Source organism: Aulostomus chinensis, chromosome 1 (genome assembly GCF_037954235.1).
Source record: "Aulostomus chinensis isolate RoL2024-O1b breed Wild chromosome 1, RoL_Achi_v1.0, whole genome shotgun sequence".
Taxonomy (NCBI): Eukaryota; Metazoa; Chordata; class Actinopteri; order Syngnathiformes; family Aulostomidae; genus Aulostomus; species Aulostomus chinensis.
Genome location: NC_141320.1, coordinates 27,772,957 through 27,845,045, shown reverse-complemented (window position 1 = coordinate 27,845,045; position 72,089 = coordinate 27,772,957). Strand labels below are relative to the sequence as shown.

General features: G+C 41.7%; 5 non-coding genes and 1 pseudogene across 5 annotated transcripts; 3 read left to right on the top strand and 3 right to left on the bottom strand.

The window, feature by feature from the left end:
* Window positions 1–34,602: 34,602 nt before the first annotated feature.
* On the bottom strand, window positions 34,603–34,674 carry trnae-uuc (transfer RNA glutamic acid (anticodon UUC)). Its single transcript has one exon. It is a non-coding gene; the product is annotated as a tRNA-Glu (tRNA).
* A 2,930-nt stretch (window positions 34,675–37,604) lies between these two features.
* Window positions 37,605–37,676, bottom strand: trnaa-cgc (transfer RNA alanine (anticodon CGC)). Its single transcript has one exon. It is a non-coding gene; the product is annotated as a tRNA-Ala (tRNA).
* A 798-nt stretch (window positions 37,677–38,474) lies between these two features.
* trnae-cuc (transfer RNA glutamic acid (anticodon CUC)) lies at window positions 38,475–38,546 on the top strand. The gene has a single exon. It is a non-coding gene; the product is annotated as a tRNA-Glu (tRNA).
* Window positions 38,547–41,434: 2,888 nt separating this feature from the next.
* Window positions 41,435–42,759, bottom strand: LOC147271038 (uncharacterized; annotated as a pseudogene).
* A 17,983-nt stretch (window positions 42,760–60,742) lies between these two features.
* On the top strand, window positions 60,743–60,814 carry trnae-uuc (transfer RNA glutamic acid (anticodon UUC)). Its single transcript has one exon. It is a non-coding gene; the product is annotated as a tRNA-Glu (tRNA).
* A 916-nt stretch (window positions 60,815–61,730) lies between these two features.
* Window positions 61,731–61,803, top strand: trnak-uuu (transfer RNA lysine (anticodon UUU)). Its single transcript has one exon. It is a non-coding gene; the product is annotated as a tRNA-Lys (tRNA).
* Window positions 61,804–72,089: the final 10,286 nt, after the last annotated feature.

The window sequence follows — 72,089 nt, the reverse complement described above, 5'->3', positions numbered from 1 at the left end:
CATTATTTTCAGGTTCGTAGCAACTCTTACTACATTACTGTCAGCATCACTTTGAGTTTATTAGCAACTATCACTACATTACTGTTAGCATCATTTTGAGTTCATGAGCAATTCTCACGACATCACTGTAGCATTTAATTGAGTTCATTAGCAACTCTTACTAAATGACTGTCAGCATCACTTTGAGGTTGTTTGAAACACTTACTACATTACTGGAAGCATCACTGAGTTTCTTAGCAACTATCACTACATTACTGTTTGCATCATCTTGAGTTTATTAGCAATTCTTCAGACATCACTGTCGCAATATTTTGAGGTTCGTAGCAACTTTTACTACATTACTGTCCCATTTTTTTGAGGTTTGTAGCAACACTTACTACATGACTGTCAGCATCACTTTGAGGTTATTCGAAACGTTCACTCCATTACTGTTAGCATCATTTTGAGTTCATTAGCGATTCTTCGGACATCACTGTCGCAATATTTTGAGGTTCGTAGCAACTTTTACTACATTACTGTTGCATTATTTAGAGGTTTGTAGCAACACTTACTCCATGACTGTCAGCATCATTTTGAGGTTTTTCGAAAGTTTCACTCCATTACTGTTAGCATCATTTTGAGTTCATTAGCAATTCTTACTACATCACTGTCGCATCATTTTGAGATCATTAGCAATTCTTCCGACATCACTGTCGCATTATTTTGAGGTTCGTAGCAACTCTTTGTACAAGACTGTCAGCATCACTTTGAGGTTATTCGAAACGTTCACTCCATTACTGTTAGCATCATTTTGAGTTCATGAGCACTTTTTTCTAAATCACTGTCGCATCATTTTGAGATCTTTAGCAATTCTTCCGACATCACTGTCGTATTATTTTGAGGTTCGTAGCAACTCTTACTACATGACTGTCAGCATCACTTTGAGGTTATTCGAAACACTTACTACATTACTGTAAGCATCACTGACTTGATTAGCAACTATCACTACATTACTTTTAGCATCATTTTGAGTTCATTAGCAATTCTTCCTACATAACTGTCGCAATATTTTGAGGTTCGTAGCAACTTTTACTACATTACTGTCGCATTATTTTAAGTTTCGTAGCAACACTTACTACATGACTGTCAGCATCACTTTGAGGTTATTCGAAACTTTCACTCCATTACTGTTAGCATCATTTTGAGTTCATTAGCAATTCTTACTACATCACTTTCACATCATTTTGAGATCATTAGCAGTTCTTCCGACATCACTTTCGCAATATTTTGAGGTTCGTAGCAACTCTTACTACATTTTTGTTGCATTATTTTCAGGTTCGTAGCAACTCTTAATACATTACTGTCAGCATCACTTTGAGTTTATTAGCAACTATCACTACATTACTGTTAGCATCATTTTGAGTTCATGAGCAATTCTCACGACATCACTGTAGCATTTAATTGAGTTCATTAGCAACTCTTACTAAATGACTGTCAGCATCACTTTGAGGTTGTTTGAAACACTTACTACATTACTGTAAGCATCACTGAGTTTCTTAGCAACTATCACTACATTACTGTTTGCATCATCTTGAGTTTATTAGCAATTGTTCAGACATCACTGTCGCAATATTTTGAGGTTCGTAGCGACTTTTACTACATTACTGTCCCATTTTTTTGAGGTTTGTAGCAACACTTACTACATGACTGTCAGCATCACTTTGAGGTTATTCGAAACGTTCACTCCATTACTGTTAGCATCATTTTGAGTTCATTAGCAATTCTTACTACGTCACTGTCGCATCATTTTGAGATCATTAGCAATTCTTCCGACATCACTGTCGCATTATTTTGAGGTTCGTAGCAACTCTTACGACATGACTGTCACCATCACTTTGAGGTTATTCGAAACACTTACTACATTACTGTAAGCATCACTGAGTTGATGAGCAACTATCACTACATTACTGTTCGCATCATTTTAAGTTCATTAGCAATTCTTCCGACATCACTGTCGCAATATTTTGAGGTTCGTAGCAACTTTTACTCCATTACTGTGGCATTATATTGAGTTCATTAGCAACTCTTACTACATGACTGTCAGCATCACTTTGAGGTTATTCGAAACACTTACTACATTACTGTAAGCATCACTGAGTTGATTAGCAACTATCACTACATTACTGTAAGCATCACTGACTTGATTAGCAACTATCACTACATTACTGTTAGCATCATTTTAAGTTCATTAGCAACTCTTACTACATGACTGTCAGCATCACTTTGAGGTTATTCGAAACACTTACTACATTACTGGAAGCATCACTGACTTGATTATCAACTATCACTACATTACTGTTAGCATCATTTTAAGTTCATTAGCAATTCTTCCGACATCACTGTCGCAATATTTTGAGGTTCGTAGCAACTTTTACTACATTCCCGTGCAATATTTTGAGGTTCTTAGCAACTCTTACTACATGACTGTCAGCATCACTTTGAGGTTCTTCGAAACACTTACTACATTACTGAAAGCATTACTGACTTGATTAGCAACTATCACTACATTACTTTTAGCATCATTTTGAGTTCATTAGCAATTCTTCCGACATCACTGTCGCAATATTTTGAGGTTCGTAGCAACTTTTACTACATTACTGTCGCATTATTTTGAGGTTCGTAGCAACTCTTACTACATGACTGTCAGCATCTCTTTGAGGTTATTCGAAACTTTCACTCCATTACTGTTAGCATCATTTTGAGTTCACTAGCAATTCTTACTACATCACTGTCGCATCATTTTCAGATCATTAACAATTCTTCTGACATCACTGTCACATTATTTTGAGGTTCGTAGCAACTCTTACTACATGACTGTCAGCATCACTTTGAGGTTGTTCGAAACACTTACTACATTACTGTCAGCATCACTGAGTTGATTAGCAACTATCACTTCATTACTGTTAGCATCATTTTGAGTTCATTAGCAGTTCTTCCGACATCACTGTCGCAATATTTTGAGGTTCGTATTAACTTTTACTACATGACTGTCGCAATATTTTGAGGTTCGTAGCAACTTTTACTACATTATTGTTGCATTATTTTGAGGTTCGTAGCAACTTTTACTACATTATTGTCAGCATCACTTTGAGTTTTTTAGCAACTATCACTACATTACTGTTAGCATCATTTTGAGTTCATGAGCAATTCTCACGACATCACTGTAGCATTAAATTGAGTTCATTAGCAACTCTTACTAAATGACTGTCAGCATCACTTTGAGGTTATTCGAAACACTTACTACATTACTTTAAGCATCACTGAGTTTCTTAGCAACTATCACTACATTACTGTTAGCATCATTTTGAGTTCATTAGCAATTCTTCCGACATCACTGTCGCAATATTTTGAGGTTCATAGCAACTTTTACTCCATTACTGTCGCATTATTTTTAGGTTCGTAGCAACACTTACTACATGACTGTCAGCATCACTTTGAGGTTATTCGAAAGTTTCACTCCATTACTGTTAGCATCATCTTGAGTTCATTAGCATTTCTGACTACGTCACTGTCGCATCATTTTGAGATCATTAGCAATTCTTCCGACATCACTGTCACATTATTTTGAGGTTCGTAGCAACTCTTACTACATGACTGTCACCATCACTTTGAGGTTATTCGAAACACTTACTACATTACTATAAGCATCACTGAGTTGATTAGCAACTATCACTACATTACTGTTAGCATCATTTTAAGTTCATTAGCAATTCTTCCGACATCACTGTCGCAATATTTTGAGGTTCGTAGCAACTTTTACTCCAATACTGTGGCATTATATTGAGTTCATTAGCAACTCTTACTACATGACTGTCAGCATCACTTTGAGGTTATTCGAAACACTTACTACATTACTGTAAGCATCACTGACTTGATTAGCAACTATCACTACATTACTGTTAGCATCATTTTAAGTTCATTAGCAACTCTTACTACATGACTATCAGCATCACTTTGAGGTTATTCGAAACACTTACTACATTACTGTAAGCATCACTGACTTGATTAGCAACTATCACTACATTACTGTTAGCATCATTTTAAGTTCATTAGCAATTCTTCCGACATCACTGTCGCAATATTTTGAGGTTCGTAGCAACTTTTACTGCATTCCCGTGCAATATTTTGAGGTTCTTAGCAACTCTTACTACATGACTGTCAGCATCACTTTGAGGTTCTTCGAAACACTTACTACATTACTGAAAGCATTACTGACCTGATTCGCAACTCTCACTACATTACTTTTAGCATCATTTTGAGTTCATTAGCAATTCTTCCGACATCACTGTCGCAATATTTTGAGGTTCGTAGCAACTTTTACTACATTACTGTCGCATTATTTTAGGTTCGAAGTAACTCTTACTACATGACTGTCAGCATCTCTTTGAGGTTATTCGAAACTTTCACTCCATTACTGTTAGCATCATTTTGAGTTGTTGAGCAATTCTCACGACATCACTGTAGCATTAAATTGAGTTCATTAGCAACTCTTACTAAATTACTGTCAGCATCACTTTGAGGTTGTTAGAAACTCTTTCTACATTACTTTAAGCATCACTGAGTTTCTTAGCAACTATCACTACATTACTGTTAGCATCATTTTGAGTTCATTAGCAATTCTTCCGACATCACTGTCGCAATATTTTGAGGTTCGTAGCAACTTTTACTACATTACTGTCGCATTATTTTGAGGTTCGTAGCAACACTTACTACATGACTGTCAGCATCACTTTGAGGTTATTCGAAAGTTTCACTCCATTACTGTTAGCATCATCTTGAGTTCATTAGCATTTCTTACTACGTCACTGTCGCATCATTTTGAGGTTATTCGAAACACTTACTACATCACTGTCGCATTATTTTGAGGTTCGTAGCAACTCTTACTACATGACTGTCACCATCACTTTGAGGTTATTCGAAACACTTACTACATTACTGAAAGCATTACTGACTTGATTCGCAACTATCACTACATTACTTTTAGCATCATTTTGAGTTCATTAGCAATTCTTCCGACATCACTGTCGCAATATTTTGAGGTTCGTAGCAACTTTTACTCCATTACTGTGGCATTATATTGAGTTCATTAGCAAGTCTTACTACATGACTTTCAGGATCACTTTGAGGTTATTCGAAACACTTACTACATTACTGTAAGCATCACTGACTTGATTAGCAACTATCACTACATTACTGTTAGCATCATTTTAAGTTCATTAGCAACTCTTACTACATGACTGTCAGCATCACTTTGAGGTTATTCGAAACACTTACTACATTACTGTAAGCATCACTGACTTGATTAGCAACTATCACTACATTACTGTTAGCATCATTTTGAGTTCATTAGCAATTCTTCCGACATCACTGTCGCAATATTTTGAGGTTCGTAGCAACTTTTACTACATTACTGTCGCATTATTTTGAGGTTCGTAGCAACTCTTACTACATGACTGTCAGCATCTCTTTGAGGTTATTCGAAACTTTCACTCCATTACTGTTAGCATCATTTTGAGTTCACTTGCAATTCTTCTGACATCACTGTCGCATCATTTTCAGATCATTAACAATTCTTCTGACATCACTGTCACATTATTTTGAGGTTCGTAGCAACTCTTACTACATGACTGTCAGCATCACTTTGAGGTTATTCGAAACACTTACTACATTACTGTAAGCATCACTGACTTGATTAGCAACTATCACTACATTACTTTTAGCATCATTTTGAGTTCATTAGCAATTCTTCCGACATCACTGTCGCAATATTTTGAGGTTCGTAGCAACTTTTACAACATTACTGTCGCATTATTTTGAGGTTCGTAGCAACTCTTACTACATGACTGTCAGCATCACTTTGAGGTTGTTCGAAACACTTAATACATTACTGTCAGCATCACTGAGTTGATTAGCAACTATCACTTCATTACTGTTCGCATCATTTTGAGTTCATTCGCAGTTCTTCCGACATCACTGTCGCAATATTTTGAGGTTCGTATTAACTTTTACTACATGACTGTCGCAATATTTTGAGGTTCGTAGCAACTTTTACTACATTATTGTTGCATTATTTTGAGGTTCGTAGCAACTTTTACTACATTATTGTCAGCATTACTTTGATTTTTTTCGCAACTATCACTACATTACTGTTAGCATCATTTTGAGTTGTTGAGCAATTCTCACGACATCACTGTAGCATCAAATTGAGTTCATTAGCAACTCTTACTAAATTACTGTCAGCATCACTTTGAGGTTGTTAGAAACTCTTTCTACATTACTTCAAGCATCACTGAGTTTCTTAGCAACTATCACTACATTACTGTTAGCATCATTTTGAGTTCATTAGCAATTCTTCCGACATCACTGTCGCAATATTTTGAGGTTCGTAGCAACTTTTACTACATTACTGTCGCATTATTTTGAGGTTCGTAGCAACACTTACTACATGAATGTCAGCATCACTTTGAGGTTATTCGAAAGTTTCTCTCCATTACTGTTAGCATCATCTTGAGTTCATTAGCAATTCTTCCGACATCACTGTCGCAATATTTTGAGGTTCGTAGCAACTTTTACTACATTCCCGTGCAATATTTTGAGGTTCTTAGCAACTCTTACTACATGACTGTCAGCATCACTTTGAGGTTATTCGAAACACTTACTACATTACTGTAAGCATCACTGACTTGATTAGCAACTATCACTACATTACTGTTAGCATCATTTTAAGTTCATTAGCAATTCTTCCGACATCACTGTCGCAATATTTTGAGGTTCGTAGCCACTTTTACTACATTCCCGTGCAATATTTTGAGGTTCTTAGCAACTCTTACTACATGACTGTCAGCATCACTTTGAGGTTCTTCGAAACACTTACTACATTACTGAAAGCATTACTGACTTGATTCGCAACTATCACTACATTACTTTTAGCATCATTTTGAGTTCATTAGCAATTCTTCCGACATCACTGTCGCAATATTTTGAGGTTCGTAGCAACTTTTACTACATTACTGTCGCATTATTTTAGGTTCGAAGCAACTCTTACTACATGACTGTCAGCATCTCTTTGAGGTTATTCGAAACTTTCACTCCATTACTGTTAGCATCATTTTAAGTTGTTGAGCAATTGTGGCATTATATTGAGTTCATTAGCAAGTCTTACTACATGACTGTCAGGATCAGTTTGAGGTTATTCGAAACACTTCCTACATTACTGTAAGCATCACTGACTTGATTAGCAACTATCACTACATTACTGTTAGCATCATTTTAAGTTCATTAGCAACTCTTACTACATGACTGTCAGCATCACTTTGAGGTTATTCGAAACACTTACTACATTACTGTAAGCATCACTGACTTGATTAGCAACTATCACTACATTACTGTTAGCATGATTTTAAGTTCATTAGCAATTCTTCCGACATCACTGTCGCAATATTTTGAGGTTCGTAGCAACTTTTACTACATTCCCGTGCAATATTTTGTGGTTCTTAGCAACTCTTACTACATGACTGTCAGCATCACTTTGAGGTTCTTCGAAACACTTACTACATGACTTTAAGCATCACTTACTTGATTAGCAACTATCACTACATTACTGTTAGCATCATTTTAAGTTCATTAGCAATTCTTCCGACATCACTGTCGTTATATTTTGAGGTTCGTAGCAACTTTTACTACATTCCCGTGCAATATTTTGAGGTTCTTAGCAACTCTTACTACATGACTGTCAGCATCACTTTGAGGTTCTTCGAAACACTTACTACATTACTGAAAGCATTACTGACTTGATTCGCAACTATCACTACATTACTTTTAGCATCATATTGAGTTCATTAGCAATTCTTCCGACATAACTGTCGCAATATTTTGAGGTTCGTAGCAACTTTTACTACATTACTGTCGCATTATTTTAGGTTCGAAGCAACTCTTACTACATGACTGTCAGCATCTCTTTGAGGTTATTCGAAACTTTCACTCCATTACTGTTAGCATCATTTTTAGTTGTTGAGCAATTCTCACGACATCACTGTAGCATTAAATTGAGTTCATTAGCAACTCTTACTAAATGACTGTCAGCATCACTTTGAGGTTGTTAGAAACTCTTTCTACATTACTTTAAGCATCACTGAGTTTCTTAGCAACTATCACTACATTACTGTTAGCATCATTTTGAGTTCATTAGCAATTCTTCCGACATCACTGTCGCAATATTTTGAGGTTCGTAGCAACTTTTACTACATTACTGTCGCATTATTTTGAGGTTCGTAGCAACTCTTACTACATGACTGTCATCATCACTTTGAGGTTATTCGAAACACTTACTACATTTCTGTAAGCATCACTGAGTTGATGAGCAACTATCACTACATTACTGTTAGCATCATTTTAAGTTCATTAGCAATTCTTCCGACATCACTGTCGCAATATTTTGAGGTTCGTAGCAACTTTTACTCCATTACTGTGGCATTATATTGAGTTCATTAGCAACTCTTACTACATGACTGTCAGGATCACTTTGAGGTTATTCGAAACACTTACTACATTACTGTAAGCATCACTGACTTGATTAGCAACTATCACTACATTACTGTTAGCATCATTTTAAGTTCATTAGCAACTCTGACTACATGACTGTCAGCATCACTTTGAGGTTATTCGAAACACTTACTACATTACTGTAAGCATCACTGACTTGATTAGCAACTATCACTACATTACTGTTAGCATCATTTTAAGTTCATTAGCAATTCTTCCGACATCACTGTCGCAATATTTTGAGGTTGGTAGAAACTTTTACTACATTCCCGTGCAATATTTTGAGGTTCTTAGCAACTCTTACTACATGACTGTCAGCATCACTTTGAGGTTCTTCGAAACACTTACTACATTACTGTAAGCATCACTGACTTGATTAGCAACTATCACTACATTACTGTTAGCATCATTTTAAGTTCATTAGCAATTCTTCCGACATCACTGTCGCAATATTTTGAGGTTCGTAGCAACTTTTACTACATTCCCATGCAATATTTTGAGGTTCGTAGCAACTCTTACTACGTGACTGTCAGCATCTCTTTGAGGTTATTCGAAACTTTCACTCCATTACTGTTAGCATCATTTTGAGTTCACTAGCAATGCTTACTACATCACTGTCGCATCATTTTCAGATCATTAACAATTCTTCTGACATCACTGTCACATTATTTTGAGGTTCGTAGCAACTCTTACTACATGACTGTCAGCATCACTTTGAGGTTATTCGAAACACTTACTACATTACTGTAAGCATCACTGACTTGATTAGCAACTATCACTACATTACTTTTAGCATCATTTTGAGTTCATTAGCAATTCTTCCGACATAACTGTCGCAATATTTTGAGGTTCGTAGCAACTTTTACAACATTACTGTCGCATTATTTTGAGGTTCGTAGCAACTCTTACCACATGACTGTCAGCATCACTTTGAGGTTGTTCGAAACACTTAATACATTACTGTCAGCATCACTGAGTTGATTAGCAACTATCACTTCATTACTGTTCGCATCGTTTTGAGTTCATTAGCAGTTCTTCCGACATCACTGTCGCAATATTTTGAGGTTCGTATTAACTTTTACTACATGACTGTCGCAATATTTTGAGGTTCGTAGCAACTTTTACTACATTATTGTTGCATTATTTTGAGGTTCGTAGCAACTTTTACTACATTATTGTCAGCATCACTTTGAGTTTTTTAGCAACTATCACTACATTACTGTTAGCATCATTTTGAGTTGTTGAGCAATTCTCACGACATCACTGTAGCATTAAATTGAGTTCATTAGCAACTCTTACTAAATTACTGTCAGCATCACTTTGAGGTTGTTAGAAACTCTTTCTACATTACTTCAAGCATCACTGAGTTTCTTAGCAACTATCACTACATTACTGTTAGCATCATTTTGAGTTCATTAGCAATTCTTCCGACATCACTGTCGCAATATTTTGAGGTTCGTAGCAACTTTTACTACATTACTGTCGCATTATTTTGAGGTTCGTAGCAACACTTACTACATGACTGTCAGCATCACTTTGAGGTTATTCGAAAGTTTCACTCCATTACTGTTAGCATCATCTTGAGTTCATTAGCATTTCTTACTACGTCACTGTCGCATCATTTTGAGATCATTAGCAATTCTTCCGACATCACTGTCGCATTATTTTGAGGTTCGTAGCAACTCTTACTACATGACTGTCACCATCACTTTGAGGTTATTCGAAACACTTACTACATTACTGTAAGCATCACTGAGTTGATGAGCAACTATCACTACATTACTGTTAGCATCATTTTAAGTTCATTAGCAATTCTTCCGACATCACTGTCGCAATATTTTGAGGTTCGTAGCAACTTTTACTCCATTACTGTGGCATTATATTGAGTTCATTAGCAACTCTTACTACATGACTGTCAGCATCACTTTGAGGTTATTCGAAACACTTACTACATTACTGTAAGCATCACTGACTTGATTAGCAACTATCACTACATTACTGTTAGCATCATTTTAAGTTCATTAGCAACTCTTACTACATGACTGTCAGCATCACTTTGAGGTTATTCGAAACACTTACTACATTACTGTAAGCATCACTGACTTGATTAGCAACTATCACTACATTACTGTTAGCATCATTTTAAGTTCATTAGCAATTCTTCCGACATAACTGTCGCAATATTTTGAGATTCGTAGCAACTTTTACTACATTCCCGTGCAATATTTTGAGGTTCTTAGCAACTCTTACTACATGACTGTCAGCATCACTTTGAGGTTGTTAGAAACTCTTTCTACATTACTTCAAGCATCACTGAGTTTCTTAGCAACTATCACTACATTACTGTTAGCATCATTTTGAGTTCATTTGCAATTCTTCAGACATCACTGTCGCAATATTTTGAGGTTCGTAGCAACTTTTACGACATTACTGTCGCATTATTTTGAGGTTCGTAGCAACACTTACTACATGACTGTCAGCATCACTTTGAGGTTATTCGAAAGTTTCACTCCATTACTGTTAGCATCATCTTGAGTTCATTAGCATTTCTTACTACGTCACTGTCGCATCATTTTGAGATCATTAGCAATTCTTCCGACATCACTGTCGCATTATTTTGAGGTTCGTAGCAACTCTTACTACATGACTGTCACCATCACTTTGAGGTTATTCGAAACACTTACTACATTACTGTAAGCATCACTGAGTTGATGAGCAACTATCACTACATTACTGTTAGCATCATTTTAAGTTCATTAGCAATTCTTCCGACATCACTGTCGCAATATTTTGAGGTTCGTAGCAACTTTTACTGCATTACTGTGGCATTATATTGAGTTCATTAGCAACTCTTACTACATGACTGTCAGCATCACTTTGAGGTTATTCGAAACACTTACTACATTACTGTAAGCATCACTGACTTGATTAGCAACTATCACTACATTACTGTTAGCATCATTTTAAGTTCATTAGCAACTCTTACTACATGACTGTCAGCATCACTTTGAGGTTATTCGAAACACTTACTACATTACTGTAAGCATCACTGACTTGATTAGCAACTATCACTACATTACTGTTAGCATCATTTTAAGTTCATTAGCAACTCTTACTACATGACTGTCAGCATCACTTTGAGGTTATTCGAAACACTTACTACATTACTGTAAGCATCACTGACTTGATTAGCAACTATCACTACATTACTGTTAGCATCATTTTGAGTTCATTAGCAATTCTTCCGACATCACTGTCGCAATATTTTGAGGTTCGTAGCAACTTTTACTACATTACTGTCGCATTATTTTGAGGTTCGTAGCAACTCTTACTACATGACTGTCAGCATCTCTTTGAGGTTATTCGAAACTTTCACTCCATTACTGTTAGCATCATTTTGAGTTCACTAGCAATTCTTACTACATCACTGTCGCATCATTTTCAGATCATTAACAATTCTTCTGACATCACTGTCACATTATTTTGAGGTTCGTAGCAACTCTTACTACATGACTGTCAGCATCACTTTGAGGTTATTCGAAACACTTACTACATTACTGTAAGCATCACTGACTTGATTAGCAACTATCACTACATTACTTTTAGCATCATTTTGAGTTCATTAGCAATTCTTCCGACATCACTGTCGCAATATTTTGAGGTTCGTAGCAACTTTTACAACATTACTGTCGCATTATTTTGAGGTTCGTAGCAACTCTTACTACATGACTGTCAGCATCACTTTGAGGTTGTTCGAAACACTTAATACATTACTGTCAGCATCACTGAGTTGATTAGCAACTATCACTTCATTACTGTTCGCATCATTTTGAGTTCATTCGCAGTTCTTCCGACATCACTGTCGCAATATTTTGAGGTTCGTATTAACTTTTACTACATGACTGTCGCAATATTTTGAGGTTCGTAGCAACTTTTACTACATTATTGTTGCATTATTTTGAGGTTCGTAGCAACTTTTACTACATTATTGTCAGCATTACTTTGAGTTTTTTAGCAACTATCACTACATTACTGTTAGCATCATTTTGAGTTGTTGAGCAATTCTCACGACATCACTGCAGCATCAAATTGAGTTCATTAGCAACTCTTACTAAATTACTGTCAGCATCACTTTGAGGTTGTTAGAAACTCTTTCTACATTACTTCAAGCATCACTGAGTTTCTTAGCAACTATCACTACATTACTGTTAGCATCATTTTGAGTTCATTAGCAATTCTTCCGACATCACTGTCGCAATATTTTGAGGTTCGTAGCAACTTTTACTACATTACTGTCGCATTATTTTGAGGTTCGTAGCAACACTTACAACATGACTGTCAGCATCACTTTGAGGTTATTCGAAAGTTTCTCTCCATTACTGTTAGCATCATCTTGAGTTCATTAGCAATTCTTCCGACATCACTGTCGCAATATTTTGAGGTTCGTAGCAACTTTTACTACATTCCCGTGCAATATTTTGAGGTTCTTAGCAACTCTTACTACATGACTGTCAGCATCACTTTGAGGTTATTCGAAACACTTACTACATTACTGTAAGCATCACTGACTTGATTAGCAACTATCACTACATTACTGTTAGCATCATTTTAAGTTCATTAGCAATTCTTCCGACATCACTGTCGCAATATTTTGAGGTTCGTAGCCACTTTTACTACATTCCCGTGCAATATTTTGAGGTTCTTAGCAACTCTTACTACATGACTGTCAGCATCACTTTGAGGTTCTTCGAAACACTTACTACATTACTGAAAGCATTACTGACTTGATTGGCAACTATCACTACATTACTTTTAGCATCATTTTGAGTTCATTAGCAATTCTTCCGACATCACTGTCGCAATATTTTGAGGTTCGTAGCAACTTTTACTACATTACTGTCGCATTATTTTAGGTTCGAAGCAACTCTTACTACATGACTGTCAGCATCTCTTTGAGGTTATTCGAAACTTTCACTCCATTACTGTTAGCATCATTTTAAGTTGTTGAGCAATTGTGGCATTATATTGAGTTCATTAGCAAGTCTTACTACATGACTGTCAGGATCAGTTTGAGGTTATTCGAAACACTTCCTACATTACTGTAAGCATCACTGACTTGATTAGCAACTATCACTACATTACTGTTAGCATCATTTTAAGTTCATTAGCAACTCTTACTACATGACTGTCAGCATCACTTTGAGGTTATTCGAAACACTTACTACATTACTGTAAGCATCACTGACTTGATTAGCAACTATCACTACATTACTGTTAGCATGATTTTAAGTTCATTAGCAATTCTTCCGACATCACTGTCGCAATATTTTGAGGTTCGTAGCAACTTTTACTACATTCCCGTGCAATATTTTGTGGTTCTTAGCAACTCTTACTACATGACTGTCAGCATCACTTTGAGGTTCTTCGAAACACTTACTACATGACTTTAAGCATCACTTACTTGATTAGCAACTATCACTACATTACTGTTAGCATCATTTTAAGTTCATTAGCAATTCTTCCGACATCACTGTCGCAATATTTTGAGGTTCGTAGCAACTTTTACTACATTCCCGTGCAATATTTTGAGGTTCTTAGCAACTCTTACTACATGACTGTCAGCATCACTTTGAGGTTCTTCGAAACACTTACTACATTACTGAAAGCATTACTGACTTGATTCGCAACTATCACTACATTACTTTTAGCATCATATTGAGTTCATTAGCAATTCTTCCGACATAACTGTCGCAATATTTTGAGGTTCGTAGCAACTTTTACTACATTACTGTCGCATTATTTTAGGTTCGAAGCAACTCTTACTACATGACTGTCAGCATCTCTTTGAGGTTATTCGAAACTTTCACTCCATTACTGTTAGCATCATTTTTAGTTGTTGAGCAATTCTCACGACATCACTGTAGCATTAAATTGAGTTCATTAGCAACTCTTACTAAATGACTGTCAGCATCACTTTGAGGTTGTTAGAAACTCTTTCTACATTACTTTAAGCATCACTGAGTTTCTTAGCAACTATCACTACATTACTGTTAGCATCATTTTGAGTTCATTAGCAATTCTTCCGACATCACTGTCGCAATATTTTGAGGTTCGTAGCAACTTTTACTACATTACTGTCGCATTATTTTGAGGTTCGTAGCAACTCTTACTACATGACTGTCATCATCACTTTGAGGTTATTCGAAACACTTACTACATTTCTGTAAGCATCACTGAGTTGATGAGCAACTATCACTACATTACTGTTAGCATCATTTTAAGTTCATTAGCAATTCTTCCGACATCACTGTCGCAATATTTTGAGGTTCGTAGCAACTTTTACTCCATTACTGTGGCATTATATTGAGTTCATTAGCAACTCTTACTACATGACTGTCAGGATCACTTTGAGGTTATTCGAAACACTTACTACATTACTGTAAGCATCACTGACTTGATTAGCAACTATCACTACATTACTGTTAGCATCATTTTAAGTTCATTAGCAACTCTGACTACATGACTGTCAGCATCACTTTGAGGTTATTCGAAACACTTACTACATTACTGTAAGCATCACTGACTTGATTAGCAACTATCACTACATTACTGTTAGCATCATTTTAAGTTCATTAGCAATTCTTCCGACATCACTGTCGCAATATTTTGAGGTTGGTAGAAACTTTTACTACATTCCCGTGCAATATTTTGAGGTTCTTAGCAACTCTTACTACATGACTGTCAGCATCACTTTGAGGTTCTTCGAAACACTTACTACATTACTGTAAGCATCACTGACTTGATTAGCAACTATCACTACATTACTGTTAGCATCATTTTAAGTTCATTAGCAATTCTTCCGACATCACTGTCGCAATATTTTGAGGTTCGTAGCAACTTTTACTACATTCCCGTGCAATATTTTGAGGTTCGTAGCAACTTTTACTACATTATTGTCAGCATCACTTTGAGTTTTTTAGCAACTATCACTACATTACTGTTAGCATCATTTTGAGTTGTTGAGCAATTCTCACGACATCACTGTAGCATTAAATTGAGTTCATTAGCAACTCTTACTAAATTACTGTCAGCATCACTTTGAGGTTGTTAGAAACTCTTTCTACATTACTTCAAGCATCACTGAGTTTCTTAGCAACTATCACTACATTACTGTTAGCATCATTTTGAATTCATTAGCAATTCTTCCGACATCACTGTCGCAATATTTTGAGGTTCGTAGCAACTTTTACTACATTACTGTCGCATTATTTTGAGGTTCGTAGCAACACTTACTACATGACTGTCAGCATCACTTTGAGGTTATTCGAAAGTTTCACTCCATTACTGTTAGCATCATCTTGAGTTCATTAGCATTTCTTACTACGTCACTGTCGCATCATTTTGAGATCATTAGCAATTCTTCCGACATCACTGTCGCATTATTTTGAGGTTCGTAGCAACTCTTACTACATGACTGTCACCATCACTTTGAGGTTATTCGAAACACTTACTACATTACTGTAAGCATCACTGAGTTGATGAGCAACTATCACTACATTACTGTTAGCATCATTTTAAGTTCATTAGCAATTCTTCCGACATCACTGTCGCAATATTTTGAGGTTCGTAGCAACTTTTACTCCATTACTGTGGCATTATATTGAGTTCATTAGCAACTCTTACTACATGACTGTCAGCATCACTTTGAGGTTATTCGAAACACTTACTACATTACTGTAAGCATCACTGACTTGATTAGCAACTATCACTACATTACTGTTAGCATCATTTTAAGTTCATTAGCAACTCTTACTACATGACTGTCAGCATCACTTTGAGGTTATTCGAAACACTTACTACATTACTGTAAGCATCACTGACTTGATTAGCAACTATCACTACATTACTGTTAGCATCATTTTAAGTTCATTAGCAATTCTTCCGACATCACTGTCGCAATATTTTGAGATTCGTAGCAACTTTTACTACATTCCCGTGCAATATTTTGAGGTTCTTAGCAACTCTTACTACATGACTGTCAGCATCACTTTGAGGTTCTTCGAAACACTTACTACATTACTGTAAGCATCACTGACTTGATTAGCAACTATCACTACATTACTTTTAGCATCATTTTAAGTTCATTAGCAATTCTTCCGACATCACTGTCGCAATATTTTGAGGTTCGTAGCAACTTTTACTACATTCCCGTGCAATATTTTGAGGTTCTTAGCAACTCTTACTACATGACTGTCAGCATCACTTTGAGGTTCTTCGAAACACTTACTACATTACTGTAAGCATCACTGACTTGATTCGCAACTATCACTACATTACTTTTAGCATCATTTTGAGTTCATTAGCAATTCTTCCGACATCACTGTCGCAATATTTTGAGGTTCGTAGCAACTTTTACTACATTACTGTCGCATTATTTTAGGTTCGAAGCAACTCTTACTACATGACTGTCAGCATCTCTTTGAGGTTATTCGAAACTTTCACTCCATTACTGTTAGCATCATTTTGAGTTCACTAGCAATTCTTACTACATCACTGTCGCATCATTTTCAGATCATTAACAATTCTTCTGACATCACTGTCACATTATTTTGAGGTTCGTAGCAACTCTTACTACATGACTGTCAGCATCACTTTGAGGTTGTTCGAAACACTTACTACATTACTGTCAGCATCACTGAGTTGATTAGCAACTATCACTACATTACTGTTAGCATCATTTTGAGTTCATTAGCAGTTCTTCCGACATCACTGTCGCAATATTTTGAGGTTCGTATTAACTTTTACTACATGACTGTCGCAATATTTTGAGGTTCGTAGCAACTTTTACTACATTATAGTTGCATTATTTTGAGGTTCGTAGCAACTTTTACTACATTATTGTCAGCATCACTTTGAGTTTTTTAGCAACTATCACTACATTACTGTTAGCATCATTTTGAGTTGTTGAGCAATTCTCACGACATCACTGTAGCATTAAATTGAGTTCATTAGCAACTCTTACTAAATGACTGTCAGCATCACTTTGAGGTTGTTAGAAACTCTTTCTACATTACTTTAAGCATCACTGAGTTTCTTAGCAACTATCACTACATTACTGTTAGCATCATTTTGAGTTCATTAGCAATTCTTCCGACATCACTGTCGCAATATTTTGAGGTTCGTAGCAACTTTTACTACATTACTGTCGCATTATTTTGAGGTTCGTAGCAACACTTACTACATGACTGTCAGCATCACTTTGAAGTTATTCGAAAGTTTCACTCCATTACTGTTAGCATCATTTTGAGTTCACCAGCAATTCTTACTACATCACTGTCGCATCATTTTCAGATCATTAACAATTCTTCTGACATCACTGTCACATTATTTTGAGGTTCGTAGCAACTCTTACTACATGACTGTCAGCATCACTTTGAGGTTGTTCGAAACACTTAATACATTACTGTCAGCATCACTGAGTTGATGAGCAACTATCACTACATTACTGTTAGCATCATTTTAAGTTCATTAGCAATTCTTCCGACATCACTGTCGCAATATTTTGAGGTTCGTAGCAACTTTTACTCCATTACTGTGGCATTATATTGAGTTCATTAGCAACTCTTACTACATGACTGTCAGCATCACTTTGAGGTTATTCGAAACACTTACTACATTACTGTAAGCATCACTGACTTGATTAGCAACTATCACTACATTACTGTTAGCATCATTTTAAGTTCATTAGCAATTCTTCCGACATCACTGTCGCAATATTTTGAGGTTCGTAGCAACTTTTACTACATTCCCGTGTAATATTTTGAGGTTCGTAGCAACTCTTACTACATGACTGTCAGCATCACTTTGAGGTTCTTCGAAACACTTACTACATGACTGAAAGCATTACTGACTTGATTAGCAACTATCACTACATTACTTTTAGCATCATTTTGAGTTCATTAGCAATTCTTCCGACATCACTGTCGCAATATTTTGAGGTTCCTAGCAACTTTTACTACATTACTGTCGCATTATTTTGAGGTTCGAAGCAACTCTTACTACATGACTGTCAGCATCTCTTTGAGGTTATTCGAAATTTTCACTCCATTACTGTTAGCATTATTTTGAGTTCACTAGCAATTCTTACTACATCACTGTCGCATCATTTTCAGATCATTAACAATACTTCTGACATCACTGTCACATTATTTTGAGGTTCGTAGCAACTCTTACTACATGACTGTCAGCATCACTTTGAGGTTGTTCGAAACACTTTCTACATTACTGTCAGCATCACTGAGTTGATTAGCAACTATCACTACATTACTGTTAGCATCATTTTGAGTTCATTAGCAATTCTTCCGACATAACTGTCGCAATATTTTGAGGTTCGTAGCAACTTTTACAACAATACTGTCGCATTATTTTGAGGTTCGTAGCAACTCTTACCACATGACTGTCAGCATCACTTTGAGGTTGTTCGAAACACTTAATACATTACTGTCAGCATCACTGAGTTGATTAGCAACTATCACTTCATTACTGTTCGCATCGTTTTGAGTTCATTAGCAGTTCTTCCGACATCACTGTCGCAATATTTTGAGGTTCGTATTAACTTTTACTACATGACTGTCGCAATATTTTGAGGTTCGTAGCAACTTTTACTACATTATTGTTGCATTATTTTGAGGTTCGTAGCAACTTTTACTACATTATTGTCAGCATCACTTTGAGTTTTTTAGCAACTATCACTACATTACTGTTAGCATCATTTTGAGTTGTTGAGCAATTCTCACGACATCACTGTAGCATTAAATTGAGTTCATTAGCAACTCTTACTAAATTACTGTCAGCATCACTTTGAGGTTGTTAGAAACTCTTTCTACATTACTTCAAGCATCACTGAGTTTCTTAGCAACTATCACTACATTACTGTTAGCATCATTTTGAGTTCATTAGCAATTCTTCCGACATCACTGTCGCAATATTTTGAGGTTCGTAGCAACTTTTACTACATTAACGTCGCATTATTTTGAGGTTCGTAGCAACACTTACTACATGACTGTCAGCATCACTTTGAGGTTATTCGAAAGTTTCACTCCATTACTGGTAGCATCATCTTGAGTTCATTAGCATTTCTTACTACGTCACTGTCGCATCATTTTGAGATCATTAGCAATTCTTCCGACATCACTGTCGCATTATTTTGAGGTTCGTAGCAACTCTTACTACATGACTGTCACCATCACTTTGAGGTTATTCGAAACACTTACTACATTACTGTAAGCATCACTGAGTTGATGAGCAACTATCACTACATTACTGTTAGCATCATTTTAAGTTCATTAGCAATTCTTCCGACATCACTGTCGCAATATTTTGAGGTTCGTAGCAACTCTTACGACATGACTGTCAGCATCACTTTGAGGTTATTCGAAACACTTACTACATTACTGTAAGCATCACTGACTTGATTAGCAACTATCACTACATTACTGTTAGCATCATTTTAAGTTCATTAGCAACTCTTACTACATGACTGTCAGCATCACTTTGAGGTTATTCGAAACACTTACTACATTACTGTAAGCATCACTGACTTGATTAGCAACTATCACTACATTACTGTTAGCATCATTTTAAGTTCATTAGCAATTCTTCCGACATCACTGTCGCAATATTTTGAGATTCGTAGCAACTTTTACTACATTCCCGTGCAATATTTTGAGGTTCGTAGCAACTCTTACTACATGACTGTCAGCATCACTTTGAGGTTCTTCGAAACACTTACTACATTACTGTAAGCATCACTGACTTGATTAGCAACTATCACTACATTACTTTTAGCATCATTTTAAGTTCATTAGCAATTCTTCCGACATCACTGTCGCAATATTTTGAGGTTCGTAGCAACTTTTACTACATTCCCGTGCAATATTTTGAGGTTCTTAGCAACTCTTACTACATGACTGTCAGCATCACTTTGAGGTTCTTCGAAACACTTACTACATTACTGAAAGCATTACTGACTTGATTCGCAACTATCACTACATTACTTTTAGCATCATTTTGAGTTCATTAGCAATTCTTCCGACATCACTGTCGCAATATTTTGAGGTTCGTAGCAACTTTTACTACATTACTGTCGCATTATTTTAGGTTCGAAGCAACTCTTACTACATGACTGTCAGCATCTCTTTGAGGTTATTCGAAACTTTCACTCCATTACTGTTAGCATCATTTTGAGTTCACTAGCAATTCTTACTACATCACTGTCGCATCATTTTCAGATCATTAACAATTCTTCTGACATCACTGTCACATTATTTTGAGGTTCGTAGCAACTCTTACTACATGACTGTCAGCATCACTTTGAGGTTGTTCGAAACACTTACTACATTACTGTCAGCATCACTGAGTTGATTAGCAACTATCACTACATTACTGTTAGCATCATTTTGAGTTCATTAGCAGTTCTTCCGACATCACTGTCGCAATATTTTGAGGTTCGTATTAACTTTTACTACATGACTGTCGCAATATTTTGAGGTTCGTAGCAACTTTTACTACATTATTGTTGCATTATTTTGAGGTTCGTAGCAACTTTTACTACATTATTGTCAGCATCACTTTGAGTTTTTTAGCAACTATCACTACATTACTGTTAGCATCATTTTGAGTTGTTGAGCAATTCTCACGACATCACTGTAGCATTAAATTGAGTTCATTAGCAACTCTTACTAAATTACTGTCAGCATCACTTTGAGGTTGTTAGAAACTCTTTCTACATTACTTTAAGCATCACTGAGTTTCTTAGCAACTATCACTACATTACTGTTAGCATCATTTTGAGTTCATTAGCAATTCTTCCGACATCACTGTCGCAATATTTTGAGGTTCGTAGCAACTTTTACTACATTACTGTCGCATTATTTTGAGGTTCGTAGCAACACTTACTACATGACTGTCAGCATCACTTTGAGGTTATTCGAAAGTTTCACTCCATTACTGTTAGCATCATTTTGAGTTCACTAGCAATTCTTACTACATCACTGTCGCATCATTTTCAGATCATTAACAATTCTTCTGACATCACTGTCACATTATTTTGAGGTTCGTAGCAACTCTTACTACATGACTGTCAGCATCACTTTGAGGTTGTTCGAAACACTTAATACATTACTGTCAGCATCACTGAGTTGATGAGCAACTATCACTACATTACTGTTAGCATCATTTTAAGTTCATTAGCAATTCTTCCGACATCACTGTCGCAATATTTTGAGGTTCGTAGCAACTTTTACTCCATTACTGTGGCATTATATTGAGTTCATTAGCAACTCTTACTACATGACTGTCAGCATCACTTTGAGGTTATTCGAAACACTTACTACATTACTGTAAGCATCACTGACTTGATTAGCAACTATCACTACATTACTGTTAGCATCATTTTAAGTTCATTAGCAATTCTTCCGACATCACTGTCGCAATATTTTGAGGTTCGTAGCAACTTTTACTACATTCCCGTGTAATATTTTGAGGTTCTTAGCAACTCTTACTACATGACTGTCAGCATCACTTTGAGGTTCTTCGAAACACTTACTACATTACTGAAAGCATTACTGACTTGATTAGCAACTATCACTACATTACTTTTAGCATCATTTTGAGTTCATTAGCAATTCTTCCGACATCACTGTCGCAATATTTTGAGGTTCATAGCAACTTTTACTACATTACTGTCGCATTATTTTGAGGTTCGAAGCAACTCTTACTACATGACTGTCAGCATCTCTTTGAGGTTATTCGAAACTTTCACTCCATTACTGTTAGCATTATTTTGAGTTCACTAGCAATTCTTACTACATCACTGTCGCATCATTTTCAGATCATTAACAATTCTTCTGACATCACTGTCACATTATTTTGAGGTTCGTAGCAACTCTTACTACATGACTGTCAGCATCACTTTGAGGTTGTTCGAAACACTTACTACATTACTGTCAGCATCACTGAGTTGATTAGCAACTATCACTACATTACTGTTAGCATCATTTTGAGTTCATTAGCAGTTCTTCCGACATCACTGTCGCAATATTTTGAGGTCCGTATTAACTTTTACTACATGACTGTCGCAATATTTTGAGGTTCGTAGCAACTTTTACTACATTATTGTAGCATTATTTTGAGGTTCGTAGCAACTTTTACTACATTATTGTCAGCATCACTTTGAGTTTTTTAGCAACTATCACTACATTACTGTTAGCATCATTTTGAGTTGTTGAGCAATTCTCACGACATCACTGTAGCATTAAATTGAGTTCATTAGCAACTCTTTCTAAATGACTGTCAGCATCACTTTGAGGTTGTTAGAAACTCTTTCTACATTACTTTAAGCATCACTGAGTTTCTTAGCAACTATCACTACATTACTGTTAGCATCATTTTGAGTTCATTAGCAATTCTTCCGACATCACTGTCGCAATATTTTGAGGTTCGTAGCAACTTTTACTACATTACTGTCGCATTATTTTGAGGTTCGTAGCAACACTTACTACATGACTGTCAGCATCACTTTGTGGTTATTGGAAACTTTCACTCCATTACTGTTAGCATCATCTTGAGTTCATTTGCAATTCTTCCGACATCACTGTCGCAATATTTTGAGGTTCGTTGCAACTTTTACTACATTACTGTCGCATTATTTTGAGGTTCGTAGCAACTCTTAGTACATGACTGTCAGCATCACTTTGAGGTTATTCGAAACGTTCACTCCATTACTGTTAGCATCATTTTGAGTTCATTAGCAATTCTGACTAAATCACTGTCGCATCATTTTTAGATCTTTAGGATTTCTTCTGACATCACTGTCGCATTATTTTGAGGTTCGTAGCAACTCTTACTACATGATTGTCAGCATCACTTTGAGGTTGTTCGAAACACTTACTACATCACTGTCAGCAACAATGAGTTGATTTGCAACTATCACTACATTACTGTTAGCATCATTTTGAGTTCATTAGCAATTCTTCCGACATCACTGTCGCAATATTTTGAGGTTCGTAGCAACTTTTACTACATTACTGTCGCATTATTTTGAGGTTCGTAGCAACTCTTACTACATGACTGTCAGCATCTCTTTGAGGTTATTCGAAACTTTCACTCCATTACTGTTAGAATCATTTTGAGTTCACTCGCAATTCTTACTACATCACTGTCGCATCATTTTCAGATCATTAACAATTCTTCTGACAACACTTTCACATTATTTTGAGGTTCGTAGCAACTCTTACTACATGACTTTCAGCATCACTTTGAGGTTGTTCGAAACACTTAATACATTACTGTCAGCATCACTGAGTTGATTAGCAACTATCACTTCATTACTGTTAGCATCATTTTGAGTTCATTAGCAGTTCTTCCGACATCACTGTCGCAATATTTTGAGGTTCGTATTAACTTTTACGACATGACTGTCGCAATATTTTGAGGTTCGTAGCAACTTTTACTACATTATTGTTGCATTATTTTGAGGTTCGTAGCAACTTTTACTACATTATTGTCAGCATCACTTTGAGTTTTTTAGCAACTATCACTACATCACTGTTAGCATCATTTTGAGTTCATTAGTAATTCTTACTACATCACTGTCGCATCATTTTCAGATCATTAACAATTCTGATGACATCACTGTCGCATCATTTTCAGATCATTAGCAATTCTTCTGACATCACCGTCACATTATTTTAAGGTTCGTCGCAACTCTTACTACATGACTGTCAGCATCACTTTGAGTTTATTAGCAACTATCACTACATTACTTTTCGCATCATTTTGAGTTTATGAGCAATTCTCACGACATCACTGTAGCATTGAATTGAGTTCATTAGCAACTCTTACTACATTATTGTTGCATTATTTTGAGGTTCGTAGCAACTCTTACTACATTACTGTCAGCATCACTTTGAGTTTATTAGCAACTATCACTACATTACTGTTCGCATTATTTTGAGTTCATGAGCAATTCTCACGACATCACTGTAGCATTGAATTGAGTTCATTAGCAACTCTTACTAAATGACTGTCAGCATCACTTTGAGGTTGTTCGAAACTCTTACTACATTACTGTAAGCATCACTGAGTTTCTTAGCAACTTTCACTACATTACTGTTAGCATCATCTTGAGTTCATTAGCGATTCTTCCGACATCACGGTCGCAATATTTTGAGGTTCGTAGCAACTTTTACTACATTACTGTCGCATTATTTTGAGGTTTGTAGCAACACTTACTCCATGACTGTCAGCATCATTTTGAGGTTTTTCGAAAGTTTCACTCCATTACTGTTAGCATCATTTTGAGTTCATTAGCAATTCTTACTACATCACTGTCGCATCATTTTGAGATCATTAGCAATTCTTCCGACATCACTGTCGCATTATTTTGAGGTTATTAGCAACTCTTTGTACAAGACTGTCAGCATCACTTTGAGGTTATTCGAAACGTTCACTCCATTACTGTTAGCATCATTTTGAGTTCATGAGCACTTTTTTCTAAATCACTGTCGCATCATTTTGAGATCTTTAGCAATTCTTCCGACATCACTGTCGCATTATTTTGAGGTTCGTAGCAACTCTTAGTACATGACTGTCAGCATCACCTTGAGGATATTCGAAAGTTTCACTCCATTGCTGTTAGCATCATCTTGAGTTCATTCGCAATTCTTCCGACATCACTGTCGGAATATTTTAAGGTTCGTAGCAACTCTTACTACATTACTGTCAACATCACTTTGAGTTTATTAGCAACTATCACTACATTACTGTTAGCATTATTTTGAGTTGTTGAGCAATTCCCACGACATCACTGTAGCATTGAACTGAGTTCATTAGCAACTGTTACTGAATGACTGTCAGCATCACTTTGAGGTTGTTCGAAACTCTTACTACATTATTTTAAGCATCACTTAGTTTCTTAGCAACTATCACTACATTACTGTTTGCATCATCTTGAGTTCATTAGCAATTCTTCCGACATCACTGTCGCATCATTTTGAGATCATTAGCAATTCTTCCGACATCACTGTCGCAATATTTTGAGGTTCGTAGCAACTCTTACTACATTACTGCAAGCATCACTGAGTTTCTTAGCAACTATCACTACATTACTGTTTGCATCATTTTGAGTTAATGAGCAATTCTCACGACATCACTGTAGCAATATTTTGAGGTTCGTAGCAACTCTTACTACATTACTGTCAGCATCACTTTGAGTTCATTAGAAACTATCACTACATTACTGTTAGCATCATTTTCAGTTAATGATTAATTCTCACGACATCACTGTAGCATTAAATTGAGTTCATTAGCAACTCTTACTAAATGACTGTCAGCATCACTTTGAGGTTGTTCGAAACTCTTACTACATTACTGTAATCATCACTGAGTTTCTTAGCAACTATCACTACATTACTGTTAGCATCATCTTGAGTTCATGAGCAATTCTTACTATATCACTGTCGCATCATTTTAAGATCTTCAGCAATTCTTCTGACATCACTGTCGCATTATTTTGAGGTTCGTAGCAACTCTTACTAAATGACTGTCAGCATCACTTTGAGGTTATTGGAAACTTTCACTCCATTACTTTTAGCATCATTTTGAGTTCATTAGCAATTCTTACTAAATCACTGTCGCATCATTTTAAGATCATTAGCAATTCTTCTGACATCACTGTCACATTATTTTGAGGTTCGTAGCAACTCTAACTACATTACTTTTGCTTTATTTAAAGGTTCGTAGCAACTCTTACTACATTACTGTCAGCATTACTTTGAGTTTATTAGCAACTATCACTACATTACTTTTAGCATCATTTTGAGTTCATGAGCAATTCTCACGACATCACTGTAGCATTGATTTGAGTTCATTAGCAACTCTTATTAAATGACTGTCAGCATCACTTTGAGGTTGTTCGAAACTCTGACTACATTACTGTCAGCATCACTGAGTTTCTTAGCAACTATCACTACATTACTGTTAGCATCATTTTGAGTTCATTGGCAATCCTTCCGACATCACTGTCCCATTATTTTGAGGTTCGTAGCAACTCTTACTACATGACTGTCAGCATTACTTTGAGGTTGTTCGAATCTCTTACTACATTACTGTAAGCATCACTGACTTGATTAGCAACTACCACTACATTACTGTTAGCATCATCTTGAGTTCATTAGCAATTCTTCCGACATCACTGTCGCAATATTTTGAGGTTCGTAGCAACTTTTACTACATTACTTTCGCATTATTTTGAGGTTCGTAGCAACTTTTACTACATTACTTTCGCATTATTTTGAGGTTCGTAGCAACTCTTACTACATGACTGTCAGCATCACTTTGAGGTTATTCGAAACACTTACTACATTACTGTAAGCATGACTGAGTTGATTAGCAACTATCACTACATTACTGTTCGCATCATTTTGAGTTCATAAGCAATTCTTCCGACATCACTGTTGCAATATTTTGAGGTTCGTAGCAACTTTTACTCCATGACTGTCGCATTATTTTGAGGTTCGTAGCAACACTTACTACATGACTGTCAGCATCACTTTGAGGTTGTTCGAAACTCTTACTACATTACTGTAAGCATCACTGACTTGATTAGCAACTACCACTACATTACTGTCAGCATCACTTTGAGGTTGTTCGAAACTCTTACTACAACACTGTAAGCATCACTGACTTGATTAGCAACTACCACAACATTACTGTTAGCATCATCTTGAGTTCGATAGCAATTCTTCCGACATCACTGTCGCAATATTTTGAGGTTGGTAGCAACTTTTACTACATTACTGTCGCATTATTTTGAGATTCGTAGCAACTCTTTGTACATGACTGTCAGCATCACTTTGAGGTTATTCGAAACACTTACTACATTACTGTAAGCATCACTGACTTGATTAGCAACTATCACTACATTAATGTTAGGAATATTTTAAGTTCATTAGCAATTCTTCCGACATCACTGTCACATTATTTTGAGGTTCGTAGCAACTCTAACTACATTACTGTTGCTTTATTTAAAGGTTCGTAGCAACTCTTACGACATTACTGTCAGCATTACTTTGAGTTTATTCGCAACTATCACTACATTACTGTTAGCATCATTTTGAGTTTATGAGCAATTCTCACGACATCACTGTAGCATTGAACTGAGTTCATTAGCAACTCTTACTAAATGACTGTCAGCATCACTTTGAGGTTATTCGAAACTCTTACTACATTACTGTAAGCATCACTGAGTTTCTTAGCAACTATCACTACATTGCTGTTAGCATCATCTTGAGTTCATGAACAATTCTTCCGACATCACTGTCGCAATATTTTGAGGTTCGTAGCAACTTTTACTACATTACTTTCGCATTATTTTGAGGTTTGTAGCAACACTTACTACATGACTGTCAGCATCACTTTGAGGTTATTCGAAAGTTTGACTCCATTACTGTTAGCATCATTTTGAGTTCATTTGCAATTCTTACTACATCACTGTCGCATCATTTTGAGATCATTAGCATCTCTTCCGACATCACTGTCGCAATATTTTGAGGTTCGTAGCAACTTTACTACATTACTTTCGCATTATTTTGAGGTTTGTAGCAACACTTACTACATGACTGTCAGCATCACTTTGAGGTTATTCGAAAGTTTCACTCCATTACTGTTAGCATCATTTTGAGTTCATTAGCAATTCTTACTACATCACTGTCGCATCATTTTGAGATCATTAGCAATTCTTCTGACATCACTGTCACATTATTTTGAGGTTCGTAGCAACTCTTACTACATTATTGTTGCATTATTTTAAGGTTCGTAGCAACTCTTACTACATTACTGTCATCATCACTTTGAGTTTATTAGCAACTGTCACTACATTACTGTCGCATCATTTTGAGTTGATGAGCAATTCTCACGACATCACTGTAGCATTGAATTGAGTTCATTAGCAACTCTTACTAAATGACTGTCAGCATCACTTTGAGGTTGTTCGAAACTCTTCCTACATTACTGTAAGCATCACTGAGCTGATTAGCAACTATCACTACATTACTGTTAGCATCATTTTGAGTTCATTAGCAATTCTTCCGACATCACTGTCGCAATATTTTGAGGTTCGTAGCAACTTTTACTACATTACTGTCGCATTATTTTGAGGTTCGTAGCAACACTTACTACATTTCTGTCAACATCACTTTGAGTTTCTTAGCAACTATCACTACATTACTGTTAGCATCATTTTAAGTTCATTAGCAATTCTTACTACATCACTGTCACATCATTTTGAGATCATTAGCAGTTCTTCCGACATCACTGTAGCATTAAATTGAGTTCATTAGCAACTCTTACTAAATGACTGTCAGCATCACTTTGAGGTTGTTCGAAACTCTTACTACATTACTGTAAGCATCACTGAGTTTCTTAGCAACTATCCCTACATTACTGTTAGCATCATCTTGAGTTCATGAGCAATTCTTACTAAATCACCGTCGCATCATTTTACGATCTTTAGCAATTCTTCTGACATCACTGTCGCATTATTTTAAGGTTCGTAGCAACTCTTACTACATGACTGTCAGCATCACTTTGAGGTTGTTCGAAACACTTATTACATCACTGTAAGCATCACTGAGTTAATTAGCAACTACCACTACATTACTGTTAGCATCATCTTGAGTTCATTAGCAATTCTTCCGACATCACTGTCGCAATATTTTGAGGTTCGTAGCAACTTTTACTACATTACTGTCAGCATCACTTTGAGTTTATTAGAAACTATCACGACATTACTGTTAGCATCATTTTGAGTTAATGAGCAATTCTCACGACATCACTGTAGCATTAAATTGAGTTCATTAGCAACTGTTACTAAATGACTGTCAGCATCACTTTGAGGGTGTTCGAAACTCTTACTACATTACTGTAAGCATCACTGAGTTTCTTAGCAACTATCACTACATTACTGTTAGCATCATCTTGAGTTCATTAGCAATTCTTACTAAATCACTGTCGCATCATTTTAAGATCTTTAGCAATTCTTCTGACATCACTGTCGCATTATTTTGAGGTTCGTAGCAACTCTTAGTACAAGACTGTCAGCATCACTTTGAGGTTATTCGAAACGTTCACGCCATTACTGTTCGCATCATTTTCAGTTCATTAGCAATTCTTACGACATCACTGTCGCATCATTTTGAGATCATTAGCAATTCTTCCGACATCACTGTCGCATCATTTTGAGATCATGACCAATTCTTCTGACATCACTGTCACATTATTTTGAGGTTCGTAGCAACTCTTACTACATTATTGTTGCATTATTTTAAGGTTCGTAGCAACTCTTACTACATTACTGTCAGCTTCACTTTGAGTTTATTAGCAACTATCACTACATTACTGTTAGCATCATTTTGAGTTGTTGAGCAATTCACTGTAGCATTGAACTGAGTTCATTAGCAACTCTCACTAAATGACTGTCAGCATCACTTTGAGGTTATTCGAAACTCTTACTACATTACTGTAAGCATCACTGAGTTTCTTAGCAACTATCACTACATTGCTGTTAGCATCATCTTGAGTTCATTAGCAATTCTTCCGACATCACTGTCGCAATATTTTGAGGTTCGTAGCAACTTTTACTACATTACTTTCGCATTATTTTGAGGTTTGTAACAACACTTACTACATGACTGTCAGCATCACTTTGAGGTTATTCGAAAGTTTCACTCCATTACTGTGAGCATCATTTTGAGTTCATTAGCAATTCTTACTATATCACTGTCGCATCATTTTGAGATCATTAGCAATTCTTCCGACATCACTGTCGCAATATTTTGAGGTTCGTAGCAACTTTTACTACATTACTTTCGCATTATTTTGAGGTTTTTAGCAACACTTACTACATGACTGTCAGCATCACTTTGAGGTTATTCGAAAGTTTCATTCCATTACTGTTTGCATCATTTTGAGTTCATTAGCAATTCTTACTACATCACTACATCACCTCATATTTTGAGGTTCGTAGCAACTTTTACTACATTACTGTCGCATTATTTGGAGGTTCGTAGCAACACTTACTACATAACTGTCAGCATCACTTTGAGGTTATTCGAAAGTTTCACTCCATTATTGTTAGCATCATTTTGAGTTCATTTGCAATTCTTCCGACATCACTGTCGCAATATTTTGACGTTCGTAGCAACTCTTTCTACATTACTGCAAGCATCACTGAGTTTCTTCGCAACCATCACTACATTACTGTTAGCATCATTTTAAGTTCATTAGCAATTCTTACTACATCACTGTCACATCATTTTGAGATCATTAGCAGTTCTTCCGACATCACTGTCGCAATATTTTGAGGTTCGTAGCAACTCTTACTACATTACTGTCAGCATCACTTTGAGTTAATGAGCAATTCTCACGACATCACTGTAGCATTAAATTGAGTTCATTAGCAACTGTTACTAAATGACTGTCAGCATCACTTTGAGGTTGTTTGAAACTCTTACTACATTACTGTAAGCATCACTGAGTTTCTTCGCAACTATCACTACATTACTGTTAGCATCATCTTGAGTTCATTAGCAATTCTTACTAAATCACTGTCGCATCATTTTAAGATCTTTAGCAATTCTTCTGACATCACTGTCGCATTATTTTGAGGTTCGTAGCAACTCTTACTACATGACTGTCAGCATCACTTTGAGGTTATTCGAAACACTTACTACATTACTGTAAGCATCACTGACTTGATTAGCAACTATCACTACATTACTGTTAGCATCATTTTGAGTTCATTAGCAATTCTTCTGACATCACTGTCGCAATATTTTGAGGTTCGTAGCAACTTTTACTACATTACTGTCGCATTGTTTTGAGGTTCGTAGCAACTCTCACTACATTACTGTCAGCATCACTTTGAGGTTATTGGAAACTTTCACTCCATTACTTTTAGCATCATTTTGAGTTCATTAGCAATTTTTACAACATCATTGTAGCATTATTTTGAGGTTATTAGCAACTCTTTCTCCATTACTGTCGCATCATTTTGAGATCATGAGCAATTCTTCCGACATCACTGTTTTGAGGTTTTGAGGTACCTTTGTTTGTAACCTCGTCCCCACTGATCCTGGATCTGCTCGACGTTCCTGCCTGTTAAAAGGAAGGTTTTTATCACCACTGTTGCAGGATGTGCTTGCTGATGGAGAATTGTTGGCTATGAACTCACTGAACTCACTCCAAGTCAATAGTTTTGAGCAAACTCATGACTCCTGATGTTTAACTCAATTGTTTGTTAAACACAGAGATCCAGGTGTAGTTCCTCTATGTTCATCCACTAAACTAGAATAGAGTTCTCCTCTTTCCATGGTGGAACAAAGAAGGGGGAGGGTCAATAAGAATATGATCTTTGGACGTTACAGCATCTAAAGACTCAAATCCATATTTCAGGATACATATTTGAGAGGGAGGAAACAGTGATGGGAGGCTGGAGGCTTGAAGGGCTTGATTTTTAGCGGCCAGTGAAGCCACCTTTTGCTGGCTGAGTTCCAGAGACTCATGGAGGCTCTTTGTGGAGGATTTCCACGAGAGAGTCCAGCATCGAAACTTGTTAGTTTCCTGTCAACTGAGTCCAGGATGTCCCCGAGGTCCTTATTGGGTGATGAGGGTGCGCTGGACGGTCGGCTTCTTTTGGGAAGTGGGGTCACCACGTTACCGGTCCTCCCCATGACGGGTCGGTGGCAGCACTCGTCTACGTTCTCCTGCAGACTTTCTGCGGTTCCTTCTTCCAGATTTTATTGATGAGGATTGTTGTGGATGAGAGAATTGAAAATTCTTACTGCAGTTTGAGGTTTTGATGATTCAAACTGTGTAGATTGGCGTTAAGAAGTTAGCTTGTTAGGATAAATTCAGGTGTGAGCCACCACACTGAATCAGGCACAGGTAGGACGTTCACCCTGACATGGAACATCAACAGCTTAACGTTGCTGGCAGGACTCCAACCTGAGCAGGGACACCCTAATGGATTTCTAGTCCATCGCCTTCACCACTCGGCCACAACGACCACATTCACACACACATTTGAAGAGGATGGATATTCACAAAATGATCTTAATTTCTGTCACAAGCCCATTTGTGTGAGGTCCTATTTTCTCTTTTTCAGCATTCCTTTGTTTCCAGGTCTCTAATAAGTGCAGAATTACAAAGACAAGCAAGCTGGATCCATCCTGGGCAGGTGATAGGAGCCACTGACCACTGGCCAGAGACCCTGGCACAGACGTTGGGGGTGGTGAGAGAGAGCATTTCTACAATTAAATTCTACATTTATAGAAGTCTACAATCCTACAATTTCATTGAGCAGACGCTTTTGTCCACAGCCACGTACGTACATCACATGTATAGAATATATATGTTCCTCTTTCATCTACTGATTAACCACAAAATGCAGTCAAATGCCAGTAAATTCTGAGCATTTATTCATTATTCATGATTATTCATTATTTTTGAATCCATTTTCACTGTCACTCTTCTGTTCATTTTCAGTTTGATTCATAAAAATGAACAAACTTTGACATGTTTTCTTCTCTTGTGTGTCAACAACTTTGGATTGAATCTCCTGACAAACAGACCACATGACCAGGAGGAAGTGTTGTTGGTGAGTTTGGCCCCTGAGCTCAAGACAGTTGTGACCAATAAAGGACAGCTTCAAATGCAGCTGTGAAGCCTCGTTGTCAGCTGGGAGGAACGACAGGTGTCTCCCTCTAGTGGCTCCTCACAGCAACACCAGCCTCATTTCATTCACATGCATCCACCACCTCACTACCAAAGGCCAGTTGGGCCTGGACAGACAGGAGAGTTTCAAGTGTTGGACAAAGGTCTTTAAGGTGTTCTTATTAATTCTATAACATCTGAGATTAAAATCTATGGAATTACAACCAACAAGCAGCCAAACACCTGATCAGATGCTCCTTCATCAGGCTGAGAAGAATCAATCTAAACTGGGATGAAGAAAATTAACTGAGAGGAGAAACCTCCTGATTGGATGACATGGACCCACCTGATCCATGTCAGCCTTGTTGGAGCAGAAAGAGGTGGATCAGAGGAATCAGTGGATCAAGACTCAGGTGGCAGATGAAGAATCTCTTTATTCACAATGGAGTCAGAGAAATCTTCCAACGTGAGAGAACGTGACAGACCATTTTATACTGAAGACAGGCTGTGCGTGTGCGTGTGCGTGTGTGTGTGTGTGTGTGTGTGTGTGTGTGTGTTTATGTGCAGACTTTTCCCTGGAACAACGTTTTTTATTTGAAGCAAGAAAGCAAGAGCCTCCAGATCAAAGTCAGAATTGATGATGATGTCATCAGGGCTTTGATAGTGTATTTATTTGTACCTAGAATTCTGTCTTTGATCTCAGGAGGATGTGAGAGAAACTCAACTTTAAAAAGTATATGAGAGCATTCAGCTTGGTTAGAAAACATTTTGACTGTTCAACAGTAGAGTTTGTTAGAAACAGTTTACAACACTCAGAATAAATTGAAGACACAAAAACCTTCCACACTTAAATCCTGTCTCTAACTTCAAACTGGGGATGAACATTTTTATAATCAATCTGTCTCTATGTGTTGGCCCTGCCATGGACTGGTGACCTGTCCAGGATAAACCCCGCCCCTCACCTGAAGGCTGCTGGGATAGGCTCCACCCCCACGAACCATTGCAGATCATCAATAACCAAAGCTACTAAGGAGGATTACAGTTTGTCCTTGCAGGAGTCAGTGACTTAATAGAGTCTAACAAAGGGTTGGACCTGAATGAGACAGTCACCCTTCAACATGGGGCCATGGCAGAGTGAACCAAGAACACTACAATGGGGGTGAGAGTGGAGCCATGATGGATTCACAGTTCATCACCTCCACCATCATGTGGACCACCTGATCACCTCTCCCTCAACCTCTAAATAACTCATTCCCTGACCGGGAATCGAACCCGGGCCGCGGCGGTGAAAGCGCCGAATCCTAGCCACTAGACCATCAGGGACCACACTGAGCTCTCCAACAACAGAGACTATAGACAATGACTCAAGAACACAGGACTCTGTGGTCTCAGCTTGAGATGCAGAAGGTCCACCAAGACCACCAGACACCTCAGCCCCCTAAAGACAGTCCACCCCCAGGATCCTGCCCCCTCTGCTCCAACTCAGCCCTCCATTCATAACGTGACTTTCGCTACGTCCGAACTGCCAAGTACCAACCTACGTCCTCCTGCTACGACCTGAACATGGCGGCACCACTCAGACACCCGAGAAGATTGGTGGGGAAGCACGACCTCTGCTGGCAGAGCACAGATACCGCAATTAGGTAGACAGCACCAACGAAAGCCCCACCTGCTGGCCTGACTGTGGTACTGCACTCCACTCTGAACGCACCCTTCACTCATTCTCTATTATTAAGCACGTTAACGCACCTGTAAAGGTGTGTTCACATTATATACATATTATATATTTATGCTTGGCCGTTTTTGATGAACTTGGGCGGTACTCTGGTGCAAAGATGAGGTCATGGAGCTGATCTGGGAGCAGTCCTGATGTTAAATGCTGTGATGAAGGACAGTGTAGAGGAAAAATGAGTCAAATTTAAATTGTCAACAGTTTAACGTTGTTGGCAGGACTCCAACCTGAGCAGGGAGACCCCAATGGATTTCTAGTCCATCGCCTTCACCACTCGGCCACAACGACCACATTCACACACTTTTGTAGGAGACTGAAATTAGACAATGAAAGTTCATGTCAGCACAGTCAAACATTTTTTGTCCTCTCTCAAAGACAAACTATTTGTGTGTGTGTGTGTGTGTGTGTGTGTGTGTGTGTGTGTGTGTGTGTCAGTGTTGTGACTGAGCGGTGAAGAAGACGACCTTCTGACTCCATTTTCTTTGTTGCTCTTCTATCAGTTCCTCAGTTTCTCTCATCAAGTGAAGCAGCTTTGACAGGTTTACTTCTCTGTGTGTTCACAACTTTGGTCTTTAAACTCCTGACAAACTCACCACGTCACACATTTGGTGAATTAAAGCAACAAATAATGACATCATGATGATTCAGGTTCGGGGGGCACGGCCTGGAGGAAGAGTGGCCGTCTAGCAGAGTTGCTGGTTCAGTTCTCACTTCAGCTGGTGACCATGTTGAAGTGTCCTTGAGCAAGACACTGAGCCCCTCATTGCTCCTGATGACCAGCATCCAAGACCAACAAGCTTCTGATTGGCTCTGATTCTCTGAGCCAAAGTCCAACACAGGAAACAGAAACTCTTGAGGTTGTCTCACTTTTTTTAAAGAAACTCAGCACAGGACAGTGATAGGAGGCTGGTTTCCTTGATGTGGGCTTCACCTCCACTGCTGTCCACATTTAAATGCTGGCTGATGCTGGTCCCCTGTTGAAACCTGGACCAGACCAGGGACCTTCAGACCTTCAGTCTAACGCTGTTCCAGCATTGGATGAAAAAGTCTGGTCCTCTCATCTTCTTCAACACTGACTTGTTCTACCAGGACAAGAGAATCTGAGCTTGGATGTCATTTAGCAGTCAAAGGCTTGTTAAACTGGTCAACATCAGCTGGTGTTCACTCTGATGATGTAGCGATGGTCTGGATTCTTCCTTCTGGAGCACCAAGCTGCTGGGAAGAAGCCTGATGATGTCAGAGTTGTGTTCAGTGGCTCCTGCTGGGTCCATTTCTGACAAATGGGCTCCAAAGAGTTCAGCTGTTTCAAAGGCTAAGAGAAAGCAGCACATCATGGCGGTCAGGAGACGAGGTGGCCGAGTGGTTAAGGTGATGGACTGCTGATCCATTGAGCTCTGCAGGCGTGGGTTCCAATCCCATCCTCGTCGTAGGAGACTTTGGTTTCTGCTCCCAGATTCTGGAACGACTCTGAACTGTGAGGCTTTGCAAGAGGAGATTCTGCAGCACCTGAGAGCTGCAGTTCCAGGACCCCACAGCACCACCTACTGAATTGGATGATAAAATGCATTTGTTGGACTTTTGTTTTTTGGTGACAGCGCCACCTATCAAATTAGATGATAGCAAAATACTACTTTCTAACTGTAGTATTAAAGGTTTATTCATTCATTTTAAACTTTTTGGAGGAAACAACTGTAAATTAACCAGCAGTTACTGGTGATGCTTCACAGTTTCCAAGCTCAAACGGCCTCCTGCTTGTTGGACTCACAATTTCCAAAAAATGGAGACATCAAAAGTCAAATCATGTTTTTGTTTGGTTTTGTTTTTTACGGGAGGAAAACTTCAAATTGTGATGATGTGTCTGACTTAGAAACTGAACCCCCAAAAATCAAAAAGTCTCCTTCTTCTGTGCCGTGATCTCTGAGCTGATCATGATTGATCTCATCAATAATCCTTGGCAGCCGACCAGTCACACACAGCCCCCCCCCCACACACACACACACTGAGACATGCAGCAGCTCACAGTAACTGCCTCAGTCACACAGCAGATAGACTCCTTTCTATAACAAGATAAGCAGTAGAAAATGGATGGAAGTGATGATGAACTGATGAACAGGTGATTTGTCCAAAAGTCAACATCAGATTCATTTCCAATCTGTGGAAGCAGTTTCATCTTGAGGTTCCAGGTAAGAACAGCCAGCTGTGGGCTGACACACATCTCTTCAGGAGCACTTCTATGCTCCAAACTTGCCAGGTTGAATTGTGTCTGTATTCTGAGGGCAGCAGGAGGACGGAGGAGAGAGGACACACACATTTGGAACTGAGAGCAGCTGTGTGTGGGATTTCCCCAGCAAAGATAAAACCAGCTCCTTCATGCTGGCTATGAAGGCTCACAGTCACACTGACCCAGCTACAAATACTTTGATATGCAACAGACTGGTTTCTCTTCTGGTAGTTTGTTATCAACTGTTGTCACATTTATGGATCAATTTAGCTGGTAAGATGAAGGCTCCAAAGGACCAGCTGGAGATGCCGGGGATTGAACCCGGGGCCTCATACATGCGAAGCATGCCCTCTACCACTGAGCTACATCCCCTCTGTCAGAGTCACTGTTTAACTGATGCAGCAACACAAACACAGACACAACATTTTTCTCCTTCATTTTAGGGATAAAAAGGAAGTCAGCCTGTGATCTCAAAGGCTCTGTGATCTAGGTAGTTTCACTGTGATGTCAGCCCACACAACCTTAGACCACAGAGGCAAGTAAGGCTCCAGGAAGCTGAGGCTGCTCTGTTCTCAGTCCAGTCCAGAGTGAAGGTTTTCCTCTCTGAAGCTTTCCAATCCAGCCCAGATCCTCTCTGACTAGCAGGAGTCTTTGACCAGGAAATGAGAATTATATTGAACGTCTGCTCATCCTCAGAATGAAGTAAAAGTATTTGTGTTCCTAAAATAATCTTCAGATGTTAAGATCAATTATTAACATTGATTGACAGCTCTAAACTGACCCATCATCACTATACAGTTGCAAACTGAGGACTGGAATATTTAGAAATCCACAGTTGCTCATAACAACTGGTAGTACAAGTACACAGTAGAGACGACTGTAGGAAGTAGCAGTTGTGAGCCTTGAAAAAAATGCAGTAAAGACAGGAAGCCCCCATCACATTGTCAGTGTTTCAGTGACTGGCATTGTGAAGAGACTGAGACAAAGTCATGTTATGAATGGAGGGCTGAGTTGGAGCAGAGGGGGACAGGATCCTGGGGGTGGACTGTCTTTAGGGGGCTGAGGTGTCTGGTGGTCTTGGTGGACCCTCTGCATCTCAAGCTGAGACCACAGAGTCCTGTGTTCTTGAGTCATTGTTTATAGTCTCTGTTGTTGGAGAGCTCAGTGTGGTCCCTGATGGTCTAGTGGTTAGGATTCGGCGCTCTCACCGCCGCGGCCCGGGTTCGATTCCCGGTCAGGGAATGAGTTATTTAGAGGTTGAGGGAGAGGTGATCAGGTGGTCCACATGATGGTGGAGGTGATGAACTGTGAGTCCATCATGGCTCCACTCTCACCCCCATTGTAGTGTTCTTGGTTCACTCTGCCATGGCCCCACGTTGAAGGGAAACTGTCTCATTCAGGTTCAACCCTTTGTTAGACTCTATTAAGTCACTGACTCCTGCAAGGACAAACTCTGGTCAGTGTGGTCCCTGATGGTCTAGTGGCTAGAATTGGTGCTCTCACTGCCACAGCCTAGGGTTCAAGTCCTGGTCAGGGAAGCTGTGGATACCCTGAGGTTCTAGCCAACTATGGACTGATAGCTGACCTCCCCTCCTCTCTAAAATCCTGGAGAAAGCAGCTGCTAATCAGCTGAGTGACTTCCTCCATAACAAGAGTTGATTTGAGGGTTTCAGTCTGGTTTTAGAGCCCAGCACAGAGACAGCACTGGTAGAAGTCACTGGATATATAAATATATATTATAGATAAATATTGGCCGACTCATCAATGGCTGAGGAATACATTCAGTCAGTAGCATATCAGTCCTCTGAAGCTGTAACGTGAGCCCACTTCTACCGACTAGAGGAGAGGTAAAATTACACCTGAAATCTGAGGTTTGTCCCTCAAAAAGAACCGCGATGTACTAAAAGTTTCCTCCCCAGAATGATTCTATCAACAAACACTTTAAATTGATATTCTGGAGTTTTATTTCAGTCGCCTGGAATTTGCTGTGGAGTGAGTAAGATGGTATTTAAATGGCAGGCCTATCCACTCGCGCTAGCACGAGCATTGCAGATAGCGTCAGCAGGACCAGACCCAATGGGTCCAGAACTGTCTCCAGTTGCTGGGAGCACCCTGGTGAGCTGGGAAGGCCAAAGGTCCAGAAAAGTGAACCTCCACTTCAAGACTGCAGCTGCTCCAGAAAGCAGCTGCAGTCTTGAAGTGGAGGAAGAAGTGCATGGACAGGAACTAGGAGGAGAGACCACATCACCAATCCAGAACAGAGTTTAAAATCCTTCTCCTCAGTCTTAAAGCTCTGAAAGGAACATTCCAGCTAAAAAGGAACCTCAGATGTGTTCTTGTGTTTTTATTATTTCGAACGATGGCAGGGATTTGGTTTGAGAGCATCCATGTCTAACTAGGTTTTGGTGCATACTGCTAATTAGCCCCCACCGCAGGTCGTGGGGGCAGCAGATAAACAGACAAATCATAACAAGAACATCCACTCCAAATAGTCAAACACAAGGGTGGTGATCAAGTAGAGCCTCTGCATGTCAACAAAAGCACTGACAACTTTAAAAGAGAACAGAAAGTTTATTAAAAGACAAGTTTATAAGGACAGTTAAAGGTGTGTAGACGGCTGTTTACACTTTAATTCAGCTGTAGAAGAAGAAGACCTTCACTGTGAAAACTCATCCTGTGTTACAGCCGCCCCTCCAGGACGGTCAGGGACCAACTTCAGTCCTGGTCCTGATACACCGGAAATCCAAGCAATCCCTCCCATAGGAACCATGTATTTGTTAAAGCAGCGCTCGCTGTGTCTGTGTAGGAGCCGGTACTGAGCGTATACTGCATGTGTACTACTACTAAAGGTACTTCACCAGAGGCTCCAGCTGATGTCACATATTTCTCAAACAGCTGGATGACATCACTGATATCAGAGACTCCGCCCACTCATTTATTTTCACACATCTCAAAGACAATTCAGTGTTTGATCAGGGATCAATACATCAATATAAAGATCAGTACTTGGTGCCAAGTGGATCTTTGATGGTGACCTCAGAGAAATCAGATCAGCCCTCACACCCTCCTGTCCAATGGTGGCTCCATGATTTCAGCTTCATCCTGTCTCTTTCCTGATGTGTTTTCCCTTCTGCTTTCAAAAACTCTTTACACCCACAACCTTCATGTCTGGCCTCCACCACCATGATTAGTTTCAGTTTCTCCTCAGCTTCAGTCACACAACACAGGATGGACAAAGGAAGTTTCTCTGTTGCGTCGTCTCAAGTTTTCCTGACCTGAGGAGCTTTGTTAACTAACTCAGCAAGACTGATGTCTCTCAGCTGTGTGTTCTCATCATTGTTCTCCATGTAGACACGTTGTCTCCACTGACCATAATCCACTCACCTTCCTTCATTCGTTGCAGTGTCCCAACCAGAGACCAGTCAGGTGGTCTCTGTTCCTGCAGTCATACTGGATATTCGCTATGTGAAGGGGACCAACAAAGTGGTGGTGGACGTGTTGTCTAGAGTTCCTCAGTGTGGTATTTGATTGTGACCGGTTTTCCTCTCTCTGGTTCTCCTCTTGTCTTTTCCTAGCCTCTTAAATTGCAACAAGAGATGCTGGACCACCGGAGCAGGCCACTGGTTCCCCTCCTGATAGTTTGACCTTATCTGAGCAGTCCAATGGGGGACGTATATGGTTTTTAGAGGTTTAGTGAATTATCATTTTGGGATTCAAGAAAAATTACATTCATGGTATTTTGGTAGCGGGATTCCCTTCAGGACCCTGTTCTTGTAGGGGGGTGTGATGGTCCCTTGGCTGATGTCTTTCATGATGTTTCTTGTGTTGCAGCAGGGAGCTGGAGAGTGGGGAGCTGTTCATTCCTCCTAGTTGGTTAGTTGCTCTCTTCATAAAGAACCCGCCTTGCCGGCCAGGAGCCGCTCTTCCTCCTCATCCATTGTCACTTTCATTTTCAGCAGCCAACATCTCTTCCTTACAGCTCCCTTACACTCATGCAACCATAACATTGACTCCATTGCCTGTCAAATCCCATGGCTCTTTTTGTTCTATTTTGTTTTGTTGTTGTTTTCTTGGTTAAAAAAAACATTATTTGGCTTCCTACCCACATCTCCCACTGTTTTGCCATTGCTTCAGAGCCAAGTCGTGAGAAATGGTTTCTCCCCAGTGTGGGTTCTCATGTGACTTTTCAGATGTCCCTATTCTGAGAATTTTTTACCACAAACTGAGCAGGGGAAGGGTTCTCCTCAGTGTGCATTCTCGTGTGTCTTTTCAGACATCCCTTTTCTGAGAATCTTTTGCCACACACAGTGCAGGGGAATGGTTTCTCCCCAGTGTGCATTTTCATATGTCTTTTCAGATGTCCCTTTTCTGGGAATCTTTTATGACATACTGAGCAAGGGAATGGTTTCTCCCCAGTGTGCACTTTCATGTGTCTTTTCAGACATCCCCTTTCTGAAAATCTTTTGCAACAAACTGAGCAGGGGAATGGTTTCTCCCCAGTGTGTGCTCTCATGTGTGATTCTAGATGTGCCTTCACTGAGAATCTTGTGCCACAAACTGAGCAAGGGAATGGTTTCTCCCCAGTATGTGTTCTCATGTGTCTTTTCACACATCCCTTATCTGAAAATTTTATGCCACAAACAGAGCAGGGGAATGGTTTCTCCCCAGTGTGCGTTCTCATGTGTCTTTTCAGACATCCCTTTTCTGAAAATTTTTTGATACAAAGTAAGCATGGAAAAGGTTTCTCTCCAGTGTGTGTTCTCATGTGTCTTTTCAGACATCCCTTTTCTGAAAACGTTCTGCCACAAACTGAGCAGGGGAATGGTTTCTCCAAAGTGTGTGTTCTCATGTGTGATTTCAGATTCCCCGTTGAGAATCTTTTACCACAAACTGGGCATGGGAATGGTTTCACTCCAGTATGTGTTCTCATGTGTCTATTCAGACATCCCTTTACAGAAAATCTTTTGCCGCAAACTGAGCAGGGGAATGGTTTTTCTCCAGTATGTGTTCTCATGTGCGTTTTAAGATGTCGCTTTTCTGAGAATCTTTTGCCACACACTGAGCATGGGAATGGTTTCACACCAGAGTGTGTTCTCATGTGAGTATCCAAACTACTTCTGTAACGAAAACCTTTACTGCATGTTGAGCACCTAAATGGACGCTCATCCTCACTGACTTCTGTCTCAGATTCAGAAGGACCAAAGGTCACGTTCCTGATGATTTCTGATTCTCTTCCAGTTTTTAGTTTTTGCTCTTTTGAGCTGCAATGACTCACTTCCTGTCCTGGGCTCAGTTTCTGAAGCAAATTCCTCCTTGAGCCAAAGGGTTCCTTGTGCTCAGAGGTGGCCGTGTTATCAGGTCTGACCCAATCATCCTCACTGACTTCAGTCTCAGCTTCAGAAGAGTCTGACATCTGGTCTTCAGTCTTAGGTTGTACAAGTGTATCTGGATCTACCTTGCTGGCTGGTTCTGGTTCTGGTCCTCCACTCTCTTCTCCATCAGCTTCTGTTTTCAGAGGATGAATTGGGCTCCTGCTCAGAGACTCTTCTTTCAAGTTCTCCTCAGTTAGACTCTGATGAAGCTGTGGGAACTGAGGTTTCTCTTCGTCCCCTTCACTCTTCACAGGGACCAGAGTGAAGGGGAACGTGGTGATATCAGCCTCCTCCTGCCCTTGAAGCTGCGCTCCCTCCTCACTGGTCCAGAGCTCCTCCCACTCCTCTTTAATGTGGGGGGGCTCTGGGTCCTGCAGCTCAGGGGGAACCTCTTCTTTAATCACCAGCAGCTGCTCCACATCTGCAGGACACAAACAGCAACATCAGAAATCTCTTCATTTGACTCTGAAACAGCGGAGCAACAGACAGAAACAGAAATCAACTCAATGAAAAGAGACGTCCTGCTACTGACGACCAGTCAGCAAACTGGGAACAGAAACGCTGGCTTCAGATGCTTGGATCAACGTTGTGTCACCCAGGTCAAAGGTCATAGGTCCCCTCTGCTGAATGCCTTTGTCCATTCATAATCACATTCACTCGTTGGAATGTTAGTGTCTATAATGGGACAAATGGACAATTCTTGAACGGCCAGTCCAACCCAAGGTCGCCAAGAAAAATCTTTCTTTTTTTAAAGTAGGCCTTTATAATATCCGTGTCAGCCTACATCTTAATGTCACAAAAGAAGCAACATGCACAGCATCCTGGGCCAGCCTGACACACACACACGACACGGCAAGGCTGAGTGAAGCAGTCCTAGTCCCCTATTATCCAGCTAGAACCCTTCGCTCCCAGGATGGAGGGTTACTGGTGGTTCCTAGAGTTCTAAAAGTAGAATGGGAGCCAGAGCCTTCAGCTATCAGGCTCCCCTCCTGTGGAACAGTTTGAGTCCGGGATGCCCCCCCCCCCCCCTTAAGACCTTCCTTTTTGATCAAGCTTATAGTTAGGACAGCTTAAACCGGCCCTTCGATATTTTGCTGTAGGCTTCAACCTGGTTTATGCTTCTGCATGGCATCAACGCCGTACCTACACTGTCGACGCAGACCTACATGGACCCTACGCCGCAGCAGACGTGCACCTCCAAAATGTCCTGACTATTCATTGTGTCGACACGTCGTGACGTGAACATCAAGGACTGTGATTGGTCCGTTCAGAGGAGTCGCCGAATGCATTTAGAGGTGGAAGAACCTCCACGACAAAATGTGCGTCTCCGGAAGAAAATGGCCACAAGTCGTGTTTTTCATGTTCAAGGTTTTAAGTTTGATTCATGAAAACAAAGTCGTTCAAAGAGAAGCACTGGACTTTCTGTTGGAAATAGTTTTGTTTTGGAATCTGACAAGAGCCCCCGAAACCATAGAAAGACACAGCCACACCCCCTAGCAGCTTGGAGGTGAGCTGCAGAGCAACGCATTCCCTCAACACAGAACTGGGCACTGGGCTTCTCTCTCCTCCTCTCTGTCCTCCTATATGTGTCATACATAAATCACACACATTACTAACTCCTCTTCTCCCCTCATCCCAGATCCTGGTGCTGCTGAGGAGGCTGCAGACCTGAAGAGGCTCAAGCTGCCACCCGTAGCTCCACCTGCTCACGTCCCCGTCTGTCCATCAGTCTCTTCCTTTCTCTCTCTCTTTATCTCTGTCCCTCTCTTTCCTTCTGCATATCTGTCTTCCTCCATTATCTGTCTTTGTCTCTGCCCCGCTCTCCTGCTCTCTTTCCCCCCAACCAGTCAAAGCAGAAGGCCGTCCCCACTGATCCTGGATCTGCTCGACGTTCCTGCCTTTTAAAAGGAAGGTTTTCATCACCACTGTTGCAGGATGTGCTGCTGGTGGAGAATTGTTGGGTGGAGGTTCATTGAAGGAGTTTGGTGCTGGACCTGCTCTACTAGTAAAGAGTCATGAGAGAACTTTGTTGTGATTTGGTTCAAACAAATAAAATTGACTTGACTTGAACGTGATGATAGTGTGGAAAAACTGTCAAAAAGAATGAAGACAGGTGAGAAAGAAAAGGGAGGATTAAAAAGAAGAGATTAAAGAAAAGCTATGGTCCTGCTGAGTGTTGTGATGCTCATGTTTAGCTGTCAAGCTAGCAGCTCTGGACTCACTGATCTGGACTGAAACTGCATTGAAATGAAACAACAGCGCTTCACTGGTGTCTGCAGGAGGTTTGCCTTTGGACTTTGTCCCCTAAAGCTGCTGTAACATTGGTTCATTCTGACGGGACTCATTTGGATATCATGTGACTTGCTGCAGGAGACAGAGAGACTGCTGACACGTGTGTGTGTGTGTGTGTGTGTGTGTGTCTGTGTGTGCTGACTGAGTCCCACCAACATTGTGCTGCCTGCTCTTTGACTTTGTCTCAGGGGTTTTTCCAGCTGGTCTGGACCACTTGGTCTGGTGAAGCTCCAGCTAGAATTCCTAGACTTTGTTTCCTGAGCTACTAAAACCTCCCTTTATGTTGGGAACAATGCAGCAGGTCCCTGGGGGACTCACCTGCTCTGTCCAGCCTGACTCGGGGCTTCAGCACGGCATCGAGCAGCAACCTCTGCCGGCGGTTCTCCCGCTCGTACTCCGCCACGGTTTCCTCCAGCAGAGCCACGATCTGCTCCGCGGCCGCCGCCAGCCGCTCGGTGAGCAGCGCTCTCAGCACCGGGACTCCAGCCGCTGAGTCTCCTTCTCCCAGCTGCAGCAGGAAGTCTTCAGCGGCGGCGAGGATCCGCTCCTGGACCGACACCCGCAGCAGCTGCGCGGCGCACATGTTGAGGTTCTACCGGCGCCACTCAGCCTTCAGGAGACAAAGACCGAGGCCGGGGGTTCACGGACTTCTCCTTCTTTCCTTGTTGTTTGAAAACCTCCCGCGTCTTCGTCTCGTTCTGTGAAGCGCGTTTTGATGACGTATGTGGTGACGTCCGAAGCCTCTTCAGCCGGCAGTGACCACGTGACTGATTCAGGACCTGCTTCTCCGGCTTGGTGTGAGATTCTAAATGTAAAGCAGTGAAACGCCGTGGTTTCCTCCCTCCTCGTCCAAAAGCGTTCGCTATTTGATCAAAGGAAGGAGAAACAAGTGACTCGATGTTGTGGAGGCTGAACTCCGAGTTGAGAGAACTTTCATTCTGATCTGAGAGCAGCAACAAAGCCACTGAGAAAAACTGAACCACTGTCAGAGTCGGCACAGCATCAGCAGTCAGGCTGTGTTCACACTGGGAGAAACCATCGGACAGAAACCTCCCTCAGTCACACTGAAGGAACCTGAACTGACTGCTGCAGCTGGGACACACACACACACACACACACACACACACACACACACACACACACACACACACACACACACACACACACACACACTCAGCAGGAAACATGAACAGAGAGATAAAAGCACAGGATGCCTCCTCCTCCTCCTTCCAGAGATCAACTGATCTCCAGATTGACTTCAGTTCTTTGATCAGAATTCTTCTTCCTCCTTGATAGATTTATTGATACTTTGTCATAGACGGTCCATTCCTATTGGAGGATGTTAAAGAGCAGAAGAACCAGGTTCCCATGTATGGAACTAGAATATTTATATACTGTATTGCAGTCGTTTCCAACATCCATCCATCCATTGTCTTCCACTTATTCCTGTTAAGGGTCATGGGGGTGGAGCCTATCGCAGAGTCTACAGGTGAGAGGCGGGGTTCACCCTGGACAGGTCACCAGTCCATCACAGGACCAACACATAGAGACAGACAACCATTCACACTCACAGTCACACCTACGGTCAATTTAGAGTATCAATCAGCCTCGTCCCCTCTTGATGTCTTTGGACTGTGGGAGGAAGCTGGAGTACCAGAGAGAACCCACACAGGGCAGGAGAACATGGAGACTCCACACAGAAAGATCCTGTGCTCCAGCCAGGACTGGAACCCTGAACCTTCTTGCTGTGAGGTATTTTTATCTCACAAGTGGAAAAATGTAGAATCTTCATGTCATTACATGTCGTTCTCCATTGGGTCACTAGGGGGCAGCACCTACCTGCATCACCAATATGAGCCTTCAGTGTGTCAGGGGGTAGAATTCAGTCACCACCAATGACATCAGAGTCAGAGTTTAGACATCAAAGACAGACATTAAAGCCTCTCTGATAAAACAAAAATATCCTTCAATATTTTTTCCAAAGTGAGACCCTCTTTATTCTCTAGTTTAATCTGCTGCAATAATAATGAGCATCTTTGTCAGTCTACTGATGAATGTCAGATATCTTTGATGACCAAACCTGGACGTTTGTCTCAGTTTGACTGGAAGTCTCCTCCATGATTTCTCCTCCATGATTTCCTGCAATGATTTCCTGGTTCTGCTCCATTCAGGTTCAGAGAGCTGAGATTAAAATCACTCAGGAATAAAAGAGGAGACACCAACAAGTCAGCATGGAAGAGGAGCAGGTTTTCAAACTGGTCACCCTGGCTGCTGGTCTGGGCCTCCCTTTGCCTCGGTGCTCCTTGAACCAGTGAAGGTCCTGGTCCAGTCTTCTCCACTGAGTCCTCGTCAACAGGGAGCACCTCCCCACCAGAGAGGTGCAGGGCAAAGGAAAGGAAAACTCCAACCAGAATGAACGCTGCACTAAAAACTGCCCTCCATTTCTTGAGGGGAACGTTGGGTCTTCCTCAGGCAAACGGCAGTCAGCAGTGGCTCAACATCTGAACTGAGCCCAGACCAGGTCAGCTGATCATTCACCAGCTCAGCCCCTCCCACTCATGACGAAGACCTTGAAAACCCCAACATCACCTCCTCCACCTCAGTCTGGCGTGTGTGGATGGAGGGCTGTGACGTCAGCAGCGATGACATCACTGACACAAACACACTGATCTCTGACTGGTCTGGTCTGAGTGGGATTCAGTGACATCACACAACCTGCACCAGATGAAGGGGCGGGGCATCCAGGAGCTGTGACATCACTGGTGACTCTTGTTGGGCCGCCTTCTTGGCCAAAGTGGAGGAGAACAGGACCCAAATACAGACGGGGGAGAGGAGCGTTCAACAAAAGGAGGCTTGAATGATGAAAAGACAAAGAACAACAAAGGAACTCAAAGCACCAACAGAGGAGAAAAGACAAAGTAGCAAACAAAAGCCAAACTTCCACTGGAAACTTGGAGGAGCTGGAACAGGAGGGAGAGAACATGAGGCTGAGAACCCTGGAGAATGAGAGGTGGACAAATCCACCAGCGCAGCATCAGGAGAGCAAAGAAACCAGAAGGAGCTTTGAGGAGCTGCTGACATGCAGCCAGGGAGCGTCTGCCTGAGATGGGAGGAGCTGCTCATCCACCCAGATGGAGAAGCAGCCGTCTTGCTCTTCTGACGCCGACCGGCAGAAGGAACAGAGGAGGTGAGGGGCCTCACGTTGTCATGGCAACATGGAAACATTCCACTCTGTCAGCGGTGACTCCATCAGACGCACTTTGTCTTTGTGAAGATCAAAGTGAAAGGAAATAATAAAATAAAACAATGAAGGCTGCATGAACTGAGTGACACACTTGAGGATGACATCAGCGAAATGTGTGATGTCACACTGCAGAGTCGTGAGGTCACCACCAGAGAACAAATGAGTGATGAGATGCTGATTATTGACTCTCTACTTTAAATGATCTCACTCTCTTCCAGCTTGAAGAAGTTGGAGGATGAATGAAGTCAAGAACTGGAAAAATGGAGAACGTTCATGTCATTACATGTTGTTCTCCATTGAGTCACTAGGGGGCAGCACCTACCTGCAACTCCTGGGAGCCCTCAGTCTCACCTCATTTTCAGGCTCCAACTAAAATGAAGCTTCAACTCTTCTGAATCCTCTCCACCTGTCAGATCTGTTTGAAACTTCCAGGTTTGATCAACATCCCAGTCTGAACACATCTATAGGTCAGTAGTGACCACAGCGCCACCTACTGGCAGCAGGAAATGACAGATTTGACACTGAGATGTCCTCGTCACGGCGTGATGGAGAGTTCTGATGATTCATCAGCACAATCAAACTCTGAGAACTCCTCCCTGCATGGTTGATGAGGGTCAAAGTTCCCATGTGTCTCACTTCAGGTGGAGGACCAGAGATTTTAGGCTCATGTGAGTGGTTGATTCTAATGCAAGAATAACAGACCACAGACTAGTCAGTGAATAAAACTGCCCACTTCTTTATAGACAGAAAATGTCAGAAAAACAAAAACTATTGGTTCCAAACCCTTTACATCCACACACATTCAATAAAGGAGTCTCCCTCCAACCAACAGACAGAAACCAAACCTCAGGAGAATCAGGTTATTGACCTCTTTTGAGTCTTATTTGAAGTTAACCCGACTTATTTGAGTTGAGGTTTAATTTGGTGGCTGGATTTCTATGATTGTTTGTTTACTTCACGGTGTCTATTTGAGTTTCCTCAGTCTAGGTTCTCATTTGATCTTGGTTCAGCCTTTTTATGAGTTTTAGTTCTACGTTCCCTCTTCCTGTTGGGTTGTTTCACCGGCTCTATCCAAGCTTGAACTCCCTTTCAACAACCCACTCATGGAACACCGATTTGGCACACAATCAGGAAACGTGAACAAAACAAAGTTATAAAAATAAAACTCAGGGCCAAAGTATTTCAATTTACAACTCAATCTCACAAATCAATAATCAGAGTCTCTCCCTTTCAGCACCAGTCTTTTCGTTCAGTCCGTTATCAGTCCAAAAGAAATTAAAGGTGTCTCTGTGAAACCTGTCAGTTCTGTCCTACCACAATCCCACCGTCAGGGTCAGTGTCACCTGGGTGGGTGAGGTTTGCAGCGCCATTTTCCACTCTGACTCTCTCTCTCCTGTGGGTGGCTCGCCATCTTTTCTCCACAGCGTCAGGTGTGTTCGCACACCAGTGATCCCGCCTACAAAACCTGGCCAAATCCTCGTTCACAACGCAATCAACAAAATCCAGAATCATGGACAGCAGTTGAGTCCAGTGTCTTCTCAAAAAATGAAGGGACCAAGGAGAAAACCTCAAAAGAGTCTGCTTTGTTTACTCTTTCCTCTCTCATTCTCGAGTCGTCCGTCTGCTTTAGTTTAGTTTATTTATATTTGTACAGCACTTTTCATTCAGAGACTGCAACACAAAGTGCTTCACAGAACTGAGAGAAAACAGGCAACGTTTAATAAAATATAAAACAATACAATAAATACATGTTAAGAACCCGGCCTTCCCAACCCACATGACCTCATACATGCACACACCACCCCCCCCTCACACACACACACACACACAACCACACACTGACTGTCAGTAGGAACATGGCAGGGCACTGAAAATCCTAGTGAGGAAAGACCACCTATGGGGGGCCATCCTCACCAGGAGGTGCCACAGCCCACAACCACAGGGAGCACCGCCACCCAGACCCCCCCGACCCGGACAGACGGGTACACTCCACATATAATGCAGAGCCCCCCAGCTCTCCGGGCCTGGACGATCCCAAGGACGACGCTCCCGCGGGCGGACCAGACACACCTCCCAGTGTGGAGGGCCCCCACCAGGAAACACTGGAGCTAAAACCTAAAAGACTCAAAGAAGGTAGAACAGTAAAGAACAGAAATTACAATCATATTAAAATATCAGAATGACATAAAATATATATAAAATCTAAAAGTTTTAAGAGCTAATAAAAAAGTAGAATAAAATAATTAAAAGACAAAAGTAACAATAAGATATCGTGATAAAATTAAAGGCTAAGAGAGACTAAGTCAGTTAAAAGCTAAGCTAAAAAGGGGAGTCTTGAGCCTCCTTTTGAAAACATCAACAGTCTCTGCGGTCCTGATGTTCTCTGGCAGGCTGTTCCAGAACTTTGGGCCATAATGGCTGGATGCAGCCTCCCCGTGGGTTTTAGTTCTGACTCTTGGAACGACTAAAAGGCCGGTGCCAGAGGACCTCAGGGTCCGCGATGGTTGATATGATAAAAGCAGTTCAGATAAATAAGGTGGGCCAAGACCATTAAGACACTTAAAAACTACTAAAAGAACCTTAAAATTGATCCTGAAACACACGGGGAGCCGATGCAGCGACATTAAAACTGGTGTAATGAGCTCCCGCCCTCTGGTCCTCGTCAGCACACGTGCTGCAGAATTCTGGAGTCATTGTAGATTATAGATGGTTGTTTTGGGGAGACCAGAGAGCAGCAGGGCACTACAAGAATCTGAAGGACTGGAAATAAAAGCATGCATCAGCACCTCCGTGTTGGCCTGAGAGGAACGGGCGACTCTGGCTCTGTTCTTAAGATGATAAAAACCTCTCTTAGTTATGTTCTTGACATGTGGAATGAAATTCAGCTCAGAGTCAAAAATGACGCCCAGGTTCTTTACAGATTGTGAAGGTGATGTGATCCTTTGATGAGTTTAGGATCAGTCAGAGATCAAAGACTGAAGCAGGAGATCAATGAACAGAATTCAGACATCAAAGACAGAATTCAGACATCAAACACATCCCCGATGGAGGCTACACCCCCCCCAGACAGTTTCCATTTAAGTCGTAAGTTTTATTTGTACAGCGCCAAATCACAACAAATGTTATCTCATGACACTTCACAAGTAGAGCAGGTCCAGCGCCTCACTCATTCAATGAGTTTCTTCTCTGCTTCGAGGACCCTGACACCCCCCCCCCCCAGCACCAGACTCACACCACCACCTGACGACACGCCCCTCAGTGTGACCACAGCAGACGTGAGGAAGACCTTTCAGGGAATCAACCCTCGCAAAGCTGCAGGCCCTGACAACATCCCAGGGTGAGGACTGAGCACAACAGCTGTCCGAGGTGCTGGCGGACATCTTCAACACCTTACTGGCGCTGTCATCTGTCCCCACCTGCCTAAAGACTGCCACTATTGTCCCTGTCCCCAAGTGCTCCACAGTGACAGGCCTAAATGACTACCGACCCATTGCACTCACCCCAGTAGTCATGAAGTACTTTGAGAGGCTGGTCAAGGCCCACATAGAGCTCTCCATCGACGTCTCTGTGGACCCCCACCAGTACGCCTACAGGCAACACCGCTCCACTGATGACGCCATTTCACCAGTGGTCCACGCAGCCCTCACCCATCTGGAGAGCAGGAACTCCTATGTCCGCCTTTTCTTCCTGGACTTCTCCTCTGCTTCAACGCCATCATCCCACATGGGGGACCTGTTCAGTGGACCTGAGGACTGGTGACCTGTTCAGGGTGAACCCTGCTCTCACCAAATGTCACCCCCCCCCCCCCATAACCTTTAACAAATCAGTGGTATAGAAAATGGATGGAGTGACTGATTCACTGCAGAGGCACAGTGATGTTATTAATGGAGGAGTCTTTTCATTAAAGACTGAAGCTCCATACAAGACAGAGTCTGTAGACAAGAACATCACAACCTGGGAAGCTCTCACTTCTTTGGACAGACAGCTTTGATTTCAGCTTCTACCTCTGTAAAATTGAAAGTAAAGTAAATGGAGCACCTGTGAAGGTAAAACTGATGATGTCATGACTTGTTCAGTCCTCCAACGTTAAAGTCCAACAAGCTTTTGATTGTCTCTGATTCTCTGTGGCAAAATCCTACAAGAGGAAACAGAAAATCTTGAGGTTGTCTCACTTTTTTTTTTAAAAGAAACTGCATAGGACAGTGACAGGAGGCTTGTTTCCTTGATGAAAGAGACTGGTGCTCTCATCTTCTTCAACATTGACTTGTTCTACCAGGACAAGAGAATCTGAGCTTGGATGTCATTTAGCAGTCAAAGGCTTGTTAAACTGGTCAACATCAGCTGGTGTTCACTCTGATGATGTAGCGATGGTCTGGATTCTTCCTTCTGGAGCACCAAGCTGCTGGGAAGAAGCCTGATGATGTCAGAGTTGTGTTCAGTGGCTCCTGCTGGGTCCATTTCTGACAACTGGGCTCCAAAGAGTTCAGCTGTTTAAAAGGCTCAGAGAAAGCAGCACATCATGGTGGTCAGGAGACGAGGTGGCCGAGTCGTTAAGGTGATGGACTGCTGATCCATTGTGCGCTTCACGCGTGGGTTCGAATCCCGTCGTAGGAGACTTTCTTCTCCTAGATTATGGAATTACTGTGAGGCTTTTAACTGACACAGATACCAGCTGACTCAACTTCCCTTTCACATCCTGACCAAAACAACTCTGACACCCAGAGCTTGCATGTGTCAATCACCTCTGGAGAAGGTCCCGCCCCCTTAGAGCAAAAATCCTCCCATCAGTGAAGAAAACTGAAGACACCTCTTGGATGAGAGCTGAAGCGTCTTCTAGAAACCTGAAACAGTCCACTTGGAACGTTTAAATAATTCTACAATCCTACAGTTTCACTGAGCTTTTGTCCAAAGCCACGTTCATGTCTCACATGTATATAATATATATGTGACACTCTTTCATCTACTCATTAACAAAAATGCAGTCTAATACCAGTAAATTTGTGCAGAAGAAAACGTTATTTGTGCTGCTTCTTTATTTATTTATTAAGTTTAGTTAGTATTTTTTAATGTATTTTCTTTCAATTCACATTTTGTCCATTAACTTCATAATCAGAGTCTCCATTTCATCACATGACTAAAGTCTGGGTTCTGTATTGGTGGTAAAATATCCTTCCATGCCCCTCACTAGTTTGCACACAGAAAAGCATATTTTACTGGTTTCAGATCTCTTAGCTTGTTCTCTCTCTTAAACCTGCTGAGGCAGCTTTCATTGTGTGATTGATTTTAAAATATAAAGATGGAACAGAACCATTGGAATCAGATGTCAGGACATTTGAAGGAATGTCAATCTCCTGTTGAAATGTTGCAGTGTGCAGCTGAGGCTCTCTGGCAGTGGCACCAGGAGCCCCAATGGCAGAACCTGGACCCTCCTGGAGGAGAACCACAGGTGAGGGCCTTCTTGGCTCCAGATTGATGGAAATCAAGTGTCTGAGGCTGTTAGCAGCCATTAAGTTGATCTGGTTGGCACTGGTATTTGTTCTTGCTGCAGCTCAGGAGTGATTCAGGAGAAGAGTTTCAGAACAGCCAAGGTTGGGGACTGGAATTCTAAAATTTCCCCTGGAACCAAACAACCTTGGAGGGTAAAACCTCCAATCATAGCCACTCAGATGCAGCAGCAGAAGAAGCTGTCATCTACCCTGATAGTCAGAGCATCAAGTCAAGGAAACATCACCATCTTGTAGTTCCAAACCTCCACCTGTCAGATTCAGCTACTTCTTATTGTGGGACTTTAAACTTGAACACAATGGAATTTGGACAAGGAGTTTTCCTTCCAGTCCAAACATCATCGTCCAGCCTCCAACCAGAGGTCCATCAGTTATCATGGAGCCACAGGTGGAGTCTGGATTCTTTTCTAGAATGAGACGGCAATGAGAGTCCTGCAGAGTGACATCACTGACATGAATGGATGACTTCAGTCACATGACTGGATGACTTCAGTCACGTGACTGGATGACTTCAGTCACGTGACTGGATGACAGTGTAGATGCCAATGTAGAGGTTTGGGAAATAGTCTCTGAGAATCCAGCTTGAAGCCACGCCCTCCTTGTTCTTCAAAAAGTCTCCCTGCAATCCTGTACTTGGGTTCAGTGTTGCTGTTCCATTTTTCAGCTGCAGGTGTCGCTGTGATACCAGGTTCAGTTCAAGATTCCCAACTCCAGCTCATGTTGGTGACCTCAGTGGCAGGTAAAATGGTGCTTCAGTGGATCATGTGATCAACTCATGTGTGTCCTCACTGCTCCACAGGTCTGTCAAATGTTCTGTAAAATAGTTGGACCCAGCAGAGCTGCTAGATTAGGAGTTGATGGAGTCGTTACAGATACCAGGGTCCAAAGTCCAGCTTGAACCTGGTTTGTGCAGTTCTTTGTCAAGCTAGCAGCCATTCTTGTCACTGCCAAGCTAAAGTGACTTCTGTCAACAAAGGTCAACATACAAAAGGATATTTCTGCTGTCAGTTCAAGATTTTGATCAAACTCCTTTTTCAGAGCTGGAACCTTCCTCTTGTGTCAGCTTCCTGTTCCCATCTCTATGGTAACGGTAAGTTTTGACCCACGTCTTCAATCAGCTGTCAAATACACTAAAACAATTTTCTATCCTCCAAGTTGTTTCCATCTCTTGGTGACCTTGTTAGGCTTCCTTATCCATGGAAATATTGGTTTGAATATTTAGTTGTGGGCCTCTGGACCTTTTTTTAGTCACTAAATCTTCAATTTCAGTTAAAAAAAATGGTAAAAAGAACCTCAAGAAAATCCTAGAAATAAACCAAAGGTTGTTGTGTTTCCTGACCGTTACTGAGGGTGTTAGAACACATCTCTGACATGGACTGGTTTGATTTAGTATTCATTTTAATATCATTAACTATTGGAACATCCATGGTGTTATGGGTCAGTTTAGACCCTCATATTTACTTCAAGAAAAAGAGAAAAAAGTCTCTTTTTCATCAACAGAACTTTAATACAAACACAAAATGAAAAGCAGAACAAGCCAGAACCCAAAATATGGATTTGGAAGGTCAACAAACAACAACCAGTCAAGCAAACCAAACCAACAGAAACCAGTTACTGGTTCAAAACCAGTAAAAAACAAAAACAGAGGAAAAGTCTCTGTGTGTAAGAACATGCATGTGTGTGTGTGTGTGTGTGTGTGTGTGTGTGTGTGTGTGTGTGTGTGTGTGTGTGTGTGTCAAAAACTGACCCACTTCTTTTGCCAACATGAGCCCACAGTGGTGGTGTCTCTAAAGAGGTGGAGCTCTGTCCTTCACCTGCTAGGTTCCAGCAGGCAGCTCAGGTCTAGTTTTCTTCACTGAGCCACCATGATGAGTTTCCTCTGAGAAGTTCTTGTCCAAGGTCCCAGCTGGTAAAACCACTGTCACCAGTGATACTGGGACCCTGCAGTCCAGTGGTCTTATCAGGACCACACTGGACCTGCCGTCTTTGTTTGTTGTGTTGTTGTGCAGGTCGATGGGAGAACGAGGCTGATGAGAGTCCCTGAAGCTCCCATGACTGGGAGAGGAGCTGCTGGCAGTGTTGCTGACAGTGCACTTCTGACTTCAGGTTTGGCTCTGATTGTTGCTTTATCATCTTATTTTGATAACTGGGTCTAAACCAATCCTTATGATTTTATAATTCAGTGAAAAACATTTTCTGTTTTATTTTGTTGAACTAGAGGTTCCTGACAAAGTCAGAAAGCCTTGATGCAGTCAACAAGTTGATGTGCTTCTTTGATGCATTTAGAACCTCCAACAAGTCACACAGGAGGAAGGTTAAATCATGTGACCATCATCATAACAGCTGTTGACCTTGTTTAACTAGTTGGTGGTGCTAAATATCACCAGCTAGCTAAAGTTAACTAGCTAATGTTGCTAGCTAGCTAATATTATTTTCTAACTTCAGGCCTAAAATTTGGATTGACTGTTAAAATTGTTCACCTCACCTTTGTAACACCAGGTTTTTTCTTGATGATGTCATTGTAACTGCCTTTCTGATTCTAAAATATAAATGCATCCAAGAATAAAAATGTCAAACTGCCCCTCCATGGAAACATCATATTTAATATACTGCATTATTCTTTTCCAGTGTACTACACTATATTTTTGTTTTATCAGAGAGACTTTAATGTCTGTCTTTGATCTCTGAACTATGACTCTGATGTCATTGGTGGTGACTGAATTCTACCACCTGACAGACTGGGAAGGCTCATATTGGTGATGTCATCATAAATATATGAAGGTCTTGTTTCAATGAATTGAAGTGAAATAACTCGTTATTTTGTTTGTGGTTGTCATGGTGACTCAGGGTGTCGGGGCTCCATTGATGATGGCATTTTGTCGTGGTTGTGCACGTGTGACACTCAAGGTGAACACACTCACAGCTGATTGGACCAACTCAGATCAGCTGTTCTGAACCTGATACTCAGAGTTTCCATCTCAGTGTCAACTCAGGAGTGACTGAGGAGAAGAGTTTCAGAACAGCCACAGTTGGGGGACTTCCATCCAGCAGCCATTTTCTATCCCTGTAAGGAGTTAAGGGATCTGGAGCTGCTGGGTTCAGGTGGATCCAGAACACAAGATGGAGGTCAGTCAGGACCCCAGAAGGAGACCAGCATCTGGAAGGTGGAGATGCTTTAATCTGACACCGTTGTGTCAACAGTTCTGAAATCAGAACAAAAATAAACAGTAGTATTTCCACCTGCTGCTCCTGCAGGTATTCAAGTGAACAGGAACACAGATTCATGCTCAACTTCTCCTGTGTGTTCATCCACAGTCACTAAACAACAACAACCAAACAAAGGGGGGTAGGAGGTAGAAAGGCTCTGTACAAACTGAGTCCTTTTACCATTTCTTTCCTGCTTCTAGTGGCGCTGTCGTCACTTCCTGTGACCGCAGGATGGAAGGGGTCCCCCTTCAGAATACGTTTTTTATCATTGTTACTTCCTCTTCAACATGCCTTTAGCAGACCAACTCACTGACTGGCTCAGTGAGGTAGTGTGGCCGAGCGGTCTAAGGTGCTGGATTAAGGCTCCAGTCTCTGAGGAGGTGTGGGTTCAAATCCCACCACTGCCATCATGTCTCTGGAGAGGTGTGGCAGGTCTCTCCCAACCTCTCTGTGCTGGAGGTGTTGGCTGCTTTTATCACTCTGGGAAGAAAATGTCCTGAACTTGAGGTGTTCTCCTCATCTTGAGCACTCCAAAACAACAATGTGCAGTAACGCTGAGCTGCCTTCAAGTCAACAACATGGGCACAGTGTACCCAGAGCCACAGGCTCCTCCCAGTATATGCAGCACTGCCGGTGACTCTCCAAACTGAAGCTGATCCAGGACCAGCTCAGGAGGAGCCATGGAGAAGACAGGCTCTCTGATTTAATGCTGCTGTCTATTGAGAGGAACATCCCAGTTCACTCCAATAAGGCTGCTGATGTCTTCAAACCCAGGACCAGAAGAAGAACCCTCCTCTGAGTCCACAGACCTGAGCACCGCTGCTCTGACTACCAGGTTACCTCCTGGTTATCAGTGTGAAGTCATGGTGAGGTGGTCAGTTGTTCCTGGTGTTTTATGACAGAGGCCTGGTAGTTAAACACTGAATTAAATCATTTTAATTCTTTACTTGAAGTTTCTTGCTGTTTAGCTGGAAATGTATGACAACTTCCTCCATGCTGGTGCCCCATCACACACAACAGGTGCACTTGTCCTCTTTTCTCCTCTGACCCTCAAACATTCACAGTCTTCCAGTGAACGTCCAATTGTCCTCTGAAATAAGACATGAATCTTTCCCTGCTGAGACTCCTGATCTCTGACTGTCACTAGCATGTGCTAGCAGAATACAGCACTCCTTCTTCATGATCTGTCTTTGTCTCTGACCAGCTCTAATAAATAACTAATTAATATTAAATATTAATTATACGGGGCACCACCCTGAAGAGTTCAGGGAAACTAAAAAAACGACCAAACTTGTAACAGTTACCAGTCTCTAACAGAGTTTATCTACTAACAGTCAATATTCTGTAACATTAACGACCAAGGGACAGCTCTGATGTTGGAGGATGAGATCAGAGCACTGCTATTGCTGAGACACGTGACCACAAGTTGGTACACAAAAGACACTACTACTCCTCTCTTATAATAAAAATATATTTATTAACACAGTGCATCCATCAATCAGCAACTATCTAACTAACAATCTTAACACAGTCGTCTCATTCACCCATTCACACACACAATGATGGTGGAGGCTGCCATGCAAGGCGCCAACCTACTCATCAGGAGCAATTATGGGTTCAGTATCTTGCTCAAGGACACTTGGACATGGTCACCGGGGTCGGGGATCGAACCTTTGGTTGCTCGACCTCTACCCCTGAGCCATGCCGCTTGTTTGCAGTAGCCTTGCTTTTTCCCCATTAACTAATACTAATGAAATGTTCTTTTTAGAACACTTGTGATAATGTGTTCACACAATGTGAGGGATCTTCATGTTTTTGCATGTAACCAAGTCAGTATTTACTTGTCTGTTGCAATGTGGGTGATGCCATCTGTTACATCATAATGTAGAACTGCACCAGCTTTAAACCACTTGCTTTACAGCAGAACACTCACATTTATTGGGCAACTGTATCTGACAATCTAGTCACATACTGGGGAGGGGAACAATTACTCCCCATTGTGCATTCTCATGTGGGATTTCAGACTTTCCTTAACTGAGAATTTTTTGCCACAAACCATGCAGGAGAATGGTTTCTCTCCAGCATGCATTCTCACGTGTCTTTTTCGATTCCATTTTGAGAAACTCTTGCCACATATTGAGCAGAGGAACGGTTTCTCCCCAGTGTGTACGCTCATGTGTGATTCCAGATTCCCGTTAACTCGGAATCCTTTGCCACAAAACGGGCAGGAGAATGGTTTCTCCCCAGTATGCGTTCTCATGTGTGTTTTCAGATGTTGCTTTCCTTTGAATCTTGTTCCGCAAAATGAGCAGGGGAATGGTTTCTCCCCAGAATGCGTTCTCATGTGCATTTTCATATGTTCATTTTCTGAGAATTCTTTGCCACAAAATGGGCAGGGGAATGGTTTCTCCCCAGTGTGTATTCTCATATGTCTTTTCAGATTTCCCTTTGAGAATCTTTTGCCACAAACTGAGCAGGGGAATGGTTTCTCCCCAGTGTGTGTTCTCATGTGAGTATCCAAACTACTTCTGTAACTAAAACCTTTACTGCATGTTGAGCACCTAAAGGGACGCTCATCCTCACTGACTTCAGTCTCAGATTCAGAAGGACCAAAGTTCACATTCCCGATGATCTTTGATTCTCTTTCAGTCTGTAGTTTTTGCTCTTTTGAGCTGCAATGAGTCACTTCCTGTCCTGGTCTCAGTTTCTGAAGCAAATTCCTCCTTGAGCCAAAGGGTTCCTTGTGCTCAGAGGAGGCCGTGTTATCAGGTCTGACCCAATCATCCTCACTGACTTCAGTCTCAGCTTCAGAAGAGTCTGACATCTGGTCTTCAGTCTTAGGTTGTACAAGTGGATCTGGATCTACCTTGCTGGCTGGTTCTGGTTCTGGTCCTCCACTCTCTTCTCCATCAGCTTCTGTTTTCAGAGGATGAACTGGGCTGCTGCTCAGAGACTCTTCTTTCAAGTTCTCCTCAGTTAGACTCTGATGAAGCTGTGGGAACTGAGGTTTCTCTTCGTTCTCTTCACTCTTCACAGGGACCAGAGTGAAGGGGAACGTGGTGATATCAGCCTCCTCCTGCCCTTGAAGCTGCCCTCCCTCCTCACTGGTCCAGAGCTCCTCCCACTCCTCTTTAATGTGGGGGGGGGCTCTGGGTCCTGCAGCTCAGGGGGAACCTCTTCTTTGATCACCAGCAGCTGCTCCACATCTGCAGGACACAAACAGCAACATCAGAAATCTCTTCATTTGACTCTGAAACAGCGGAGCAACATTTATCCTATTCAGCTGGCGATTTATCAAAGATATCAGATCTTTCTGAAGACAGGCTGTGTGTGTGTGCGTGTGTGTGTGTGTGTGTGTGTGTGTGTGTGTGTGTGTGTGTGTGTGTGTGTGTGTGACTGAATAATAACCAGACTAACTTTTATCATTGACCAAGTCGAGTTGACTCTCTAAATTCATAACTGAATGATTATTTAATTAATAAACAGAACATGTGTCTAAAGTCATGATCAAATTCATGTAAAATCTGAGCAACGAGGGTTTGAAAATGTTCCAATGAGACAAACCAATGTTGACAGTTAAAGGATCTTAGTTGTGGTGGCAGCAGGCCTATTCCAAGAGCTTTGCTCACATTCCTGATCAGGCTTCATAATGGTTCTGGACCACTGTGTGATAGAAGCTGATCCTGCGGGTGGACTGTCTTTAGGGGGCTGAGGTGTCTGGTGGTCTTGGTGGACCCTCTGCATCTCAAACTGAGACCACAGAGTCCTGTGTTCTTGAGTCATTGTCTATAGTCTCTGTTGTTGGAGAGCTCAGTGTGGTCCCTGATGGTCTAGTGGCTAGGATTTGGCGCTTTCACCGCTGCGGCCCGGGTTCGATTCCCGGTCAGGGAATGAGTTATTAAGAGGTTGAGGGAGAGGTGATCAGGTGGTCCACATGATGGTGGAGGTGATGAACTGTGAATCCATCATGGCTCCACTCTCACCCCCATTGTAGTGTCCTTGGTTCACTCTGCCATGGCCCCATGTTGAAGGGTGACTGTCTCATTCAGGTTCAACCCTTTGTTAGACTCTATTAAGCCACTGACTCCTGCAAGGACAAACTCTGTAATCCTCCTTAGTAGCTTTGGCTCCTTGCAGCACAGAAAGTCCATTCACTGATGTAGGAACTGGAAAACTTAGAGCTCCATTCCTTCCTCCATTGAGCAGAACAAACACAGAACAGAGAGCAGTTCCTCCTACAGTTCTCAGAAAGTCTGAGGGCACCAAAGAAAGGAGGGAAATGCAATCAATGTTGAATTCATTTACATTTCTTATATTTGATCAAAGCTAGAACTTAAGAAGCTGCCATCGACCTTGATGACCAACTCCTTCACTGTGTAGTTTAAAGTCCCTGGTTTGATTTGTGTCAGGACTTCAGAAGCTCCAATCCTCTCTAAGGTCCAGTGAGAGTGGAAGAGATTATAAATGAGAGAAGCAGGGCCCTCACTCAGAACTGAACCAGCTCAGTTGGGAGAGCCTTAGACTGAAGATCTAAAGGTCCCTGGTCCGATCCCAGGTTTCAGCAGAGGAGCAGCATTGACTTTACTTTCCAGTGGAGGAACTGCAGACATGAAGGAAACTAACATCTTGTCCTGTGCATTCTTGTGACATTCAGGACATTTTTGGAGCCTCTTGTTGGATTTTGCCACAGAGAATCAGAGCCAATCAAAAGCCTGGTGGACTTCAACATGGAGGACTGAACAAGTCAAGAAAGCATCAGTTTGACCTTCACAGGTGTTTCTGTTCCTGTCTCAATGCTGTAGAAAGAGCCTGAGTAGCTCAGACGGTAGAGCATCAGACTTTTAATCTGAGGGTCCAGGGTTCAAGTCCCTGTTCAGGTGCTGTGGAGGTTCCAGTGTTTGACAACATGGTACTGGATGAAGTTTAGTGTTGAACAAACTGTCATCATCAAAAGTAGAAGTGTTCTTGTCTTGCCACTGTGAGACAGTCGCTAGAAAACTGACCAACAATAATTTCATGTGGCATGCAATTAACAAAAGACTACAAATGACATTGGTCAAGTCAGTTTTATTTGTATTGCGCCAAACAACAAAGTTCTCTCATGACTCTTTACTAGTAGAGCAGGTCCAGCACCAAACTCCTTCAATGAACCTCCACCCAACAATTCTCCACCAGCAGCACATCCTGCAACAGTGGTGATGAAAACCTTCCTTTTAACAGGCAGGAACGTGGAGCAGATCCAGGATCAGTAGAAAGGGATGTTTGCTTTGACCGGATGGGGGGAAAGAGAGCAGGAGAGCGGGGCAGAGACAAAGACAGATAATGGAGGAAGACAGATATACAGAAGGAAAGAGAGGGACAGAGATAAAGAGAGAGAGAAGTGAAGAGACTGGTGGACAGACAGGAGAAGTGGTGAAGGGTGGATGAGGCGTCATGAAGCCTGTGGACGCCATGACACTGTGTTACTGTCACTGAATACTGACACCTGCTGGACTGTAAACTTCCCTGCAGGCTTGACCGACTGAACTGACACTGATTTGATGACCCGTGAACACAATAAGATCATTGAAGTCTTTGTGTTCATACTGGATCGTTCCATGTCTTTGAACAATGGGACCATGATGTGAAAGTCTCAGTGAAAGTGATGGGAATGAGGACGCTTTGTTTTTACAAATTTTTAATAAAAAAGAAGTTTTTCCAACGTTTTCAAATCAAGTCTGTTGGGTTTCTTGAAGCGATTTCTCCTGCCGTGGAGAACACACGCTCACATGGCCCTGATGATGACGGCCTGCACAGGAAGTCTGTGGCCAGCAGGAAGAGGCTGGGACAGGCAGTCTGCTGGCTCTTCAGTGCACCAGAGGATCTTGAGTCCGTCCAGTATCTGCTAGTATCGCTGTACTTGCTGTACTTGATGTACTCGCTGTACTTGATGTACTCGCTGTACTTGATGTACTCGCTGTACTTGATGTACTCGCTGGAGTTCCACTTCTTCCAAGTCTCCGCACTTCATCATCCAAGTGCTGCCACAGGTCATTTAAAGAAAAAACAAACAAACAAACAAACCGTCCTTTTAGTACAATTTCCAAAAACCAACACGATGATGAACAACATGGCTGATGGGGCTGAGAGAGCTGTGATGGAAACGAAGCTGCAACAGACGCGCGGACCAGAGGGAGGAAACCACGGCGTTTCACTGCTTTACATTTAGAATCTCACGCCAAGCCGGAGAAGCAGGTCCTGAATCAGTCACATGGTCACTGCTGGCTGGCGAGGCTTCGGACGTCACCACATACGTCATCAATACGCGCTTCACAGAACGAGACGAAGACGCGGGAAGCTTTGAACACAACAAGGAAAGAAGGAGAAGTCCGTGAACCCCCGGCCTCGGTCTTTGTCTCCTGAAGGCTGAGTGGCGCCGGTAGAACCTCAACATGTGCGCCGCGCAGCTGCTGCGGGTGTCGGTCCAGGAGCGGATCCTCGCCGCCGCTGAAGACTTCCTGCTGCAGCTGGGAGAAGGAGACTCAGCGGCTGGAGTCCCGGTGCTGAGAGCGCTGCTCACCGAGCGGCTGGCGGCGGCCGCGGAGCAGATCGTGGCTCTGCTGGAGGAAACCGTGGCGGAGTACGAGCGGGAGAACCGCCGGCAGAGGTTGCTGCTCGATGCCGTGGTGAAGCCCCGAGTCAGGCTGGACAGAGCAGGTGAGTCCCGCAGGCACCTGCTGGGCCCCGAATTCAGCCAGGAAGTGGAGCTGCAGAGGCCCTCAGAGAGCATTTTAGGGGATTTTAGGTGTAAAAAGCCATTTCCGGGTTGTGTGTGAACGTCTGAAAGGTAAAATGTAAAAATTCAAAGGTCAAAATCAAAGGGTAAACTAGTTTTTCTGTGGATTGTTGTCCAGCCTTCTTTTGTAGTTTTTACCCTGTCCTGTTCAGCAGCAGCATCCATGTTCCTGGTGCCTTGTTGGACTGAAGCAGTTCTACTCTGCTACGGAGGAACCTGATAAACTCCTCCTATCACCATCTGTGTTGAACTTTATTAGGAATGTGTTGGTTCATTGATGAAGCTACCAGACTGAGACTCAGGAGAGGACAGGAAGAGAGAGCAGGGACAGGACAGGGAGGACAAGGGGGGGGGCAACAATAGGAGAAAAACAAACAAACAAAAACAGTAACAACAATAACAACAGAGATTTATCGAGGATTCGATCTGAAATTCTACTGGTCACCAAGAGACGAACTATAAAAATAGACCAGAGAGAGAGAGAGAGAGTAGAGCCAGCAGGTATTTCTTCTCAGAGTATTACAGTTCTACAACACAGAACAACAGAAGTTATCAGTCGAGAAAAACTCTCACTGACCTGTCTTTGTAGCCAGAGAGGCGTGTATTTTGAGACCAGGTGTGTGTGTGCGTGTGTGTGTGTGTGTGTGTGTGTGTGTGTGCTACGGTTTGTCTTGGATGCTGTGGGTAGCTGACTGTAGCTGATGTGGGGGACCAGAACATCACACCCCCAGTCCAGGATAGCAGGCAGGTCAGGACCAAACCACCAGGGCACCCAGAAACCCCCTGAACACAGGGAGCCCCAGGAACCCCCCCCAGGCCCCCAGGCCCGCGCTGGTGCAGTTAGCAAAAGGGGCAGCAATGGACCCACTCCCCGCCCCAGCTGCCCCCCCATCCCAACATGGGTGCAGGGTGTGTGTTGTGCGTGGGAGTGTAGATGTGATGGTGTGGATGACTAGAATGTAGTTAAAATCCAGGGAGGCACCCGGGGCGTGGGAGCGCCGCCGGTTGCTTGTTTGTGTGCCATTTATTCTTTTTTATATATAAATATTAATATTAATATTGGCCCAGACGTTATGTGTGCCAGAGAGCTAAGTATTTCCTGTGTAGGTGTTTTTTGTGTTGTGTTATTTTTTGATGGGTCCATGAGGATCATGAAGTGAAAGAAACAAAGACCTGACGCATCAGTGGATCTCAGGAATCATCACTCCAGGGCTGGAACCTGAGGTGTGAGTCACTGTCAGTGGTCAATGTTAAGAACACTCCCATTGACAGGCATCAGAAGCATGTTACCATTGGACTGAACCAAGACAAGACCAAGCTGAGGGGACATTCACACTGTGTTGCTAACTCCTGCTAACTGAGGCGTGTGTGACAGGCTGGCCCAGCATGCTGTGCATGTTGGTGTCCTTGTGTCGTTCTTCTGGAGGCTGCTACGGTGCTACCTTGTTAAAAGATGATCCTGTAGACTGGAAATTATATCAGCCCATTAAAAACAACCTTTTTTTCTCCACTGCCCGGTTGGCCTGGGCTGGACCGGCCATTAGGGAATCATTCCACTTCTCCCAGTGGCCAGCACCTCCCTGGCTGTGAGTGCAGGTGGGCTGACATGTTTAGCATCGGTACAGGTTCCCTCTGGTTCTAGGGACTGAACTCTCATTCTCCTACAGGGTCTCATTCTAGAAATGAACATTCTGACTAGCAGATGTGATGATGAATGGACAAAACCATTCAGCAGAGGGGACCTTTGACCTTTGACCTGGGTGACACAACGTTGATCCAAGCATCTGAAGCCAGCGTTTCTGTTCCCAGTTTGCTGACTGGTCGTCAGTAGCAGGACGTCTCTTTTCATTGAGTTGATTTCTGTTTCTGTCTGTTGCTCCGCTGTTTCAGAGTCAAATGAAGAGATTTCTGATGTTGCTGTTTGTGTCCTGCAGATGTGGAGCAGCTGCTGGTGATTAAAGAAGAGGTTCCCCCTGAGCTGCAGGACCCAGAGCCCCCCCACATTAAAGAGGAGTGGGAGGAGCTCTGGACCAGTGAGGAGGGAGGGCAGCTTCAAGGACAGGAGGAGGCTGATATCACCACGTTCCCCTTCACTCTGTTCCCTGTGAAGAGTGAAGGGGACGAAGAGAAACCTCAGTTCCCACAGCTTCACCAGAGTCTAACTGAGGAGAACTTGAAAGAAGAGTCTCTGAGCAGCAGCCCAGTTCATCCTCTGAAAACAGAAGCTGATGGAGAAGAGAGTGGAGGACCAGAACCAGAACCAGCCAGCAAGGTAGATCCAGATCCACTTGTACAACCCCAGACTGAAGACCAGATGTCAGACTCTTCTGAAGCTGAGACTGAAGTCAGTGAGGATGATTGGGTCAGACCTGATAACACGGCCTCCTCTGAGCACAAGGAACCCTTTGGCTCAAGGAGGAATTTGCTTCAGAAACTGAGCCCAGGACAGGAAGTGACTCATTGCAGCTCAAAAGAGCAAGAAGTAAAGACTGAAAGAGAATCAGAAATCATCAGGAACGTGAACTTTGGTCCTTCTGAATCTGAGACAGAAGTCAGTGAGGATGAGCGTCCATTTAGGTGCTCAAAGTGCAGTAAAGGTTTTAGATATAGAAGTGGTTTAGGTACACACATGAGAACACACAGTGGGGAGAAACCATTCCCCTGCTCAGTTTGTGGCAAAAGATTCTCTGTGAAGGGACATCTGACAACACACATGAGAAAACACACTGGGGAGAAACCGTTCCCCTGCTCAGTTTGTGGCATAAGATTTTCAGTTAAGGAACGTCTAGAATTACACATGAGAACACACACTGGGGAGAAACCATTCCCCTGCTCAGTTTGTGGCAAAAGATTCTCTGTTAAGGTTTGTCTGACGAGACACATGAAAACACACACTGGGGAGAAACCATTTCCCTGCTCAGTTTGTGACAAAAGGTTCCCAGAAAAGACATGTCTGATAAGACACATGAGAACACACACTGGGGAGAAACCATTCTCATGCTCAGTTTGTGGCACAAGATTTTCAGAAAAGGGATCTCTGAAAAGACACATGAGAATGCACACTGGGGTGGAACCTCTTGTCTTGACAGCTCTGAAGCAGACAAGAGTGGGAGATGTAGGTTGAAGGCCAAATAATGACTTTATTTAAACCAACGATACATCAAAGATGAACTCAGTGAGCGATGTCACTGTCAGTGAAGTCTATGGTTGTGGTTGTGTGTGAGTGTTAGGGAGGTGTAAGGAGGAGACGATGGATGAGGAGGAAGAGAGGCAACTCGAGACAAAACGTCCACCACCATGTTGTCGTCCCCTTCACATAGTAAATATCCAGGCAGTATAACTGCAGGAACAGAGACCACCTGACTGGTCTCTGGTTGGGACACTGCAACGAATGAAGGAAGGTGAGTGGATTATGGTCAGTGTAGACAACGTGTCTACATGGAGAACAATGATGAGAACACACAGCTGAGAGACATCAGTCTTGCTGAGTTAGTTAACAAAGGAAAAGATGAGACGACGCAACAGAGAGACTTCCTTTGTCCATCCTGTGTTGTGTGACTGAAGCTGAGGAGAAACTGAAACTAATCATGGTGGTGGAGGCCAGACTTGAGGGTTGTGGGTGTAAAGAGTTTTTGAAAGCAGAAGGGAAAACTCAGCAGGAAAGAGACAGGATGAAGCTGAAATCATGGAGCCACCATTGGACAGGAGGGTGTGAGGGCTGATCTGATTTCTCTGAGGTCACCATCAAAGATCCACTTGGCACCAAGTACTGATCTTTATAATGAAGTATTGATCCCTGATCAAACACTGAATTGTCTTTGAGATGTGTGAAAATAAATGAGTGGGTGGAGTCTCTGATATCAGTGATGTCATCCAGCTGTTTGAGAAATATGTGGCATAAGCTGGAGCCTCCGGTGAAGTACCTTTAGTAGTAGTACACATGCAGTATACGCTCAGTACCGGCTCCTACACAGACACAGCGAGCGCTGCTTTAACAAATACATGGTTCCTATGGGAGGGATTGCTTGGATTTCCGGTGTATCAGGACCAGGACTGAAGTTGGTCCCTGACCGTCCTGGAGGGGCGGCTGTAACACAGGATGAGTTTTCACAGTGAAGGTCTTCTTCTACAGCTGAATTAAAGTGTAAACAGCAGTCTACACACCTTTAAATGTCCTTATAAACTTGTCTTTTCATAAACTTTCTGTTCTCTTTTAAAGTTGTCAGTGCTTTTGTTTCCATGTAGAGGCTCTACTTGATCACCACCCTTGTGTTTGACTATTTGGAGTGGATGTTCTCTACAGACATCTTTCTACTTTAAATAGATGAAAGACTTGTTTTTCCATCTCATGTTGTTCCTGCAATGATTGAAGGCAACAAACAACAACACATAATTTGCCATTTTTCATGTTATTTTGAACTTTTCCATTTTTATCTCAGTTCCGGGTAAAAATCCTTCTTCCTCTTCTGTGTTTTACGGCAGCTGTTCTCTGAGTTTGAAACTCCACATTAGAACTGCAGCATCAATCAATCAATCAATCAATCAATGGATTTGGATGGATTTTGCGTTTGTTTTGTCTGCTCTTTTTTTCGTTGTACTTGTGGTCATCATTGTCTCCAATCAGAAAATCTGAGGCTGGGACGTCTTGATGACGCTTGAAGACAGGAAGCAGGTCTCAGAAGAGTGTCGACAGTCTGGTGCTGCATTTCTCTCTCTTCTAGACTCAACTGGTGTCCATCAGTCTGTCCATGAACGCCCTCACTGTCACAACCACACCTCCACCTCCTCCTAACATGTGGAACTGAAGCTGAACATCTGGTTGTGTTTCCACAGAACGCTTTTATCAGACCACCAATCAATCACTTTGGAATTTGGACTGATCAACTACAGTCCACTCAGGAAAACAGTGGTTTCCAGATGTTTGTCTGATCAGGCCACACCTGGATTTAAGGAAGCGATTCCAGTGGTGCTAAATTCAGTGTCGTGTCCCATTGTTACAGAGGACACTGTTGTCCACCTTAGTCCCTCCCAAATTGATAGTTTTATCAATAGAGCAACAGGCACCTTAGGATCAACTCTGGACTCATTTGCCCCACTAAAAACTAAATCTATAAATCCAAGGAAACAAGCACCTTGGTACAATTCAGAAACCAGACAGCTTCAACAAAAAACCCAGAAGTTCAAGAGAATATGGCGCTGCCCCAACTGGAGGAGTCTCATTTAGTCTGGCAAGACAGCCTTAAAAGCTATAAGAAAGCCCTTCGTATGGCGAGAGCAGCCTACTACTCAGCACTAATAGAGGAACACAAGAACAACCCAGGTTCCTCTTCTTTCATGGACTTCTTTAATGACAAAATTCTCCTTATTAGAGAGAAAATTCACCTCCTCCTGCCATCAGCTGACAACATGGCACCTATAGCCTCAGAAGCCTTAGAGGCTGCTGGAGGACCAGACGTACACTTGATAGTTTTTGTACCGTGAGCCTTGATGAGCTCAGTTCAATAATTTCCTCCTCTAAACTATCCACCTGTCTTCTAGACCCCATCCCAACCAAGCTACTTAAGGACTCTCTACCCTTCGTTAGCACCTCCCTCTTAGATATGATCAATGTGTCTAGTATCTGGTTACGTCCCACAGTCCTTTAAAGTGGCAGTAATTAGACCCCTCCTCAAAAAGCAACCCTGGATCCAGAAGTTTTGGCCAACTTCAGACCAACATCAAATCTTCCTTTTCTCACCAAAATTCTGGAGAAAGCAGTTGCTAAACAGCTCTGTGACTTCTCCATAGCAACAGCTTATTAGAGGATTTCCAGTCAGGGTTCAGGATTCATCATAGCACAGAAACTGCACTCGTCAGAGTTACCAATGACCTCCTACTAGCATCAGATGAGGGACTGGTCTCTGTGCTGGTCTTATTAGATCTTAGTGCAGCTTTTGATACCATTGATCACCATATCCTTCTACGGAGACTGGAACATGTCATTGGCATTAAAGGAACTGCACTTAACTGGTTCAGGTCCTATTTACTAGGTCATCTCAGTTTGTACTGACTAATGATAAACCCTCGGAAACCACTGCAGTCTCTTATTGTGTTCCTCAAGGCTCTGAGCTTGGACCAATCCTCTTCACCCTTTATCTGCTTCCTCTCGGTCACATTATTAGGAAACACTCAATTAATTTTCCCTGCTATGCTGACGACACACAGCTGTACTTATCAATGCATCCACATGAAATAAATCAGCTGACTAAACTGGAGGCCTGTCGAAAGGAGATAAAAAACTTGGATGACCCTTAATTTCCTTTTATTGAACTCTGACAAAACTGTGTCATGAAATAACTTCTGTTGTGATTTGGTGACTTGACTTGACTTTTAGGTTAGAATTAATTTTAAAGCAGAAAACTCTTCCCTCTTCAATCCTGTCACTCAGTGTTGTAAACTGTTTCAAACAAATTCTACTGTTCAACAGTTCAAGTGTTTGTAATGAAGCTGAATATTCTCCTCTACTTTCCTCAATTGTGTTTCTTTCATGTCCTCCTGAGATCAAAGACAGAATTCTAGTTACTGTCAAAGCCCTGATGACATCGTCAGGAATTCTGACTTTGATCTGGAGACTCTTGCTTTAATCTGAATTTGATCTGACTAATGTTTTAGTTTAGGTTGCATGATACCGACCACCTCATTTCTCCTGATGGACTGGTGACCTGTCCAGGGTGAACCCTGCCTCTTGAACAATGTCACCTGGGATCACCCCCCCCCCCGTGACCCTTAAAGGATAAGAACAGAAAGTGGATGGAGGGATGGACTCAACACTGAAATCAGCTGATCTGATCCACATTCTAATGTTTCCTGTCCCTCTTTAGGAGTCAGTGAGAATAGTAGTGTATATAATAATGTATATCCAACCTTGTAGTATCTTTCCAAAGCTTTGAGTATTTCTTCTTGTTTCTACTTGTAGTTTTAGTGTCTGGATCTTTTCTTTTGATATCCTGCTGTCTGCTCTTTGCTTTTGGAGCTTCCTTCCCAACAACTACCAGGCCTCCTGGGTACTGTAGGAAACATGGTCAAGTTCTTCTGACTTCTCCAGTAACGTCCTGCTCACATTGGTCTGTCTTCATTTTGACTCCTCCCACTGCCACAATGACCAGCCTTTATACTCTTGGTGACTGGGGCCCTGGTTGCTGCAGGCCTCAACACCAGCCTGTGGTTGTGAGCAGGGCAGAACAGAACTGACAGTATCTCCCATGCAGGACCTGGGTCAGCGCCTGGTGCCAGCTGGGGCACCGCTTTAACCTGGACCCCTAGAAGATCTTCTCCAGGAACTGGCCTTTTTGGTTCCATCAAGGCCTGAGAGGATGGTGAAGAGTGATCCTCCACCAGGCAGCACAGTCAGCAGCAGCCATTTTGTTCCACTAGAATCAAGTATGATAGTGACAGACTGGTGAGTACTTGCTAACTGACACTTCCTGTTTTTACTGCTATTCTTCCATGAATGTGCTCATGTTGGCTGGTCCCCAACCACAGTTTCAAAGCCATGATGACATCTTTCATCAACAATCAGACTTATATTTTCTCTATTTGGACAAATAAGGTTTCAACTGACACAGCTGGCCAACGTCCTGGAGTTCATTCAGCCTGGAGAACCAGGTGCTGGTTCCTTCTTTTACCAGGCAGGAACGGGCAGCAGATCCAAGATCAGTAGGTGCAGATGTCTGCTTGACTGGTAGGAGGAAAGAGAGCAGGAGAGCTGGTCAGAGACAAAGACAGATCATGAAGAAGGAGTGCTGTATTCTGCTAGCACATGCTAGTGACAGTCAGAGATCAGGAGTCTCAGCAGGGAAAGATTCATCTCTTATTTCAGAGGACAATTGGACGTTCACTGGAAGACAGTGAATGTTTGAGGGTCAGAGGAGAAAAGAGGACAAGTGCACCTGTTGTGTGTGATGGGGCACCAGCATGGAGGAAGTTGTCAAACATTTTGAGTGAAAAAGCGTGAATCTTCAAGTAAAGAATTAAAATGATTTAGTTAACAATGAGGTCTCTGTCATAAAACAAAAGGAACAACTGACTCCCTCACCATTTCCACCCTCTTCAACAGATTCACATTTCAAAACAACCAGGTTTATTTTGTTCCCTTCTTTTAGCAGAGGATGGTTTTGATCCATCCAACTCTGGGTTCTGGGCCCAGCACGCTTCCTCTGTAAATCCATATTTTGGGTTCTGGCTTGTTCTGCTTTTCATTTTGTGTTTGTATTAAAGTTCTGTTGCTGAAAAAAATACTTTTTTTCCTTTTTAAAAACACACACACACAAATAGTTTGTCTTTGAGAGAGGACAAAAAAATATTTGACTGTGCTGACATTAAGATGAATTTTTGAATTTCAGTCTCCTACAA